Source organism: Channa argus, chromosome 12 (assembly GCF_033026475.1).
Source record: "Channa argus isolate prfri chromosome 12, Channa argus male v1.0, whole genome shotgun sequence".
NCBI lineage: Eukaryota > Metazoa > Chordata > Actinopteri > Anabantiformes > Channidae > Channa > Channa argus.
The window spans coordinates 27,572,636-27,644,724 of record NC_090208.1 but is presented as its reverse complement, the minus strand read 5'-3'; the positions used below and the strand labels follow the sequence as shown (position 1 = coordinate 27,644,724).

Genomic DNA, 72,089 nt, shown 5'->3' with positions numbered 1-72,089 from the left:
ACTTGTCTCACTCATAGTTACAGTTGAATGGACATTTACTCTGTTATATAGGTACTAGACCATGTGAAATTATTAGACAAAAACTGTGCTCTGCTCCCTGAGTCAGTAAGCCAGACAGAGAGAGATTGGTGGAGCGGGGAAGAGACTAAATGAGTAGAGGGAGTGATGGTATTGAGAACAAAGCAGTAAATCTGAGAAATAAAAATTTATTTTCAGTTGGTTTCAGTGGAATTACGTTCTAAAGCACAAAGAAACACAACCACACCTTGGTCTCTCTGCTCTGCTAGTTTGAGTACCCCATGATAAAACAGACATACAGACACTAATTTGGATTAATATAGTGTTAATATTAACAATACAGATAACAAGGAAGCCATAATTTAAATTTCTGGTACAGTACAATGAGTATTTTGGATTTGACAGAAAGTTCAAACAACCACACAATGCAGTATTCTAATACTAATCACTGCTCCACCTGGTCCGTCAACACAGAATTGTAACAGCCTTCTGAGAAGGTTTTTCAGGGGTACCATTTTTTTTCGTCATTGCGGGGGGGTTAAGGCTCAGAGGACAATCCATATGGAACATCTGCAAAGATTTGCATGTAAATCACAGTTTTACAACAGCTTTAGGCTGCTATATACAATTGAATTTCACAGTGTTAATCTATCTGAAACCTAATCAAAGACAATTTCTCATCATGGAAATCAAGAGGATTTGAAGTCAGACTAATATATATATTATATATATTATTAAACTTTTGACTGACAGTATCCTGGTATTTATACATAAATCTGGTCGATTGTTAACAGCCTAAAGAACTGTCCAAGTAGTCAAAATTGTAGAACACAAGGTAACAGAAATTTTTAGCTTGAGCAGGCCAATACGCAGCAAAATGTAATACACTGTGTGTGGAGGTTGTCGAGTTCCAAAAACTCAATAATCAAGTGAAAGTGCAATTGTTTCAAATTTTTTATTCAAGTATAAGTACTAAGCAGTTTACAAATCATAAATTTTACTTTCAGTGCAAACATTAGGAGCCAGTTATGCCAGTTATGTGTATATAAAAAGATCCCTTCGTGATCCAGTCCTGATCACTTATCATAGTGTTTGATTAATTTTCCGTTAACCAAATAAAATTATATGGCACACCTTGCAGAATGACAAATTGACGACATTTTTACATAAAGGAATTAGACGTCCATACCTTGGATTGGCAAATGAGGCACTGGTCTAAAAGGAATGGTGCAACCAGCAGTGCTGTCTTTATCTGTGGGTGGTCTTTTCACCTGAGGGGGGTCACAGTTCCTTAGTGTACAAGGCTCTGTGGATGACACTATCAGCATCTGAGGAACACAGGGTTAGTAGGATAATCAAAATTTCATTTAAATTACTAACAGCGTAACATCTCAATGCCTGACATCATCCAATAACACAACGCTAATTGTACCCACATATTATTTCATTGAACAGTGAATTATCTTCCTATGCACTTAAATGTCTTAAAAAAAAAAAAATCCTTTCTGCTCTTTCTCGCACTTGCATCTCGTGATCTGTGAACACTTTTCTGATAGGGCTTTGCTTTGATGTTTTCTCCTTGAACTTAGATTTTTGCTGCCTTGTACCTCACTCGTAAGTCGCTTTGGATAAAAGCGTCTGCTAAATGACTAAATGTAAATGTAAATGTAAACTAAACATAGTTGTTCACAACTACGGGACATGAAAAGGAGCATTGTTTACATGCAGAGTGAATGTAAGCTGTATGTAATGTAGCCACCAGTTCCCTTTTTTGGGGGTGAAATAGCAGAGAAATTAATGTGAATTACTTCTTCCACAACATTAACACCTGGTGGCTTCAATATAAAAAAAATATCTTTTATAAAAATATTATGAACTAATATAAATGCTGATGTATCATTTTGAGTTAACAGTCAACAAAAAAGTAGTTAAAATCAGCTCTACATTCACCACCAGAACATTGACCTTTATTTTTCATAACTGTAAATATTTTGCCATAATGATAAATAATTATGTAGAGTAATTATTATTATTGATTTTTTATTAACAGTGTGTTAAAGTTATGTATCCTGTATTACTGTCTGCAGGGACAGACAGAAGACATGCAGATATGTGGGAATATGCAAGATAAGCCCTTCCGACCATGACGATAGCAAAGAAAGCGATAGTGGTACATAGTTAGAAAGGGAGGGAGACATAACACTAATAATTAACTGATGAAAAACTACTTCTTTGTTAATTTTGTTCATTAAGAAGGCATTTGATGATATAAACAGGGTTGTCTGAGTATTATTGAGAGCTTTATTTGTCCTATAGCCCATAATTCAAAGCAGTTCCAAAAACCCAGCAGGGCTAAGTTGCCAAATCAACATGCGGACAATGATCCGCTGTGGCGACCCCGAACTCACGGGATAAGCCGAAAGGAGAGTAGTAGGTCTTTCCCCCCCCAACTTTTATTAGCTTCTAATGTCATGGTAGCAAACGTCACACAAACATCATGTGACCACAGAGCCTAAATACAGGAAGTGAATTTCTGCAACTAGATGAATCCTGCAGCAATAGCAGTATATAAATAAAATGGAATGGGAGGCGAGGTACACCCTGATAAATTCATACTGATGAACACCATACTGCTGTTCAGTTGGCCCTTCTTCAATATAAAGTCTGTAGAGGAAAAACAGTATGGATTCGAGCAAAAACTGTATTACTTTTCTGAATAAGACTGTTGTCTTAAATTGCACCTGCATTTGCATTCTTTTCCCCACAGTAAGAATCAATGCATAGAGTAGGACATTTGCTCACTACATTACAAATGTATGCCTATGGAGAAATGATTTACATTACCACATCGAAGGTTTAGGCCTAGAGGGAAAAGATTAAGCTCACTGTATGCAGGGTGAGATAGAGGTAAGGCTTAGGTGAAAAGTTTGTCAAGAGTATGTCAGAGGGCAATCTGTATCTCGATAAGATCTCAAGAACAGGGGCTATTCTCTTTGCTGAAAATTTGCTGATTTGGCGCAAAAACTCAAAGTTTTTGACACAACCAGCAAATAAAAAAGGCGCACCAGCGCTTTGGTATCAGCGGCATGATGTTTAGCGTAAAGTATAACAAACATGCTGGATCTTTTTAAAAACAGAAATGGTGGTACCCTTATCTAATCACAGTAATTTGTAAATCTACCAGTTTATCCTCTAGCATAGTGTTACGTCTCTTCCCTAAAACAAAACACTCAAATGAATCAAAATCCGAATGTAATCATTAATATGTTGTACACAAACCATTACAAATGTGTGAATGTGAATCATGTCGTAAATGGTGTACTCCAGTGTACGTGGTAAATTCTTCCAGAAATAAAAAAAAAAAAAGAAAAACATTTTATTGTGAGAAGCAAGGGGTCAGAACTAAACAATGCATCATGGTTATTCCAAAGGTCCCAAGTTAATCTTATGTTTTACAGTTTTTTGCATTCTTCCTGTTAGGTTTGTTTCCCATGGCATATTATGCCTTCTTCATTTAATATTAAATGCATACGGTTTAAATACAAGAAGGTTTAATGTTTTTAAAATAGGCCATAGCCCTAAATATTGGTCTGTCCCCCTCAATGTTTTTATTTACAGTAGAGGCAGTGGTGCCCCTAAAACTAAACAAAATCCCTGGTCTTCATTTTAACAAACATACAAAGGCATTGATGTTATGTATCATGTGTCTGAAAAGGGATTCAGTCTACCTGAGAGAAAGCAGTGGAAATAGGTTCTTCAAGGGTTCCAGCCAAAACAGAAGCCATGTGTGTCCACACCTCAATTGGCTTTCTGAACTTCTCCTCCCACTTTTTCTTTCTAAATTTGGAGCACGCACATGAAACCACTTTGTCCTTCACATATTCCATTAGAGAGTGGATCTATAGGGAGTTAAACATAAAGTTAAACTTCAGTTCACAGGTTCCCACTGGTTCAATGTTTCCCCAGACGCCATAAACTTCAATGTTTTTATAAGTTTTACATAAATGTAAATTCAACAGTTTATAAATTAGACAAACCTGTTATGAAAACGAGCTACCTATAAAGCAGCCATGTTTCAAACAGCTATTTATTTAAAAGTACCCTTCAAGAAAAGGAACTCTTAATACTGCACAGTTTACTTTAAATTATAATTTTACAATGTTTTCATGGTTTCATGGTCATGGTTTTATTTGAAGTAAATGACTTAAATTAAAAGAGGTAAAAATATTCAGTATTTCACAAAAAGGAAAACGGTACACAAATGAAAGCACATCTGTGCAAATTAATTTTCATTTTCCTCTCCTCTCATTTCCCATTTTCTATCCCATAAATCACTCTTAGGGCTTCAGATTATTCTAGCCATAAAGCCGGTAAAACCAGAGTCACTTTTACTATACTAAATTGCAACTTGTTCAGTGGTTCGCTAATATTTATCTTAATAGCCTACTGTACAAGTGGAGACTAAAAATCACACTAAATAAATTCAACTATGGATAATTTAGATTATTTAACATATATGCCCCACTTTACCTGGATTTATCACGTACATTTTACAGCGTTAGCTTCATAAAATCTCATAGCTGTGGGTGGGTGTATTTAGTTCATCCAACATCGACAAAATCAATTGGATTAACTAAACAGAATAGGCGAATAGGCCAGGTCTAATTTGAAGACAAACATTTAAATACACACTATTGCAGAAATTACAGTGTTCCACGCCACAATAATGGTAGTTTTCTACTAATGAGCATATTATATTTTGCCCATATGCATGTTTAGGACACGACAAAATGTAGTAATTCGAATGAAAAAGTGTGTCACATGGTGTAGACTACTATAATGAGATGACGAGAGATGGGACGTCTCTAACTGTGACATGACTGTCAGTCACGCTATCGATGGCAGATGCAGCGGTATCGCAAGTTGGATAACACTATACCACAATTTCGATAAATGTTTACGCTGCTTTCGAGCACTGTGGCAACACTAATGTATTCTTCATTTGCCTAAAGCGTTGGCAAATCTACTTGAAATCAAAGAATTATGATACGAGACAAATATAACACTCATAGCAAGAAGCATTGTTGACGCCTGCGGAGTTTTGAACAGGCACCGCATAGTCGCCTATATTTCCCACCCCCATCTGCACCACAGCCTCACGCACGCGAAATAACATAATTTAGCTTTAAGTAAACACCAGTTGAACCAAAGCAGTGTTTGGTGTTTAAGTCTCTCAGATCACTGCCGCCCAAAATAGCCAAAAACAATGACGTAACTTACCTCTGAAATGGACCGACTAGGCACGTATTTTCTCAGGAAGGCATAGTCGACGTCAATGTTACCTCCGGCGTTTCTGCTAAGTCTTTTTAACGCGTTAATGAGTTTCCTCTGCTCAGCTCGCTGCCACTTACGCTGACATACTAATTCGGCTTCCAGTTTGTGATTTGGTTTAGTTCGAGTACGGGGAGGGGGCTTCATCTAGACACACGCTGCAGATAACGTAACGTTAAAAACAAACCCGTGTTAACAATCAGGTTGGACAAAATTACTGACTTCGAAAAGTATTCTACTTACTGGAATGAAACCTTATGATATTATATTAAAATAAATGCTTGCCCAGAAACTAAAAATTGCTCTTGCTGTCCAGACATTCAAGCTTCTATTTCCTCCTCGTTGTTCTTCTTCTTCTTTGGTTGTCAAACTACGTTATGGGTGCATCGCCACCTACTGGACTGGAGGGTGGTTCAATAGATTAACAGAAAAAAATAACAATAGTAATAAACATAGAATAACTAAGTTGAGAGACTTACTTTTAGCCTTACGCACCCAAACTGGAAAATTCAAAAACCACTATTATTTGTTATTGACAATGACAATAGCATTTGAATTTCCAATAATTGACTATACAGCAGTGAAAAAGATGTAAACAAATTTAAATAAACAATTCTTTCATCATTTGCTTTACCATATGTCGATACAATGGAAAATAGCACATTCATTTTACTCCTGCACAAGTTGATTATCTTTTTGACAATTCTGCAGCCTCACTACTTACAATACTCGATAGTTTTGACCCTCTGAAAAGTTAGTAAACCAGAAGAGGCGATCTCCATAGTATAGTTCGCAAACATGCAACTTAAAAAAGGTCACACAAAAGTAAGTGGTGCTCCAGAAATTTAGAAGAATCTCATTTAGCCTGGAAAAACAGTTTAAAAATGTATAAAAAAGCTCTATGTGATGCCAGAACAACATATTATTCAACATTAATAGAGGAAAACAAGAACAACCTCCGGTTTCTTTTCAGCATTGTAGCCAGGCTGACTAAGAACCATAGTTCTCAGGTTTTTGGTCTGTGGTTTAGTTACTTTTTGTTACGTTATTGCCTTAGTTTAACTTTACCTGTCTGGTTATATCTTGTTCCCTGTATTGGTTACTCTTGTTAATTTTTCTCTGCCTTGCACTTAGTTTAATTATTATATATCATTGTCTGTCAGTTTTGGTTTAGTTCTGTTCTTTAGTCCTTGTTTATTTATCCTTTTTACCTGTGTGGTCAGGGTCTATCATATATAGAAGACCTCATACTGTAATACTGTAATAGCAGAGCTGCAATTTCCTTCTGAAAATTCTTTCGCACCAATTAATTATTTCCACCTCAGCTCCAGCTTCCTGGAGCTCATCCACAGTTAGGTTTTTATTTTTTGTTTTGTAGCACATCATTTTTCTTTGAAGCTGAAGACATTGTTTATCTTTGTCCCCTTCATCTTGCGACTGTGGCGCAGTAAGATAGAGCGGTTGTCCACCAATCTCACAGTTGTCTCACATGTCGAAGTGTCCTTGAGCAAGACACTGAGCTCCCCCCATCGGTGTATGAGTGTGTGTGATTGTGAGTGTGAATGGGTGAATAAGAAGCAGTGTAAAGCGCTTTGAGTGGCAATAGGTAGAAAACCGCTATATAAGTGCAGACCATTTACCATCTTGGATGATATTTTCCTTTCTTCTACTGGACAAAGTTAGAATCGTATCTTTTAATCTAAGGAGCCATGCTACAGCCTGTTTTAGGCGTGTCCATAATGAGTAGTACATTGCATTACATCTGTGGTTTCTTCAGCAGTGAGAACATTCACTGTGACATTTCTTTTCATCATAGGATCAGCTGTTTCTAGCTCCTGCAGGTGCTCTGGATTCTTTGGCCTTTTCTCAACTGCCTGTATAAGGAAGTCAGTTCCAGATACCCACAGTTTATTTCGCAGAGAGGTTGTCACATTCTGACCCCTTGATACAGGATTAAGCTGAAAATTTACATAATGCCACTGTGAGACCCTATTAGCTAAACCTTGCGAAACCTTGATGTCACATTGCTGATGTATTTTAGCACTGTTGTACTATCAGTCCAATACACAGTCCTCTAGTGGTACCGCCTTCCTTAGCATTCTGTCCATACATACTGTGCCAAGGTTGCTGCAGTAAGCTCCAAACAAGGGACAGTCATGGCCTTTAGGGGGGAAACTCTTGCCTTTCCCAACACAAAGGTGCTGTGAACTTGATTACTGCTGTTTTGTTGGACCAAGTATGTTACTGTCCCATAGTCATCTTGCTACCGTCTGCAAAATTATACAGTTGAGCAGAAACGGTCTGACTAAAATTTTTTATTTGAAACATTTATCAATTCCAGAGTCATTTAACTGGTCTACCTTTGTACCCAATGGGATCACCTTTGGGTAAGACATTCAGGCACAGTCTCCTAATATCCCAATCTCATCCTGCAAAGCTCCTTTTGGTATTCCCAAAAATATATCATATTTGGATCATATACTGAGATCAGCATGGATAGCATCTCTCTTGAGGTGGGAGCTTTGCTTTGGATAACATCTCTGAAATTGGATTGATCTGACTGAATGCACCATTGCACACACAGTACCCTTTCCCTTGGAAGTGCATTTTGATACAGATCTAGGTCCATTATTTCTATCGCATTCTCCTCTTCTGAAATGGCTGCTAAAACCGTTCTGAAGCCACCCATCTGACATACAGTCTTGAAACTGTGGTAAAGAGCCTTTTCAACAGACTCAACCGATTTTAAGCAGTCATCCACATAAAAGTTTTGTAGCACCGTAATTAGCGTGCAAATGTGAGTGTAGAGCTCAGCTCTAACAAGAAAGGCCCTTCCAGTATCATCAAAGTCTCAGATGACCAAGTCTTAGTTGAGTTAATAAAGCCGCTCTTTCTAGTTCAACATTAAGGCACATCTTTGAAGCTGAACATGCTACAGAGCGAACAGAACTTGTTTTGGATTTCTTGGATCTCCTTGATGACACCACAGACACACAGTCTTCAGGACTTACATTGTCACTTGCCCCCTCTTTTGGAAATGTTGGGCTAAGGAATTTCTGCCTGAGTTCCAAAGGCAGCAAAAAATTTTCCACAATTTTGTTCCTGTGGACATTGTCCTGATTGTTGATTGGTCAGGGCCTCGAAACTCATGGGTAAAATCATCCACATAACAAAGGATGAACGTGGTCTAGTCCATCAGGTTCGTATCAAGATGAGGAGCAACGAGTTTGATAGACTTGTAAACAAGGTCTGTGTTTTCCAAGAATCTGAATGAGGCAGTGTTAAAGACTTATCTGCTACAGTGTGTTAAGTGCTGTTAACCTCTGACACTAGAAGAAAGAAGGCCATAGAATAACCATAGAATATTGGTTATGACAGTGGTTCTTAAAGTGTGGGGCGTGCCCCACAAGAGGGGAATAAATACATGACACGTGTGGCGCAGAACAGAAGGAAATTTGACTTGTTTTCTCCCTATCTTCAGTAATCAATAATCATTAACAATAAAATTCATAACATAACTCATAAATCATAACAAAATGAGCACACACAAACAAAGGGGTAATAAATACATGTAAATTAAAACAACATCAGTTAGGGGACCCGGAGGAAAAAGTGGAACCATTGTGAAAGTAACGATTTAACGTCAATATGTTAATTGCATCGGAACAATATAAACAGATTTTCCCACAGAGAGGCAGCCGCGTACGTAGAGGGCATAACACAGTATCAATGAATACATTTGTGACACAAAAAAAAAATGGCCATTTGGTGCAAGCAAAAAAAAAGGAGATAGACAGTAGGCCTAATCCACCAAAAAGCCAGCCTAAAAGAAATTATGATGAGACCTATCTTGCCCTTGGATTCACCGTATGGATGGTGGGTGCAAAGACTCATGTGTGTTTTGTGTCTTGTGTCTTTTGTATCTTTGTGTTGGCAGCAGACAGCATGAGACCCAACAAATTAAGAACACATACACCCCAGCCATATCAATAAGCCACTCGACTTCTTTCAGAGAAAACTGGCAGAATATCAACAGCAGGAAAGTCACATGGTGAAATCTGCATCAGTGAACAGCAAAGCACAGATGGCCTCTTTCAAAGTTCTCCAGTGCAAAAAACTAACACAATCGCTGAGCAGCTCACATTTTGCTTTACAAGTGGAAGAGTCCACTGACAGCAATAATGACATTCATTTCATAATTCAGTTTTGTAAATTCTGACTCGCTTAGCGAGGATTTACTTTTTTGCAAGTAAGTCCAAATCAGACCCAAAGCTGATGGGGGAAAAATAAAGGGCTCCATGCACTAATCAAGAGGGTTGCTCCAAATGCGCCCTGAATTAAATTGGGTTTTGACAGAGATTGTGAACGTGGTCAATTTCATCAAAACTCACCCCTCAAAGCACGACTGCACTTCGTAATGAAATGGGAGCGTACCATTCAGCTGTACTGTTTCACAGTGAATCAAGGTGGCTTTCTAGACGCAAAGTGTTGTCACGAGTCTTTGAGCTCAGAGCGGAAATTTGCGTCTTTTTGGAGGAGGAGCGCAAGGCTGAGGCTGCAAGCAAGTTCAGTGATGAACAATTTCGGATGAAACTGGCCTATCTCAGCGATTTATTTGGAAAGCTAAACAAATTAAATATTCAGTTCCAAGCCAGAGACAACCTACCTAACCTGGGAGACAAGATGACTGCATTCACGTGAAAGCTCAAGTTGTGAAGCAGGCGCCCCGGTCAAGGAAATACTGATACCTTTTGTGAATTTGAGTGAACTTGTTGAAGCCAGTGTTTCTGAAGCAACGACAGTGATCCCATGTATTAAGTTGTATTAAGTTAAATTTTAATAAATTTTTTTTTACTAAATTTAAACTATTTCATCACCATTTTGATGGAGGACAGGTGGGGCTTGAACCCATCACCCCCACAAAAAGTGGGGAATGATAGAAAAAGTTTGATAACCACTGGGTTTGTGCATAAGTAATTTAGTAATTGTTTCCAATGCAATTAAACAATGCATAACAACGGTTTGTTACAAGAGAGGCAGTTCTGCTCAGCTATTAAAAGGCACTGACGTGGACTACAAGAGAAGACAGTAACCGGAGAAAAGGAACTTACTACAATATAGTCGGGACCGCAACAATGTAGAAGTTAAAGGTTCAGTGTGTAGCTGTGGAGACACAGGGTTTCTTATCGTGTTCTGTGGCTTTAGGAATCACTTTCAGAAACTTGTTCGATGAAATTAATTTGTGAATCTATTTGTAAAATGAATATTCCTAACTATTCTGTAGAGTATATCGGCAAAGTTGACAAATGTGGAATTCAATAAATGTTCAGTGTTCATCATACAACAATCGCTGAAGAGGATAATTGTTGGACCACTGGATAGCTATCTGCAGATAAAAATATGTTTAACAAAAGTGATTCAATATTCGATCATTTCAGACAACTTTAGTCAGGCAATGATTCAGTCCTACTAGGCAAGTCTAAAGAACAGAATCCTGGTCATGCAATTTTAAAACATTTTGCAATTAGGAATTCAATTTGCAAAGTGGCAATTCAATCTTCAATTCAGTTTGTATTTAAACTTATTTGTAGCCATTAGGTTTCTGATGATCACCTGTCATCTGAATCTGAAACCATTGTTTAGAATAAAGAGACGTTTGCCCTAAAAACATTCTACATGCAGGTTGTTTACAGCGAAGAGTCCTGCCTGACTATTCAACTGTTCCTTGTGGCTACTGATCAGGTAGAAATATTTGAGTCCAGGTTCCAATATCCATTTAGTTTGGTTGTGAGCAGCCCTTGAAACTGTGGAAAGACTTTGTCAAGAGTATCATTGAAAATACTTCATGCATAATTTCAGAGGATATAGATAATATTGTGTACATATATTCATGTTGGCAGCTTTTTTTATGACCAGTTGTTAAGAATAAGAGAAATTTGTTTTGTGAACAGACTGCTAACTGTTTATGTGATGATGTGCTACTACCCACACACCAGAAAATTGTACTAACTATAGATGATTTAATGAATGATACCAGCAACAATGTAGAAGTGAAAAATGTTGTCACGAAATATGTTCCTCATAGTTCAGAATCTTTTTATTCAGGCTAACTCAAGTAGGACGATCAGTTTAAACAAAAACTATACAGTGTTATTTAAAAATCGGCGTGACAAATACCAAATCACAACACTGCTGACGGATAAACAGTACCGTGTGCTCAAGAGGAACAAAGCAAGTATTAGATTAGTGGCAAACATGAAAGTCAGACTTTCACTGAAAAAAAACAATTAATCAGTGCGGCAGATTCATACCAGCTCTTTATGGAGCTGCCATTCCATTCATCGCCAGTTTCATTACATGTAGTTGAGTGTCTTAAATTGAAGTAATGGAGCATGCCCAGAAAATGTATTTTTATCACACAGAAACAACTGGAATGCTTCTAAACCGCATCGCCAGAATCAAAATACGGGTCTATGAGCTAGAAAATAAGCTAGATAAGGCCATGGCCAATATTTTGACCCTGCAAAACACGGATTTGTATGAAAAGGCCAAAAAGTATGCTGACGTTTTAAAGCGTATTTGTACCCGTGAAAAAAGTTACCTTAACACTATCTGGTGGCGAAACAATAGTGGTACTAATGTCACACAGGTAAAAAAAATGCCAAAGCCGGCCGCTGATGTAATGATGGAGGACATTCTAAAACAAAAGCCCATTAAACAACAGAAATTTACAGCATATTTTAGACACCATGGCTAAAAACACTGTCTCATGGACTGGTCAGGGGGAGCTTGTTGTGTCTTGAAGGTTTCGCACATATACGATCTGGTAAAAAGCATTACACTGCCTTGTGTCAGGATCACCAACTTCATTTCCCCCTTTAAGACTCATTTTGCAGCCACTTCCTGTTCCACTCTCTTTATATGCCTCCTCAATTCGCTCACCAAGCTGCCAGATTTTCTGCTTTAATCTAAATCATCTTTGCTATCTATGGCTTTGGCCCATGCTACGTTTTTGACCTGACTGCCTGCTACTTTGGTTACGTGAGGTACTGCTCCCTATTGACTCTGTCTCTGCCAACCTAATGAAGACCAGGATTATGAGTACTTTTTTCTGCCCATAAGGGATCAAGTTTTTCATATTATATCACTAATTGGGATTTTGGAGTTCTTGGCACTATCAGAGATTGGAGCTTCACCATGGCTACGTTCAGCACAGTCACTACCAGGCCTGCCTCTATGTGACAGATCCAGACCACTACATCTTTCCATGCAGTCCCTTCTCCTACTATTTCCCTACCCTACCTTCAAGTTACTCAACCCCACTGCATCTCAAGATTTGTCTATTCTACCAGGACTATACTCCACTCTTCCCCATAAAGAACCTTGTGTCTCCTCTAGACTCCGCTCATCCACCCACTGACTTTAGTAAGTTTTTTTGTTTTCATGTTTGGACACCATATTCCTTAAGTCACTGTCAAGATACTCTTCTTCATTACCTCTCTCATAGACGAGTTCAGCACACATCTCCATCCTGTTTTTGCCAACTATTATATTTTATAATAAAGCTTATTTAAATGGAGTAGTGGTGTCAAGCACCTTATTGGGTCCAACCCTAAAACTAATATATTACACATTAAACAAAGGCATAGTCAAAATTATGACAAAGACCCGGTCGTGTTTTTAAAATTTACAAACCAAGGTTCAAATCAGGTTTGAGCTATATTAAGTCCTCATAAGACACCCCTCTCTGACGATACTGACATTGTACTGAGTGTTTGTAGACGTCATCAGAAAGAATTTGTTTTTTGCATGCATATATTTTATCTTGCAGTTGCAAGATGCAAGTTGATGCAGTTCAGTAATAATTTCTCCTAAAGAACTGATCCACATGTATCGGGGCTATTAACAACTATACGGCTCCCGCGGGTGTAATAAGACCTTCTTTGTCACTATCTATTGATGAGTCGTCCATGTTATTGTAGGTATGCAAAACAGAGCTGTACTCAACTGCGTGTGTAGAGTTTCTCTTCCATAGTTTGTAAGTAATTCAAGAATACTTCTATATGGAAAAGTGTTGGAGGATCGTGTTATAAGCCTATCCCCCAGTATTATATCAATCTGTGAAAAAAGGAGGCTCCCAAATAATTCAAATCCCACATTTGCCCCATTTGCAATATTTTATCATGCTCTGTAACCAATGTATCCAGGGATCTCTCGCACTGTCAAGCAACTGACTGTCTGACACGTCACCACTTTGATCACCCTCTGTAATTATGGCATCCAGTACCATCTCATATGGCCTCACACTTTAAAGCATCTGGCTGTCTGACACACCCCTGCTACTACCCGTGGGATTAGCATTCAACACGTTGGTCAGCAAATCTTGATAAACCCTGCTTTGATTGAACAGCCCATCTGTCAGCATAGTGATATCAGATTCATTGCCTGGTGGCGTAGTTGGCATGTTTACTTCAGCCTCTCTGTGCCACTCTGCTATGGTACCAGGCATTTTATCATCATCATCATTTATACTGCCCCTGAATGAACAAATTTAGTGTGTTTACTAGCTGACGGTTGTGCCTGAATAGTCTTTTAAATTGTGCCAAGGATCTGGCTAGCGTGAAAACGGATTTAAGTACGGTATGGATGTTGGCGTTTAGGTTTTTAATGTTGACATTATCCCCATTTATTTAATCATCAGTACCTCTATAATATTCACAACAAATGTCAGAGCCATCTATATCAACAGTTTTTAACAGCCACATCTGCCACAGACGGTTTAGTCCACACACATACACACAAACCAGTTTCCCTTATGGTCTGAACACTATGCACAGGCCACAGACACCACACAGCATTATCAATAGGATTGTATTTATTGTATGTATTTAAGACATGCACTCGCTGCTTTCAGGGGCTGAATTATGCACTAAAAGAGACCGGTAGCTGGTAAATATTTTGTCTGGGACACTCTGAGCAGCACGTCTTTCTATAACTTCTTCAGCTAGAGGAAGAAAACAAAACCATATGTGTATAAGAAAATAACCATCTATTCTCTAAATGAGTTGAGAGTAACAGAAGACTGGTTCGTACACACCTGAACCTGTCTCGCATGCCAGATTTGAGCCGACTACACATCCATAATGACCTGTTAAAGAAGAACTTTAGCAAAATGCAAATAACACATTTACTTAATAGTTTTAAATATATACATGTTTAAATATGTTTCAGTATTAAAAGGCAATAGGGAATAAAGACACTCACCTGCAATAAATGTCATTTTTTCCAAAGGCTTTGCTAAATGAAGGAGTTAAAATAGCAGCAGCTGCAGCAGAAATGGCTAGGATAATGTTTTTTCACAGAAGGGAAAAACAGGCTATTTTGACCAGAAAGTGTAAGCTGAATATATACCTTAAAAAAGAGTCATAAACCTAATCACAGGTGTGACAGGGAGAGAGGGATTCCCAAGGGGCAGGAGCAAGGGAAGAGCATTTCCCTCACACTGATTTCAATGTTGTTACCAAATGGCTACATGCACATACACGCACACTACGTGCACGCGCAAAGCAATCAGTTATATACTATTCACATAACCTTACTCCTAAACTGAGAACACAATTGTAATATCATAACTTTCCAAGATTAGTTCATTACTACTATATCTATGCTGTTAAAATATTTTCATATAATGGTGTTTACTACCAAAAGCCTCTCATGCAATTGCTTAGTTTCTCTACACAAAACAGAACACCAGAATCCATTTGAGATGGTGTAATAAAATTAACCAACATTGCCACTTGTGCCCTCCTAATTTGTCTGAACTCTTCCCTGAAATTTACACATCCTTCCTTTTTTAACTTCCACCACTTCATCCTCTGCTCTGCCATAGTCTTTTTCATCTTCCTGACCACCCAGAGTCATTTTACAACACACTATCTTGTGTTGTCTGGCTACAATCTCCCCAACCAATACTCTGCAGTCACTGACTTCTTTCAGATTACAACATCGACACAAGATGTAGTCCACCTGAGTTCTTCTACCTCCGCTCTTATACCTTATCTTCCTGCCTCTTCTGGAAGAACATATTCACTAAAGCCATTTATATCCTTTTTGCAAAGTCTACCACATCTGTCCTTCTGCGTTCCTGTCCTGAAGACCAAACCTGCCCATCACATTCTCATTACCTCTGTTTCATTCACCAAAATGTCCATTAAAATCTGCACCAATCACCACTCTCTCACCTCTGGGAATGCTTGGCATCACTTCATCTAACTTACTCTAGAAGTTACTTCTTCTCTTCTAACTAACATCCTACCTGTGGGGCATAACCACTAACACCATTAAACACCACACCTTCAATTTCCAGCTTCAGATTAATCACCCCATCTGATACTCTTTTCGCCTCCAGAACATTCTTTACAAACTGCTATTTCAGGATAACTCCTACTCCATTTCTCTTCCAATCTACACCATAGTAAAACAACTTGAACCCTTCTAAGCTTTTAGGCTTGCAACCTTTTGACCTGGACTCCTGCATACACAGTATACCCACCTTCCTTTTCTGCATCATGTCAAGCAACTCTCTCGCCTTTGCTGTCTCTTTTCTAACTGACAAAAATTGTGTGTCCACAAAGTATTATGTAATAAAAATACTTGACTTTTTATTAGTAGCACAAATAGTCATTGAAGTGAATTTTTTCATTAAGCAAATGCATGTTTATTATGATGAATACAACAAGATACATTAGAAAAACTATCAAATTTTTGCAGCAAACATGATTAATGATTTAAAGTTACATTGATTCTGTCATATTTAAGATTTTTTTTAGTATTTTTTGAATTGATGCTTGTACATTTTCAAAGGAGTAGTTTTTAGATGCAAATATACATAAATGTGCAAACTGTCCTCTTCACTTCTGTCTCTTTATAGCATGTCTTTCTGTAACTTTGTTTTAAATCTTTTAAAAACATAAAATTAATTTTAAAAAAAATGTCTGTTTTTACTCCTATTACATCAACTCATTCACTCCCTTTATTGACTTATAGGCATGAATAAAAAAACTTTATTTTTAATGCCATAATTCTGGACTGTTTTGGCAACACAGAGACCAAGGTGTGCTTATTCTTTTACAACATAACCAGAAAGGCCAACAACACTGACAGACCAAATACAAATACAAATCTATTTGAAAAAAATTAAAGAGAGAATAAGATTATCACTAGTCCTTTTCTGCACAACAATATTGAATCTCTGTATAAAACTATAATTCAGATGAGGCAGTAAAAATCAATGTAAGTTTTGTAACCAATGAACTGTGACTTAACCAAATTGATATAAAAATTAGTAAAGTGATGCTACTGTCACTGGTCACTGGACTCAGTTGTATGTATAATTTTTCTTATCCTATCTGCTTCCATTTACAGAGAGATTGCATTCTTTATTTCATGGATAATAGAGAGTGGATAAACACATAAAAGATAAAATTACAAAAAATAAAAAGAGAGTAACTGAAAAAATGTCTTTCAGGCAGCAGATTTTACCTACAAATGTCTAGCATTATAGTGCAACATTTACACACCAAGAAATTTGTAAAAGCAGACTGAGTAAATACTGAATGAAAGACAAAACATTAAAATCAAATGAATTGGTTGAATTGTTGAGCTTAAACCGTGTTTTGAAGTAAGACACTACATGATACCCAGAGTCCAAAATATTGGAGGGTATGTTTAAGGGGTAACACTAGCAATATGTTAAGCAAAGACAAAGCAAAAATTGATTATCACTTAATCTTACCTGTATGTTTGTATACACAGTCCTCATGCATTCATAACTGTATGGGGTTTATTCATTCATGTGGATACTAGAATAGTAATTTGTTATTCTGAATCATATCTAACTTCCTTTATTTGAAGTACGGTTGGCTAAAAAGAAGAGTAACCACAAGTCTCAGAATGTAGAATGTTGACTCTGAAGAAATATTTACCTTAACAATGGGCTAGGAGCTAAAAGATACAGACTGCAACCATAGCAACAAGGTAATTTAAGTTATGTAAAAAGTTCAGTCATCCAACTTTTGTTCTTTGTATGTATACATAAGGAAAAATGTTCATCTGGGAAAGAAATGCTATTTGTATACACAAAATGACATGTATTCGTGATAGCTAGATAGATACATACTTGAATTATCCCAATGAGAAATACACATCATAGAACTGCTGGAATGGCTGCCACTTGCGGCGGTGCCAAAAGTGTAGGAAATTACTTTGGCATGAGGACATTCTGTAATTACATGGTGATAAGTGTATGTTTATGCACGCTATGGCCAAAAGTATGTGGATACTTTTTGTTAGGGGACATCTCAATGCAGTCTTATGCCAGATGCCATTCCTGATCCAACCCTCTTCAAGTCAATGGCTTATGCATCCTCAGGGGCTGAGGTTGGGCAGTTTGGATAGAGTTTGGAGATACTTTGTTCAGGGACACTTTAAAATAAGAGGAAGTTTGGCTGCAAAGTGTGGCTCAGCCCTGTGGTTGATAGACCATTTTACCAACTGACCTACTGAAATAATTTATTTAAAGTTTAATTTATGTTTGTATCTGTATTGATCTGTAAAGTATTTAGCAGTTCTGAGTCCATTCTGAATAAACGGTTTCAGATTCATTTTGGTGATTAGTTTAGAATACACTGTATTAAACAACACTGAACTCTACTGTATAAGGGACACTGTAGCTTATGTGGAAATAATCTTCTTCTTTTCCTTTCGGCTGCTCCTTTTCAGGAGTCGCCACAGCGAATCATGTGCCTCCATCTAACTCTGTCCTCTGCATCCTCTTCTTTCACACCAACTAACTTCATGTCCTCTCTCACTACATCCATAAATCTCCTCTTTGGTCTTCTTCTCTGAACATGTCCAAACCACCTCAATCTGGCCTCTCTGACTTTATCTCCAAAACATCTAACATGAGCTGTCCCTCTGATGTCTTCATTCCTGATCCTGTCCATCCTCCTCCTCCATCCTTGATGCAGACCCACCTCCACCTTGAACTCCTCTGTCACACCTACAGCACCTCACCACAGTCTTACAGCTCTCATACATGTCCTGCACCACTCTAACATAGTTCTCTGCCACTCCAGACTTCCTCTTAAAATACCACAGCTCCTCTCTCTGCACCCTGTCATACGCTTTCTCTAAATCTACAAAGACACAATGCAACTCCCTCTGACCTTCTCTGTACTTCTCCATCAGCATCCTCAAAGCAAATACTGCATCAGTTGGACTCTTTCTAGGCATGAAACCATATTGCTGCTCACAAATGTTCACCTCTGCCCTTAGCCGAGCTTCCACTACTCTTTCCCACAACTTCATTGTGTGACTCATCAGCTTTATTCCTCTGTAGTTGCCACAGCTCTGCACATCTCCCTTGTTCTTAAAAATTGGTACCAGTACACTTTTCCTCCAGTCCTCAGCATCCTCTCACTCTCCAAGATCTTGTTAAACAAACTAGTCAAAAACTCTACTGCCACCTCTCCTAGACACTTCCATACCTCCACAGTTATGTCATCAGGACCAACTGCCTTTCCACTCTTCATCCTCTTCAACGTCCTCCTCAGTTCACTCTTACTAATCTTTGCTACTTCCTGCTCCACACCAGTCACCTCTTCTACTCTTTGTTCCCTTTCATTTTCCTCGTTCATCAACTCTTCAAAGTTCTCCTTCCATCTTCCCATCACACTCCTGGCACCTGTCTATACATTTCCATCCTTATCTTTAATCACACTAACCTGCTGCACATCCTTCCCATCTCTTTGTCTGACCAACCTGTACAAATCCACCTCTCCTTCTTTAGTGTCCAACCTAACATACAAGTCCTCATATGCTCTTTGTTTGGTTTTTGCCACCTCTACCTTCACCTTACGCTGCATCTCCCTGTACTCCTGTCTACTCTCTTCAGTCCTCTCAGTGTCCCACTTCTTCTTAGCTAACCTCTTTCTCTGTATACACTCTTGAACTTCCTCGTTCCACCACCAAGTCTCCTTGTCCGCTTTCCTCTTTCCAGATGACACACCGAGTACCCTCCTACCTGTCTCCCCGATCACATTCGCTGTAGTGTTCCAGTCATCTAGGAGCACTTCCTGACCACCCAGAGTTTGTCTCAGTTCTTCCCTGAAACCTACACAACATTTGTCCTTTTTCAACTTCCACCACTTGTGTTGTCTGGCTACACTCTCCCCTACCAATACTTTACAGTAACTGGTCTCTTTCAGATTACAACGTCTACACAAGATGTAGTCCACCTGCTTCTACCTCCACTTTAAAACCCTTAAAAGTTTAAAAGCCTTAGCCTACCAAACATACAGAAACAATGTGTAAACTTTGAGTTCTTCCTAAAGGAGAAGGAACTTCACAAGACAAACAGGCCCCTTAATATTAGGGGAAATTCTACCAGAGCTGGAAGCTCTCTCTACTGATTGAAAAAGCCAAAAAGGCACACACCTTATGTCCAAGAATGTACATTGAAATACAGAATAAATAGAATGTCAAAATATTATAATACAAAATATTATAATTATATAAAGGAGTTCCTAACTCAGTTATGTAAACACAGAAATATTGTTTGGATTTTGTTCCAGAGGACAAAAAATCTTTTCTTAAAAGGACTATTCAGCCAGTGCTTGGAACTTATCTGAGTGGTGGACAGATAAAAACTACAGAGATACAGACGGCAAAGGAGAGAGGAAAATAGGCAGGCTGCAGAGCCAGGCTGCGTCAACCTCCATTCAACCTCAACTTGTTATGCTGAGATATATTTATCTATGGAATCAGATGAAAAGAATCATTTAATCAAACTTCAAGCAAACCTACAAGAAATAAAGGCCTGGTTGTCCTACTTCTAAACTCAGACAAAATAGTATTTGGACCTAAAACTCTCAAAAATATGCTGTCCAATCATATTGTTACCCTAGATGGCATAACTGTGGTACTGTGGTAAGGTACAACTGCAAGGAACCTCTGAGTTATTTTTGACCAGGATTTGTCCTTTATCTCACATGCATTTGTTACTTCTAGGTTGGACTACTATAAATCCCTACTTTTGAGAGGCTGCAGTAATTACCTAAAAAGTCTGCATTTAATTATGCTGCAGCAAGAGTGCTAACTGGAACTAGCAAGAGAGATCATATTTCACCTTCACTAGCTTCTCTCCATTGGCTTCCCATTAAATCTTGAACAGAATTTAAAACCCTGCTTCTAACATATCTAAGCTCTAAGCTTTCAAGCTCCATCATATCATCCCAATAGATCATTTCGATCTCAGAATGCGGGCCTATTTGTGATTCATAGAATTTCCAAAGGTAGAATCGGAGGCAGAGACTTTAGCTTTCAAGGTCCTTTACTGTGGAACCAGCTCCCAGTTCAGATTTGGGATCAAACACCCTCTCTGGGCTTACAACCTTCCTCTTTGATAGAGCTTATAGTTAGTTATAGTTATGCTGCTATAGGCTTAGACTGCTTGGGGACCCACCCCCTGATGCACTATGCTCCTTTCCTCCTCTTGACCCTCTCTCCTCTCACCCCACAATTGTAGCCACTGAATGACATTAACTTTGTGTGTTCTCTCCAGTAGTTGTCTTTCCACTTCTTTCTCCCTCTTTGTATCCATTTCTGCAGGTGTCCCCAGCTTTGGAGCTGTTTTACAGTGTGCAGCTACTGGTCCTACCAACCTGCCCAATGTTTTGTTCTTGCTTTTGTTGCTCTTTTTTTTTCTCTCTCCACTTTCCACTCACCCCAACCTGAGCCTGGTTCTGCTGGAGGTTTCTTCCGTTAAAGGGAGTTTTTCCTGTCCAGTGTTGGGTTTTCTCTATACATCTTTATAGTCTTTACTTCTGTAAAGTGCCTTAAGATTCCTTTATTGTGAATTGGCGCTATATAAATAAAGTTGAATTTTTAGTTCTTTCCTGGTTTGTGTTTCCTTTCTTTCCTTTCCAAATTTGAAATATACCTTTTAGGTCCAAGTCGGCGTTTTATCCTCCTTGTTGGAGTGATTTTTCATTTACCTCTTTTGATATCCTGTGTTCAGTAACAATCAGTAACAATCTCACACTCCCCTTTCTTTGGTTTGTCAGCTTCATCTACCCCATTTTTTAGTTTTCATATGTGTCTTCACTTGTATCCTGACTCTGTTTTAATTAGCCCTTGTCCATCTTAATGTGTTCATATTCTGTTATTTTAGTTTCTTGTTAGTTCTCTGGTTCATGTATCAAGTTTGTGTTCTGTATTTATTGCTTATCATCCTAGCGTCCATTTATTTGTTATTCCTCTCTTATTGTGTCGCTTAAAAATAAAAGTCACACACATATACAATGGGGCAAAAAAGTATTTAGTCAGCCACCGAGCTCGAGCTGGTATTTTGGCCCATTCTTCCATCAAGAGCAGTGATGTTTTGGGGCTGTCGCTGGGCAACACGGGCTTTCAACTCCCTCCACAGATATTCTATAGGATTGAGGTCTAGGAACTGGCTAGGCCATTCCAGGACCTTGAAATGCTTCTTACGGAGCCACTCCTTCGTTGCCCGGGCGGTGTGTTTGGGATCATTGTCATGTTGGAAGACCAGCCACGTCTCATCTTCAATGCACTCGCTGATGGAAGGAGGTTTTTGCTCAAAATCTCACGATTTTCTGAAAATTGCTCCCACAATTGATTTATTCACACAAAGCTGCTTGCCTATTGTAGATTCACTCTTCCCAGCCGTGTGCAGCTCTACAATTTTGCTCCTGGTGTCCTTCGACAGCTCTTTGGTCTTGGCCATGGTGGAGTCTGACTGTTAGGCTGTGGTCAGTTGTCTTCTATACAGATAACGAGTTCAAACAGGTGCCATTAATACAGGTAACGAGTGGAGGACAGAAGAGCTTCTTAAAAAAGAAGTTACAGGTTTGTGAGAGCCAGAAATCTGTGTGTGAATGTGATTTCCAGGATTTTTTTTCCACATTCTGTCTCTCACAGTTGAAGTGTACCTATGATGAAAATTACAGACCTCTGTCATAATTAACATAACCTCTGACTAAATAGTTTTTTGCCCCATTGTATTAATATTTTCTTTTCTTTCTTTTTTTTTTAGCCAAAGCTCCTAAACGGACCACAGTAAAAGAAATGATTACCTTTTGGGGAATACAGAGCAGAGTGGGTTGATGTATATTCAATCACTGAGAGACAGTTAAAGTAGAGGGTGTTGAGACTATCGACATATTGTTGTAGCAGGGACAAGATTTGACTCTCCTAGACTATATAAGAAGCCATTTCTGTTGTTGTTGTTGAGTGTATCTTGGTTGAGTTGGCCAATGACATAGAATTTCAGATAAGTTTAACTTAGACATGAGGTTGCATCAGAATTTGAGTGTGGATTACACAGACAATAAGAATACGGGGTAGATAAACTATAGTAACTGTTTTGATGAGGCTCTAGGTTTTAGGAAACAAGAAGATGATCAAGGGCCCGATCCTAAGGTGAGAGAGTGAGCTGGTCAAGAACAATGGACTTTGACATCGCATTATCATATGACACACAAATGACATAAATCAGTCAATTAGTTAGTCATCAGTCAACTTGTTATTTACTCCCTTATACCGATCACATGCTTATTTCACATTCATATAAGAATACTGATCTAGGGTTAGGGTTAGATGCTCAGATCCTGCTGTCACTGGGCCTGGACCACCATCTCTGTGGTTGGTTTAGGACTTCCTCTCCAATAGACCACAGCACGTAAGACTTGGAGACCTCATCTCCCCTAATACCATCCTCAACACTGGCACTCCCCAAGGCTGTCCTCTCAATCCCCTCTTATACTAACTCTTCACACATGACTGCTCTCTCATTCATAACACAATTGACATACAATATCATGGATGAGACAGCCGTGGTGGGGACGATAACCAACAATGATTAGGCAGCCTACAGAGAGGAGGAGCAGGCCCTCACATCTTTGTGCCAATGACTTGGTCCTCAACATCAGCATAACCAAGGACCTCGTCATCGACTTCAGGAAACACAAGGACACAATACATGCCAGTCTGGTGATCAATGGTTAAGAGGTGAAACAGTTGAAGAGTTAAAGTACCTTGAAACACTGCACAAAAGATCATCTGTGCCCTTCTTCCACCCCTGGAACATTTACACCCTGCCTGGCTGAAAGATCAGGTCTGACACACACAGTGGACAATGTATTTTTGACACCCTCCCTTCTGGCAGGCTCAGAAGTAGGAGGGCATGGACAGAAACTGCTTCTTCCCCTGTGAAAACTCCTCCTTTATTTTATGTAATTTATTATCCCTAAAGGAATTGATTCGTGCTGTGAAAGGATTGCTATCAAAACAAATGTGCAATGACAAAGAATTATCTATTTAAGCTATTTAAGCTATTAGGTTTAAGCTATTTAAGCTATTAAGTTTCGCTTGTGAATTTCCAAGTCACATTCACCAACCCGCTGTCCATGAGGAACTGCATATCCCTGAGAATTGATCATTTACACAATCCACACACCTAATACTGCCATATAAGATCTTTCTGTTCCACTGTGTTTCAGTGTGTTTTCCATAATGTTTCATACACAAAAATGGCATATCAGAGAGTAAAATGAAGTAGAATGGGTGACTAACTAATGAATAACTCAGACGTTTGCCCTACTACTTTTAGGACCATGTGCTTGCATCTGAATCAAATCTCGAATCTCTGACAGAAAAACTGAAACCAGTAAAAGTGAGGCTCAGCAGGACATAGCTTTATGACTGAAAGTGGTTTACTTCTACATGTTCCACCATAATATATGCCTGGAATATTTGGCATCCACATACTCATGGCGACATAGCATATTTTTCTGAAAAAATTATATTTATGAGCTCATTTTGAAGATTCTTTGACTGAAAACATTATTATTATCACTGTCTATACAGCAATATTCTACCAGCCATTAAGAGTTTTTTCAGCATCCATCACTATTTTTCCTGGGTCTAACTGACATTTCTAAAGGTAAAAATTACAATTTGTTTATTTTGTTGGCTTGTATCTGCATTACTCTTTTTTCCTCACACAGTGATGTAATGAGCCAATTACCTTTTTACTCAATACTTGAGTAAAAGTTAACCTAAAAATATTCTCCAGTACATATAAAATTTCAAATGTTTTACTCAAGTAAAAGTACTAAGCTAAAAATCTTATTTTACTTGCAGTACAAAAGAAAAAAGTACTATGTATTTTAAACAATACTGATTATGCTAATTTTTGCAAAACATGCACAGTAATTATTAAGCAATAATGGACATAATGGTTGCTATGGGTGGAGCTGATTTTAACCAGTTTATCATTGACAGGAAGCTAAACCATGATGATATATCTAAAATGATATATTTTTAGAAAAAACATAATATTTTTATGTCAAAACTGCCAGGTGGTATTATTGTTGTGTCTGATCAGTGTATATTTCCTTTCATTCTTCAACCAAGGTCCAATTTTATCCAGACTGCCTCAGGATAATGTTTTTTTTAATAACAACAAATCAAAGTAGTAATATTTTGCTGTATATGTAAAACAAAATTAAATACAAAGTCATAAAGTAACACTATTTCGTACTCATCTATCCTTAGTCCTTGCTCCCTCTTTTTCTCAATCCTCTTGCTCCACGTTCAGTCCAACATTTGAGGTCTTTTCATAAGTATCTTCTGTATATATTTCCCCAGACCCTCATGGTTGCTGTCATTTGTCCTCGTTCCGGACACATAATCTTTGTTTCTTCTCACTGCAGGTGCTAGGGCTGTGTTATACAAATTCCTCTGTTGAGAAGAAATCACAGGTATTTGGAAAAGGGAATGTGGTTTGTAAATGGTTACTTGATGAAATGTCTGGGGGTACAGTGAGAAGGGATAACTAGTGTAGTAAGGCTTCTGGTGGCGGTCTGATGGAGGTTCACTAAGCCAAGGCTGGTTCCAGCTGTGGTGCTCTGGAGGGAAAGTGGTTTTTGAAGGTTTTTTGAGGATGAAAGCAGGTTTATGGATGTAGTAATGGGGTTTGGTTCTGGGGAGAGGAGGAAAATAGATTGGGTAATTATCTGGATTAGGCCGGTAGGAGGACAGGTAAGTGTAGCCAGTCCAAACTGACTTGGGGGTTTTGAGCCAGAGTTGCTGCTTAGTTGACATAGGCTTCTGAGATTTGGGCCAAATATTTGATTTAACTAGTAGAGGCTTTGCAGTTTTGCCCCAGTGATCCTGTGATTTTGTTGGCATTTTCTCTTGAAATGAAGTTTTTAGAAGATTGACAGTTGAAGAGGTTTGCTTAGAGATGGGGTAGTTACTTCTATTGTCTGAAATTTGCATTGCTGAGATACCATGGGAAGATTTTGAAGACAGGGAAGTTATAGTTTTTTGCCTATGTAATGCAGGTGGGACAACTTTCTTCTTCTTCTTCTCTACATCGTTGATGATGTCGACCACATCATCAGCCGGAAGGTGGAGTTTGCTGGAGATCTCGATCAGTGTGTCAATGATCTGAGGATCAATAGCATCCTCTGTCATTTCTTGTTCCTCATTGGACCTCTTGTCCTCTGCAGCATTAGGCAGAAATGAGCTGTACTTCTTTTTCCCATTATTCTGTTTGATCATGTAGCGGAGCAGCATGTCTGAGGCAATGTCGGCTAACTTCTCCTCTTCCTTCTTGGCTCTCTGGGCCTCAGCTACCTGCCGCCTCATTTCTTCCTGCTCAGCTTTGGCATAAGTCTCCTCCTCCTCTGTACTCAGCACCTCCTCATCTTTCTCCTCCTCCTCCTCTGGTTCATTATCTTCCACCTCCACCTGCTCTGCTGGAGGCAGGGACTGTACTGCATATCCACCATAATTACTGTCACCCATAAAATTGCCTTCCCTAAATGTTGGCAAGTTTAGGGCTTTCTGTGTCTCCTCTTGCCATTTAAGTTTATTTTTAGACAAGGCAAAGTTGCTGCTTTCATTTATTGGTATGATGTCATTGTAGCTGCTGTAACCTCTGTTGTCTCTTTGGTTTTGCTTGTAAAAACTATCCCTCTTAGTGGCTGTATTAAAATGAGGAAACTCCTTAATCATTGCCTCAAGGCTCTTCGCCTCCTCTGGGCTGAGATGCTCTTCCTCCTCAATACTTTGTGTAGGGGTGGTTAATCCCTGCTGGGGGGCACCACCCTTCCCATTCTCCCTTCTTTCTTCTAGACTAGTGAGTTGCTTTTTGGTTTTGACTTGGACGGTCTGGCTTGTGATATGACTGGTCACTTTTTCTGTCATCATCTCCTCTTGTTTTTGAACTTTCTTTCTCTCCTCTTCCTCCTCCTTTTCCTGCTCCTTCCATTTTGTTGCAATGATCAACTTTAATTCCTGTTGCCCATTTTGATCATCATCTTCCATTATTCTCACATCCTTTAACTCATCTTTTTTTTTAGCCTCTCTAGTCTCAGCCTTCCTATTTTCTTTTAACCCATAAAGCTTATCTCCCTCCCTTCGTCTTTCTGCTTTTGAGGGATTCAGTGCCTCCACTAAAACAGCTGCTAGGGTTTTGGGATCTACATCTTTAAAGAGTTCCTCTTCTTCTTGTGTCTTTTCTTTCTGTATTGATTGTATGTTGTTGTCTTTATCCCATGTTTTTTCAACTCCTGACACTGTTTGCCCAAGAGGAACATTACTGTGTGGGTTCTCGACATGTCTAGGAGAGTTGGTAGGATTGGGACTTGAGAGATGGAAAAAAGAAGCCCCTGTCAGGAGGATTAGGAGTGTAGGGAAAGTTAAGGTATCATAGTGCCCAGTCATTGCCACTCAGAACAGGACCCACGATGAGCAGTAGGGGTGATCCAAAATGTCTGTAGGAGCAAGAAAAACAGAAAAGAAGATCTTCACTTTCTGTAATTGGCATCTTAAATGGTCTGCACTATATAGCACTTTTCTACCTTATTGGTACCCAAAGTGCATTACACTGCTTCTCATTCACCCATTCGCACTTACAATCACATTTACACAGTGATGGGGGAGCAACTAATTTGGAGTTCAGTGTCTTGCTCAGGGACACATTAACATATGAAAGGAGAAGCTGGGAATCAAACTAACAATCCTGGGAAATAGTGGACAACTGCTCTACCTCCTGAGCTGCAGTCAACCTATAATATGATAATTAGTTTGATTGCTTGAAGCTGTGATACAGCTGCCCCATGATGAAGCGCTTTACATGTTACAGTCCTACAATGTCCTACTTCTAAATTCAGACAAAACTGAAGTTATACTATCAGCACCTAAAAATCTAAGAAATGTGATGTCTAACCATATTGTTACTCTAGATGGCATTCCTTTGTCCTGCCGTACTACTGCAAAGAACCTCTGAGTTATTTTGTCCTTTATCTCAAACATAAAACAAATCTCTAGAAAAGCCTTCTTCTACATGTGAAATATTGCCAAAAATTATTATGTCTAGTCAATTATGTCTTTGTTGTGAATTGGCTCTATATAAATAAACTAGAATTTAATTGAATTGTAAATTAATGACACCAGAGTTGTTCTGGTGTCATTTATTGTCATTATTACACTATTAGTAAACACATTTTCCATAATGACACTTCGGTTAAGATAACCTGATAAATAATTTGGCTCTTAGCACAAGAATTCATACAACCACGCCCAAACTTCTGTCAACATAAGTAACATTAGTGTATTCAGGCCTAAAAGGGACACAAATAAATACATTGATTAATGCAGCTTTCACATTTATTTTTACATGTTTAACCATATGTATGTTTTTTAAATTTATTTCTAAATTTAGTGTATTTCTGGATTGATTTAATTTCATTTTTCATTAGCGACTGTTTGTTTGTTTTTAAAGTGACTAGCGACAAATCTTTTTCCAGTGTTATTAGAGACATTTGGAGCCTGATGATGCCTCATTCTCACTTTTCTCAATGAGCAGTGGGTGCTGCCGTAGGGCTCTCACACATCCCAAAGCACTCACAGGCAGCCCAATCCTTGGGTAACCCCTCCCAGCTGCAGTTAGAGCAGGAGAGGTTCACCCCTTCACCGCATCTAGACTGCAAATGAAATTAATAGTGCATGCACAAGCCACTGCTGGTACCCATACTAGTAAAAGAATATAATATAAAGAAATGCATACAGGCACCCTAAATGCCGAAATACACACAAAAATATTGTTTGTAATGTTTTATTGCAAATTGTGATTTGTGGACACCAACACTTTGTAAAGGTTCAAGAAAACAGTTTATCAGTTTGTTTGTGTTGAAATAAGCTAAATGTTAGAAAACATGAGTAGCTCTCTGCCATTTTCATTTAGTAAAAGTAGCTCTCCAGGGAAGAGAGGTTTAAGACTTTGAGGGGATTTTGAAAGTCTTTGCAATTTCAGGTTGAGGAATATTTTTCTGAAATTGTTCCACAATTTTTAATGCAGTTTGTCACAGATTGGTTGAACCTCTGCCTATCTTTACACCTGAGAGGCTCCTTTTATATAGTCATGTCACTGACTTGTTGCCAATTAAACTAATTGGTTGTCAAATGCTCCTCTTTTTGTTTTTGATTTACTTTTTTAACCGCTTGTTTCCCCTTTCCAACTTTTTTGAAATGTGTTGTGGCCATCAAATTCAAAATTTGCTAATATTTTCCATGAAATGATAAAATGTCTCAGATTCAACATCTGATATAAAGATGGGTTGTTGAGATTTCCAAATCTGGGGCAAGTAACAACTTTGGAATTGGTGGATGACTGCTTGACCTTCTGAGCCTTGATTAAATGGAACTTCATTGGTGAGGTAAACTTTTAGCTATACAGTATAAACTGGTAGATGTGATGCTCCTTTTAGCATCATGAGTTTATATATCTATCGCTGGTGTGTGCAACATGAAAACACATGTCCACACATGACTTCTCCTGTGTATGTGTCTGTGTATGGGGGGATGCACTTGATGCACCTGATCCAGTGCAGGTTATGCATGTTATCGCAAAGCCAGAAGACCACTAAAGTTAATTTTAGTACCGATCTAATAGACACAAGGTTTTTTTATGTATATTTCAGTAAAATAATTTATAATTTGCTATTCAATGTTTTTCATTTGTCACTATCTTCTAGCAACCTGCACAAACATTTCCATAGTCAAGGATTCCAGAATGCCCAATTATGACCAATTCAAAGATTCAATGTTTATAGTCATGTGCACAGACAGAAAGCATGTTTCCCTGCACAATGAAATTTTTACTTTGCCGTCCACAATAAATGTCATACAAAAAAGTAAATACAAATAGAAAAAAATTAAATAAAAAATAAGAGCAGAAAAATAAGAGCAATAAAGGCAATCAAAGTGAGGTAGTGCAGTTCTGAACAGGGCAATAATAAGTGAGGTAGTGCAGTTCTGAAATAATGAATGTGCAAAAGCAAAAATGTAAATAAATGTAAACAGTTATGACCATGGTTGCAAACTCCTATCAGCTGTTGAGGAGTCTGATGGCAGAGGGGAAGAAAGAGTTCTTCAGTCTTGAAGTCCTGGATTTCATACTTCTGTACCTCCGTCCTGAGGGTAGAAGTGTGAACAGTCCGTGCTGGGGGTGGGAAGGGTCTTTGAGGATGGCATCAGCTCTCCTGTGGACTCCGGTGGTAGATGCTCTGCAGAGAGGGCAGTGGAGTCCTGGTGATCTTCTGCGCAGTCTTCACCACTCTGCAGGCGTTTGCGGTCCATGGCAGTAGTGCTGCCGTACCACACAATGATGCAGTTCAAGTCAGGACACTCTCGATGACGCAGCTGTAGAAATTGCTGAGGACCTTTGGCGACATGCCAAACTTCCTCAGCATCCTCAGAAAATACAGCCACTGTTGGGCCTTCTTGACCAGCTGCATGATGTGAGGTGTCCATGTTAGGTAGGTTAGGTGAGGTTGTTGTCTCCACACCATGACACCAGACTGGCCACCTCCCTCCTGTAAGCTGCCTCGTCACCGCCAGCGATGCGTCCTATCACTGCGGTTTCGTCCGCGAACTTCAGGATGATGTTTTCCTTGTGGTAGGCGACACAGTCGTAGGTGAACAGGGTGTGGAGGATGGGGCTGAGTACACAACCCTGTGGAGTCCCAATGTTTGTGATGATACTGGCTGAAGTCCTATTACCAATCCTGACAGACTGAGGCCTGCCAGTCAGGAAGTAGCCATTTACAGAGGGTTGGGTGCAGACCAAGTGTGGACAGTTTGTGGGTGAGTTTGTGGGGGATGACTGAGTTGAAGGCGGAGCTGTAGTCGATGAAGAGTATCCTTACGTATGAGTCCTTATTTTCCAGATGAGAGAGGGAACAGTGAATGGCAGCAGCGTTGGCATCCGAGGTGGAACTGTTGGGCCGGTAGGCATACTGTGGGGGGGTCAATAGTGTCTGGTATGCTGCCTTGAATGTGGGCCAGCACATCTCTCTCGAAACACTTCATGATGATTGGAGTGAGTGGCACTGGCCTGTCGTCATTCAGGCAGGTGGGTGGGCTCTTCTTAGGCAGGGGGAACTGGTCGTGGTCTTAAAGCATGAAGGAACGGTGCACTGGCTGAGGGAGAGGTTGAAGATGGAGGTGAGAACATCAGCCAGTGTTGTGCTCGTTGGCACATGCTCTGAGGGCCCGCCCAGGAATGTTGTCTGGTCCTGCTGCTTTGCGGTGGTTGATCTTCCTCACACATACGGTACATCGAAGAATACATTAGATCCAACTCCTCAGAACACAACTCGGCAGTCTATTAAGATCTGAAGATAAGGCTTATTCCCTTAAAGATGGCAATGTGCAAATTCTGGACAGAGAAGACCACTGGTTTGAAGAAGGTGTTAAAGGATTAGTTTATGTTAGACTGGAGTGACCCTCTCTTAATAGAAGAAGTGTATGGCAGTAGAATAGTAGCAAAATTATTTATATGTGTATTGGAAATTGTGTGTGCATACTCAGACTTGTGTGTCTGTGCTGAGATTTGTGTGTTTGCACAGCGATTTTCCTTGCCCTCAGCTCGGGCTCCCAGGTTGGCCTTACAGGACCCACAGACCGGCAAATTTACTGTTTTTTCAGCTGTTGTGCAGCTCATGGGGTTTGAACTCATAGTGTCATGTCCAGTGACTAGATTTGTGTTTAGTCGACCTGGTTATTGAAGCTTTTATGGCCATTAACTCATTACTGAGTCTTTGCAAACATGTCGCTCAGCACAATTAGCTTTATATCCAAAATACTGTAAATAAAAAAAAATTATTTTTCAATATCAAGTTGTTTATCACAACACTGACATTTGTCTTCAGTCACTCAGACCTCACCAATTATCAACATGTTACTATGATATTTCCTTTTATTTGGCTTAAATCAAGTTAACATTATAATGAAAGGAGGGAGACTTGGTTACTGTGTGGATTGTACCACATCAGTTTCTCCAAAGAAATGATCAGAAATGCTGTTATATGATTAATTTGGCTTTCTAGCCATTGCTACATAGAGTAACAGTAATGCAGTTTTGCAATACACAACTATTCATATCCATTATAACTTTATCCACTGTATCTGATAGGCACAGATACAAATACACCAATGATAACCTTTCTGCATTTCAAAACTGGTTTACTGACTGTAGCTCCTCTATTCCACCTGGGAAACAGCCTTTTTACATGTATGCACAGACATGTATTGTTCATTGTGTCCAAGAGGGACATCTGATCATGAGACTTCATGATGAAAGGACTACTATGAAGTTACTTGACTTGTATTTTTTGATTTATTAAGCTTTGGTGTAGTCTTTGGGTTTACAAAGTACACTGCCAATATTGTGTTTGTGGATGCAGATTGTACAGCAAAATAAATGTTTAATGTAACATGAGATTTGTGTCCTGTTTTGTAGCCGGTTCCTTCATAGGAAAGCTGATGCAGAAATTTGCTCACCCTGACAGTCAATATAGAGGATGGATTGCTGAGGCTACGCACAACTTCTCCTTATAAACTGGTGATAACCAACTAGGATAAAATTGGCTACAGGTTAGAAGACACACTGCACAGTACAGCCTATAACTGTCCAGTCACACAATTTAATTGTTTTACCTGTGTGGTTTATTGTATTTAACATGAAAGGAGATTAAACCACTGGCTTTAGGCTCTTTTATTAATTTCACATCCATACTGGTTCATACACACAGCTAATGCTGCCAGGGAGTTTGTTATGGCCCACCAGTTGCATGACCTTCACTTCCAGGGTCACCTGACCTCAGTCCAGCTGTACAGGTGTATACAGGCTGAAGGTACCAAGTATCTTCTGAGCTATATGACTCAGACAGTCCATGAATGAAGGTCTTTGGGCCAAAAGTTTTATTAACAAGCCAAAATTGTATCATACCGGTAACATTATCTTTGCTTTACTAAAGCTAGAAGTACCATCACTAGTAAAATCTATAGCTACAGTCCACTGTTTATATGTTAATCCAAACCTTTAATCTAGACAGGTAAGATTAACCTCAGAGCTTTGGGTGTGGACCACTTTTACCTATTAGTCGGGCCTTATTAAAACTTTACCCATAAAAAGTTATTATAGTAGTGGAGCCTTCATTACAATGTGACTACTGGAGCTGATGATATTAGAGTTCTTCAAGGAATGTTGCCTTTGTGTTTCAAAGGTCTATTTTCCTGCACTATGCTTAAGTGCCAGACCTTGTTCACCTGTTCACGCTGGCAATATGTGCATCTGAGGTAAATTTACTGCATACTAGAGAAAAGGTGAAAAGGTCCACACTGAACTCTCGATCAGCATCTATTTTTTCGCACTGCAGAGTATCAGAAGACCAGAGCAGAGTGCTGGAGAGGCATTGGGCATCAGTGCTTTGGGTGTAGCATCACTTACCTCTTACTTTTATTTTTATTTTTTGCCTGTGTTTGTTTTGTCTACTAAGCCTCATGTAGATGGTGGAAGTGAAAATGCCCTGACAGTCAGATAATTAGACATTTAGATTTTGGTTTTTTGAGTGAATACATTTGGACATTATTTTACATACATACAAATATTATTTACAGTTACAGATTTGTGTACAGACACATAAATTCAAGTACAGACACTCAAACAGACTGAAATTCAAATCCGAGTACAGACACACAAGTCTGAGTATGCACACACACATCCCTGTACATACACAGATTGAGACACATAAGTCCAAGTACACATGCACAATTCCCTGTCCACATACAAATAATTTTGCTACTATTCTACTCCTATGGAGGTGGACAAAACCAGTAATCAAAAACTTACAATGCAATTCTTTCAGAGGGAGAAAGGAAAAAAAGGAGAGACAAATGCAGCTGATTCACAAGGGAACCTGTCGGAATTTCTTTTAAAAATCACTACAGGAAAATGAGTTATTTACACTTCTATGAGGCACTTTGTGTTACTTAAATTTTTTGTCTGACTTCAGGCAGATTTTGTTTTTTACTGAGGTGGCATTATTCTGTTAATGATCACTCCATTCATTCAGCCTTTCATTCAGCTATGTAATCCTGTCTGCAGCCTTTTTTTATGCACATGCATACTCAGAAACCTGGTTATGTGTATGAAATGCAAAGGAATCAGCATTCTACGAAAGCAATCTACTTGGATAAAGCCTACCAGCTTTCCTATTGACATGACATTTCCAAGAAAACCAACTGTAAAGTAGTTATTTACATCCATGTTAACACGTTTAGTGACCTAACAACTACATAGAAGGCTTAAAGAAGCCTTTCAGATAAGAAATGTAAAACTTACAGCACTTCTGGGATAACCATAACCTGAATAACTGAGAATCTTCACATATGGTTAACCTTGTGAAATTAAGGTTGCTGCATTTTTGCAGTTGCTTGCCAAATCTGTACAATCTCAGGGCATGAAAGGAAACACTTGACTTTTCCCTGACCTGACTACTTTAAAGGCTTAAATAAATGCCAACTTGTTCATATTAAATAGTGTGGCCAAAACAATAGAACCACATCTTAATATAAAGCATTCTAGTGTAACTCAACCACTCTCTGTGACCTCAATGATAAACACACAGTAAAACGATTACCTTTCTGACAGTGTCCAAAAAAAAACTGAAAAATTATAACCTTGTAAACCTGTACATATCTACCCCCACTGAATGTATAGCAAGAAAAAAAAGAATAAAATGTCAAAATAATTGAGGAAATAAATTAATGTTGAAAGAAAGATCAAAATAAAAAAATGAAATAATATAAAAATAAATAAATAAATAAATAAAAGTATATTTTAAGTGTAATTTCTGGATTTATTTATTTATATATTTTTATGCCTTTTTAAGTCCTCTATCTCGGTACAACATACACTAGCTGTAAAAATCATAACCCCTAGCAAACATGGTCATCGGTAATGTGCATACTCCATACACGTCAGTAGATTGTCATTATCACCTTCTATGTTTTTTTGGTTTTTTTTTTTACTGTGAATGTTACCACACCCTATTGTACACAAATACAACAGTTTGAAACTGTTCCATTCAATTTCAGATTTTAAATATGGCCATCTTTGGCACTGTGACTCATTGCAATGATGAATGGATGATGAATATGATGAGGAGAGGAGCAAAATGAGGTTTCAACACAGTTCAACACAGCATAATGGAAAGGACCCGTTTGAAACGGCTGGCAATAAAATTGACTGTTGAATGTAAAGTATATTATCTGTAAAATCTATCTTAGCTCATAGGTCTAAAGAGAATGTATTTCTTTTGCAACTATCAAATCGTCTCCAGCCTTACAAACACACTTTGACATTTTACTTATGTGAAATGCATTTTGCACAGTTTAATTTTTAATGGCCATTTTAATGTAAGAAAAATATTAACAATTAGACAGCGAGCCAGAATAGATCCTGTTTAGAGCAGAAGGTAAAGTACTTGCTGTAAACTGGTAGCAGTGGGGGGATTCCAGCTTCCCCTTCTCGTCACGTCACACTGAGACCCGTTAGAAGTCCCGTTGTCTTGCAACGAACGCGCTGCCTGCACCCTGTAGTTGATGATTTTTGCAAGTTGTTGTTGATTTTCAAAATGAAGTCACTATTGCTATTTTCTTGATAAGTTGTCTCTTCAGGAGCCCCGTTTCCACGAATCCAGCTCCGCTCGTCTGTTTTCAGGACTATGGACAGCGTCTGTGGCTGTCTTATACCTTCGCCCTCCCCATACACGTGATTTATGCGTCAAGCGTCCTCATTGACGTCAGCAGATTCGATTTCATTCATAAGATCTTTCTGCTCCCCAACACATACACAGAAATTAATTAACTGCATTGTTCTATACACCCTTGTAGGAATTCAGACAGGAATAAACCCAGAATACACCAGAGCAGGAAAGCATGGCCACAAAAATCATTACAATCAATATCATTTTCTTTGCAGAATAATCTAATATAGACATCATATAAGACTGACAACTGCCAATTAAAAAGACTCCTCCACTTTTTCCAACATTTAATAATGGTAACTTTAATTTTGATTTTTTTGGAAATTGATCAACAAAGACAGAAAAGGCAGAAAAGGATGCAAAATTGAGGGCCAAACCATCAAGAGCACATTTCCTTGGTGCTCAATCTGCACCAAGGCCCAAGGTAGTGTCGGGTGGAGCAGGACAAGACGCTATGCTACCTAGTTGTAATGATGGATTCCATGTCTTGACATGATATGATATGTCATATTATATGTGATATGATGATATGATAAGATAAAGACATTAAAGGATAAATGGTCTGTACTTTTTTATGTATTGGCACTCAAAGCACCGATGGGGAAGCTGCTATGCAGCTAGCCAATGCTTGCTGGGAGCAACTACGTTGGGGTTCAGTGTCTTGCTCAAGGACACTTCGACATGTGACTGGTGGAGCCGGGGACTGAACCATCAAATGCAAAATTGGTGGACAACCGCTCTACCTATCTGCACCATTTGTTAGAATATAAAATGTGGTTAAAAGGAAGGCCCAGAAAGTTCGGTTATGTACCTTAAGTATGAAAAGCAAGATGGAGTAGTTGGGATTCTTGATGTTAACAAAGTGATAATGAAGAATGCAGGTCTCTAGGGAGAAGAACAGTTGAAACAGTACCAATCTACAGGTAGTCTAAGCCTTAAACAACCTTAAATTTGCTAATGAAGGCTATAGTAGACAATGGGAAACAGAATTGATAGTAATCAATAGTTAAAATCCTGAATACAATCATCTGTGTGCAATGCAAGATGGCGAGCCTACCATGTCTAAGATCTGAGATATGAGAGAGGACTCTTTCACACCTGAAAGAAGTTTGCAGTGCCAAAGGATGGCAAGTTCACAAATTTGTCAATTCCCTGCTGTGCCTGTGTGAGATACCACACATCCATTATTATCAAATTTGGTTGCAGTTACATTTGGACATCCTGAACAAAACCCAACAGAACTTTACAACTCTGCCTATATATTTTTGCATCTTAGTTTAGTTAGTGACTGTATATTGCCTGTAGGTTTGTTCCAGCTCCCTGCAACCCAGATCAGAATAAGCAGTAAAAGATAACGGATGTATAGAAGGCTGGATGTAAATCTAAGTTCCATTTTTATATGCAGACAGTAAAATATACATGAAATGGAAGTACTGCAAAATATTTTTAGCTACAATTAACAAAAAGTATTATACACATAACCCTAGGCATACATGCTAACACCATACTATAACCATAAGTTATACTGTAACTTATGGTTTATTTTGTTCAGTATGTTTTCAAAGGGAATATTTAGTTTTAAATAGAATTATACAGCAAAAAAGACGTGAATTTTTTGTATTGAAAATAGTGAACATGATTTTTTTTCAAGCTGAAATGTTTATTCAGTGTGTACTTACTGTGATCAATGAATTGCTTGTTTATATGCAGAGCATTTCAATTATCATTTTTAATAAGAATGATAGTTATGACATTACTCTCTGTGTAGAAGCCATAACACTTTGTGATAGTGTTTACTTACTATTTTAGATGCTGCAGCTTCCTTATCGAGAAATTTGGCTGGTTTTATTAGACAACCAAAAGTATGACATTCAAGCGTTGAGCCTAGGATGCAGAGATCCAGTCCAACACACCTCTCTGCAGTGTCCTTACAACTGTCACCCCCCCAGCCCCCCACCACAACTCCCAAATATCTATAGAGACTGTGTCTGTTCCCTGACCAAATAAATTTAAACCAAAAACGACCATAAGAGGAGTTAATCATGATAACCTCATAAAAGTTAAGACTACACCTCTTGCAGAACGAAACCCCAAAACTATCTCTAAATTTCTGTTCGTAAATTACTTAATAAGTAATCATCAATTCAATTTATTTTGTTTTACTGAAACTTTTAAATGAGTTTAAATGAGTCAACCCCCCCAAGTCATATTAATTATCATGTTGCTAAAAGCACAGTCTGAGGTAAAGGAGTAGCAGCAATCTTTCACTAAACCTTACAAAAACACCCTAGACCTAAACATAGTTATAACTCACACTAATGCTCTTACTCTTAGCCTCTCACACACAAACTGGAAAACTCAAAAACCACTATTATTTGTTATCATGTACCGTCCTCCAGTCCCTTATTCAGAGTTTTTGATTGAATTTTCAGATTTTCTATCTGATTTAGTGCTTATTACAGATAAAGCCTAAAGTACAGATAATGAAAACACTCCATAAATTTCCATTGCTATGCTGATGATACCCAGCTATATTTATCTATAGAAACCAGATGAAAAAATCAGTTAATCAAGCTTCAAGACATAAAGGTCTGGATGTCCCACAATCTTTTACTTCTAAACTCAGATAAAACTGAAGTCATAGTATTTGGGTCCAAAAATCTAAGAAATATGATGACCACCCACATCGTTACTCTAGATGGCATGAGGCTCCAGTACTACTGTCAGGAACTTTGGAGTTATTTTTGACCAGGATTTGTCCTTTACCTCCCATATAAAACAAATATCTAGAACAGCCTTCTCCCACCTACAAAACATTGTCAAAATTAGCAGCATCCTGTCTCAAAGTGATGCCATAAAACTGGTCCATGCATTTGTTACTTCTAGGTTGGACTACTGTAATTCCCTACTTTCAGGATGCCCCAGTAACTCCCTAAAGAACCTGCAATTAATCCAAAATGCTGCAGCAAAAGTGCTGACTGGAACTAGCAAGAGAGATCATATTTCACCTTCACTAGCTTCTCTCCATTGGCTCCATCTCCATTAAATTTAGAATAGAATTTAAAACCCTGTTTCTTACATATAAAGCTCTTAACGGTCAGGCTCCATCATATATAGAAGACCTCATAGCACCATATCATCCCAGTAAACCACTTTGATCTCAGAATGCAGGCCTACTTGTGGTTCCCATAATTTCCAAAGGTAGAATGGGAGGTAGAGCCTTTAGCTATCAAGCTACTCTCCTGTGGAACCAGCTCCCAGTTCAGATTCGGGAAGCAGACACCCTCTCTACTTTTAAGTCTAGGCTTAAAACCTTCCTGTTTGATAAAGCCTATAGTTAGTTATTGTTATGCTGCTATAGGCTTGGACTGCTGGGGGACCACCCCACAATGCACTGAGCTCCTTTCCTCCTCTAGTCCCTCTCTCCTCTTCTCTCACCCCACAATTGTCACTACTGTAAGACACTAACTCTTTGTGTTTTATCCCGTAGTTGTCCTTCTCCTTCTCTGTCTCCCTCTCCCTGTCCCTTTCTGCACGTGTCCCTGGGCTTTGAAGCTGTGTGTTTTCCAGTGTGCTACTACTGGTCCTACCAATCTGCCCGATGTTTTGTTGTTGCTTTTGTTGCTCTTATTCTTTTCTCTCTTCACTTTCCACTCACCCCAACTGGTCAAGGCAGATGGCTGCCCACCCTGAGCCTGGTTCTGCTGGAGGTTTCTTCCGTTAAAGGGAGTTTTTCCTCCTCACGGTTGCCTAGGGCTTGCTCAAGGGGGAATTGTTGGGTTCTCTCTATACATCTCTATAGTCCTGACTTTATTCTGTAAAATGCCTTGAGATGACTATGTTGTGAAGTGGCGCTATATAAATAAAGTTGAATTGAAATGGAATTGAATTATACAGTACATGGATTCTGATTCTAGATAGGCACTATTATGGACATAATGTATATGTGGAAGTACTACGGATACTATGGAAGTACTATGGACTATGAAAGTGCAGTGTATAAAGCTAATGCATAGCATTCAGTACTTGAATGAGGAACCAGAACTTGGACCAATGTGTATGATGGATACAGTTCAATGTTTGCATGTAAATGATAAATGGTCTGCACTTATATAGCGCTTTTTCTAACTATTGGCTCTCTTTACACTCCTCACAATTACCCAATGTAGGGGGGTTGCTATGCAGCTGGCCAACACTCACCGGAAGCAACTAAGTTGGGGTTCATTGTCTTGGTCAAGGATACTGTGACCTGAGGAGCCGGAGAACCAGCAACTGGGGGATTGGTGGACGACCGCTCTGCCTCCTGTGCTGCAGTCACCCCAACATTTGCAGGAGAGACGAGGTGGGGAGATGAGTATGTAGGGGAGTGAGGGGTCAGAGGGTGGCAAAGTTCAGTATGGTAACAGCTGTAGTAGAGAAGCTGTTCCTGAGTCTAGTGGTTATAGTTCCGAGGCTCCTGAAGCACCTCTCTGATGCAGAAGGATAAACAGTCTATCTGAAGGTTGAGAAGAGTCCTTGAGAATATGCGAGCTCAGCACAGGCAGCGTTTTCTCTGGATGTCCTGAATGGCTAAAAGTGAAGTCTTTGTGATTCGTTCTGCAATTTTCACCACCCACCTTAGTTCCTTGGGCTCAGCAACAGTGTAGTTCCTGTTCCAGATGGTGATACTGCTAGTGAGGATGGGTACATGATAATCTGTTTCTGCATTGCGACACTGTGAATAGTGGTGTTGATATAGCCCAGCACAGAGTAGGTCTAGGTGTAAATGTCCATATGAGAGCTACAGGTAGCCTGGGAAGCAAACGGGCTGTGTGTTGGAAGCTGTCCTGTAGTATCGATTCTGTCATACATATATTTTGTCAACGATAAATTCAGTCAAATACTAACTTCTCATTATATTATTATAAGTTTTTGGTGTTCATATCATTCAAATAATGGCATAATTGAGTAATCTGCTACTATTGCAAATTCAATTATCTTTAGGTACTCTGCAGCAATGTTGACTCAAAGTTATTCTTTAAGATGTTGTTAATCACACTCAAGACTGTTGTGCAGGTTGTGACTGATAAGGACAGCAGCAGACAAGGTTTTAACAGAACAAAATACTATTTGCACTACTATAATAGTACTATTATTAGCATGTAATGTTACTCAGCAGCCAGCCCCTGGATGGCAAACAAAACTGAGGAAGGTAACAATCCAAAAGTAACACCGTCTGTAGCTGGACAGCCAATGAAGATGATCAGCAACTGTGGTTGTAAGTTTGTAATTGTGAGTGAAGCTCTGCCTCATGCTCTAGGGTTTGAGCTGTTAGATACAAACAATAAAAGTCATTTAAAAATCAGTCTTTAAATGTCAATCATTTAATGAGTGTAGTAATTGTTTATGAACAAATACCACGTAAACTAACTGAATTATCTCACTGATGATCATAGTAACTTTTACTGACAGTAATATACTTATTACATTATACTTGTTACAATTCCATTAAACAATCCTTTAAAAAAGAAGAGACACCTGTATTTTCATATTTCTAATATCAATCCAGATGAGTTTGTCAAATGTTGGCTTAATCTGTTGCAATTATGGGACAGACTATACAGTATGGCTATGAAACAGAGCCCTACAAGTATATGAGTTGTTACAAAATCTATAGACCTTTTTAAATACACTCAATGTCAATGTGAGCCACTAGGAACAGTTAGACATTCCCCTTAAACACCTGACTTGTTCAAAGAGAGGGAAGGTGCTGACAGACTTCAGTAAAAGACTATCAAACCCTAACCATAGGTGTACACATACATATTTATATTGGAAGACCAAAATTTTATATTGCAAGACTTGATAAAAAAAAAAGTAAAAACTAGGGAATAAATTGTAGGGATTCCATGCCCTTGGTGAAATGTTAGACCCCTAAAGAACATTTTAATAGTGTACCGCTATTTATGAAAGTACTTCGTCAAAGTACCAGTACCATCAGAACAATATCAAGTTCTGACTCCAACACTGAAGTTTAGTGAAGGTTCAAACGCTTGTATCAAGCACAAAGAGCAAAACCCTGTATTGATGCGTGTATGCTTTAAGAAAAATCACATGACCTATATAGCTGCTGAGTCGTAAGGAAGGGAAGTGCAAAATTGTGTTTATCAGAAAGCGTTACTTTTGACTATATTCATGCTGAAAGAAAGTGGAGACTTTGGTGCTATTTGTATTCGTTTTGTTTTGATATTATGGAACCATCAAAAAAACAATAATTTTCTCCAGTTTGGGACCATTTTGATCCTATAACACCGAATAAGGTAAATGTTTTTCTTACCTGTTGCCAATTTTGCTCAGTTTTCATCTGAGTTAATTATGTTCAAATTCCTTTCTGAAGGACTCTTAATTTAATTTTATTTCACATGAATAACTTTTATTTGGTAAAATTTGGGATCTGCTCCACAGAGCTGTCTTACATTAACAGGAGCACTTCATCAATGCACCTCTACAAACAACTCCCATACCTTGTGAAGGAGTTTTATCCAAAGCAGGAGAACCGGTCTCACAAAATTGCTTTGTTTCTTAATAAAATATATAAACCTGGCCTTTTTCCCTAACATAAATGCACAAGCACTCCCACTTTCAGTTCTTTTTTATAAATGACATTAACAAAAAGTTTACTTTGATTTCACGTTTTTCACTTATACTTTTGTACTTTTTGCATTTTTGTACATGCTGCTTTTGACATACTATTAGTCATAGTCATATTATTTGGGTTATATTCAAACTAATTGGAATATATAAACTTCTCTATTCAGTTAGCACTTTATTATCAGCTGGTTATGTAAACAGGTTATTCAAACAACCATTTATTCACATGTCAGAAGGGATGAATCTAGGTTAGTCTCCACGTGGTTTATCCACATTGCCTGCAATGTTATTTGCAATCCAGCAGATGTCGCTATTAAATGATACACCCATCACTACTCAATTCTGCTCTTTTTCATTCTATTGCATTTTATTCTTGTTCTCTGGAGAAAAACAAAGAGTATATGACAGATTTGACATTTCATAGTATGTTACATCAGTGCATTATGAATGGCAAATATGTAAAAAAGTTGTTTCAAGAAGAGATGTAAATCTCAAATGTCTATCTTTTTCCCCACAATTTAATTCAATTTAATTCAACTTTATTTATATAGTGCCAATTCACAACAAAGTCATCTCAAGGCTAAGAATAAACTCAAGCCTATAAAGATGTATAGAGAGAATCCAACGATTCCCCCTTGAGCAAGCCCAAGGCAACAGCAGAGAGGAAAAACTTCCTTTAACGGAAGAAACCACCAGCAGAACCTGGCTCAGGGTGGGCAGCCCGGGGACACCTGCAAAAAGGGACAGAGAGAGGGAGACAGAGAAGGAGATAGACAACTACGGGAGAAAACACACATAGTTAGTGTCATACAGTAGTGACAATTGTAGGGTGAGAGGAGAGAGGAACAAGAGGAGGAAAGTAGCTCAGTGCATTGGGGGGGGGGGGGGGGGGGGGTCCCCCAGCAGTCTAATCCTATAGCAGCATAACTATAACTAACTATAGGCTTTATCAAAGAGGAAGGTTTTGAACCTAGACTTAAAAGTAGAGAGGGTGTCTGCTTCCCGAATCCAAATTGGGACCTGGTTCCACAGGAGAGGAGCTTGATAACTAAAGGCTCTGGTTCCCATTCTACATTTGGAAATTCTGAGTACCACAAGTAGGCCTGCATTCTGAGATCGAAGTGGTCTACTGGGATGATATGGTGCTATGAGGTCTTCTATATATGATGGAGCCTGACCGTTCAGAGCTTTATATGGAAGAAGCAGGGTTTTAAATTCTATTCTAGATTTAATGGGAAGCCAATGGAGAGAAATATGATCTCTCTGGCTAATTCCAGTCAGTGCTCTTGCTGCAGCATTTTGGATTAATTGCTGTCTCTTTAGAAAGTAGGGAATCACAATAGTCCAACCTACAAGTAACAAATGCATTGACCAGTTTTTCGGCATCACTTTGAGACAGGATGCTCCTAATTTTGGCAATGATCCGTAGGTGGAAGAAGGCTGTTCTAGAGATTTGTTTTATATGTGAGTTAAATGACAGATCCTGATCAAAAATAACTCCAAGGTTCCTTGCAGTAGTACTGAAGGCCAGACGTATGCCATCTAATGTAACAATATAGTTGGACATCATATTTCTTAGATTTTTGGGACCAAATACTATGACTTCAGTTTTGTCTGAGTTTAGAAGTAAACCATTGTGGGACATCCAGGCCTTTATGTCTTGTAAGCATGCTTGAAACTTTATTAACTGATTATTTTCATCTGGTTCCATAGATAGATATAGCTGGGTATCATGAGCATAGCAATGGAAATTTATGTAGTGCTTTTTAATAATGTTGCCTAAAGGAGACATATATAAAGTAAAAAGTATTGGTCCTAACACAGAACCTTGTGGAACTCCATAGCTAACCTTTGTGTGCATGGAGGATTCATCATTAACATGAACAAATTGAAATGTATCAGATAGATAAGATTTAAAACAACCTAGTGCAGTTCCTGTAATTCCAATTTCATGTTCCAGTCTCTGTAATAAAATCTTATGATCAATGGTATCAAATGCAGCACTAAGATCTAACAGAACAAGTATAGAGACGAGTCCATTATCTGAGGCCATGAGAAGATCGTTGGTGACTTTTACCAGTGCTGTTTCTGTACTATGATGAACTCTAAATCCTGACTGAAAGTCTTCATACAAATTATTCCTATGAAGGTGATCACATAATTGTTTTGCAACTACTTTTTCAAATATTTTAGAAATAAAGGGGAGATTAGATATTGGTCTGTAATTGGCTAAAGCACCTGGGTCAAGACAGGGTTTTTTAAGTAGTGGTTTAATTACAGCTACCTTATAGGCCTGTGGTACATAGCCTGTTTCTACAGATAGATTGATCATATCTAACATGAACGTATCTATTAAGGGTAAAGCTTCCTTGAGCAGCTTAGTTGGAATAGGGTCCAGCAGACAGGTTGTTGGTTTAGATGAGGTAATAATTGAAGTTAGCTCAGAGAGATCTATGGGGAAAAAGCAGTCTAACAGGGATTGAGACCTTATTGTTGATTCTAGCAATGTTGTAAATGAAGATCTATCTGTAATATTTGGGGGGAGGATCTGGTGAATTCTTTCTCTAATAGCTACAATTTTATTCATAAAGAAGCTCATGAAGTCATTGCTGCTCAGAGTTAAGGGAAAACTAGGCTCAACAGAACTATGGCTCTTAGTCAGCCTGGCTACAGTGCTGAACAGAAACCGGGGGTTGTTCTTGTTTTCTTCTATTAATGATGAATAATATGTTGTTCAGGCATCTCAGAGAGCTTTTTTGTACATTTTAAACTATTTTTCCAGGCTAAGTGAGATTCTTCTAAATTTCTGGAACCACTTCCTTTCTATCTTTTGTGTTGCCTGTTTTAAGTTGCTTGTTTGCGGACTATACTCTTCTGGTTTCTCTCTCCCCTTTCCACTCACCCCAACCGGTCGAGGCAGATGGCCGTCCACCCTGAGCCTGGTTCTGCTGGAGGTTTCTTCCGTTAAAGGGAGTTTTTCCTCTCCACTGTTGCCTATGGCTTGCTCCAGGGGGAATTGTTGGGTTCTCTTTATACATCTTAATAATCTTGACTTTATTCTGTAAAGTGCCCTGAGATGACTTTGTTGTGAATTGGCGCTATATAAATAAAGTTGAATTGAATTGAATTGAATTGAATTGGTTTACTGCCTTCTTTATCAGAGGGGCAACCCTGTTAAGTATTTTTGTAGTGAGGGTGCAAAATTATTAACAAGATAATCAAGTTGTGCAGTAGTAAAATTAAGGTGGCTACTTTCCATTGTATTGAAATATGGTGAAGCAAATGATGAAAGAATAATTTCTTTAAATTTGTTTACAGCTTTTTTACTGAAGCACCTGCTATAGTGGAATTTTTCCCTAACTGCTGTATAGTCTGTTATTGTAAATTCAAATGTTATTAGAAAATGGTCAGACAGAAGGGAGTTGCGAGGAAATATTGTAAAATTATCTGCTTCAATTTCATACGTAAGGACAAGGTCTAACGAGTGACTAAAACAGTGATTGGGTACATTTTGGCAAAAACAATTGAATCTAATAATGAATTAAACGCAGTGCTCAGGCAGTTACTGTCAGCATCTACATGAATGTTAAAGTCACCCACTATAATGACTTTATCTGTACTAAGCACTAAATCAGATAGAAAATCAGAAAATTCAATCAAAAACTCTGAATAAGGGACTGGAGGACGGTACACGATAACAAATAATAGTGGTTTTTGAGTTTTCCAGTTTGGGTGTGAAAGGCTAAGAGTAAGGCTCTCAAATGAGTTATAACTATGTTTAGGTCTAGGGTTTATTGATAAGCTACAATGGAAGATTGCTGCAACTCCTCCACCTCGGCCTGTGCTTCTAGGAACATGAGTTCTTAGTCTGAGTTAATTATGTTCAAATTCCTTTCTGAAGGATTCTTCATTTAAAATTAACTTTTAATTTTATTTGCAAGTAAAATGTCTTACATAAACAGGAGCGCTTAACTAACATGCCCTAACATGCTAAAAACACTTCTTGTTCATCACACAACTGCTTCACAGCATGTCCCAAACAGCAGGTTTTGTGGATATTGGGTGGTGCAGTTATGCAATTGTAAAATGGTGACCATCAAGGGCACCAAAGGCTCACTGAGCACAAGTGGCAAAATGAGCCTCATCCGGTAGGGAGTCTCAGTGGTGCAATTCAGTAGCAACTAGCCTTGCTTTATGTGTCACCTTCCTTTGAAGGGCTTCATTTGAGAGCCTGGATCAAAGAGGCATAAAGTCTGTGGAGTCTCTAAACTGTTGACATTTTGATGGTCACCTTTGGTTTGTCCTTGCACCCAGCATCCATGCGTGTCAGAGCCACAGAAATCAAAGGGTGAATGACTGTGAAACTGCCTCAGGAGGGATGAAAGCACCATATAAAAGTGTCGGTCCATATCATCTGCTTAGAGGATCAAGCCAGTTAAACATATATTGTCTCCTTAATGACTAGTTCAAGACACTTGCCTTCTCTGTCCAGAAGAATGTGGACATCTTGTACGGAGCCCTTGTCCCTTAGACTTATATTTATGACCGATACAATTACTTCTCTCCATAACTCTTGACATAGATTGAGACACAGGCCTAACGTAGCAGCTGAGGCTGTCCCATGCTTTCTTAGTTTTATCACATTACATTAGATGTTAGCTGACAAATTAAATATGTTACACAAGCCCCTTTGTTATAACTATAGGTGTAGATGTATAAATGCTACATTTGCAGTCACCAAGTTGCTGCCATTACCGAATGCCTTACTGGGGCCAGGTACACACCCACACTGCTGACTGATGCCTAGTGTCCCTCTGCTTGCAAGTGTATTTCAATGATGCTTCATTAATTTTACTTGCAGTTGTTAAAAATAAAATAAAAAAGTTAAAAAAAGGTTCAGATCTCACAGTTGAAAATCTTTCAAGTGAAACAGCCACATTTTGCTTTAGCAGTTTTAGATATGCTTACGTAGCTGCCAACTAGTGATACGAGACATGCTATTTTTGTTGCCTGTAATGTCCGTTTCAGAACACCAGAGGGTAAACACTTATTTTGACAGCTCCCATGTGGTACTATTAGGCATAGAAATTTGCATGGAGATTCTGAAGGGTAGATACCAATTGTACGGTCCCGTTGATGATAAAATAGATTCTTGCTTGCCTTATACCTCACTTGTAAGTCGCTTTGGATAAAAGCATCTGCTAAATATTTAAATGTAAGTGTTTCAGTAAACAATTTAAGTAACCACAAGTTTGGGGTTCACAGCATTGATGTGTATTTTGAAAATTTCCAACATCTTTTTTTTTTTTTTTACCCTGGTATTCTCCGCATATCTGAACCAATGGCTGGGTCTTCCTATTAAAGATCTCTTGCTCTGTTGTACACTTTTCCCATGTGGAGATATGGCACAATAGGAGTACAAATGCAAACCCATGGAACAAAATTACAGGTATTCGCATTTTACACTGGTGGATTATAACCAAGTTATAAGTAGTGCTTTAAAATGGAAAAAATTAGAAACACAAGAAAGAAAGAAAGAAAAGAAAAAATAAAATGCAATTTATTGAAAACTGCATTTAAACTGAAACAGGGTGTTCATCAGATGATCTAAAAAGTCAAGGGGTAGACACAAAACTAATTTCACCTGGATTGAGCTGGAGGATCAGACTGGCTGTCCATGAAGACACAGGCCAATCCTCAACCCAAATTAAGGCCCTTACTGATTATTAATCCAGCCCAATTACCATAAGACACATTATGTGAGAAAAGGCCTTACAGAACAAAAAACATCTTCAAAGGACACATCTCCCCCAAAACCACAAACTTGCCTATTTGGACTTTTCAAGGGAGCACCAAACATGGGACATTGAAAGGTGGATGAAAGTTTTATACTCTGATGAGAAAATATTTAACCTGGACAGTCCTTATGGCTTCTAACATTACTGGCATGACAAGGATATCCCTCTGGATAGGTTTTCTACATGGCACAGTGGAGGAGGCTCCATCATAAACTGGGTGGCTATGTGGAGATGTTGCAGCGGCCCCCTCTTGACTCTGTGGTAATGACTGGGTCGTTCAACTGGACGACGCTGCAGTTCATAACGCCTGCCTGACGAAGGAGTTCTTCCAGGAGAATAACGTTGCTCTTTTGGAGCATCCTGCATGTTCCAGGTTATGGATGGCAAGGGAGGTTTACAAAAACAGACACCAGTTCCAGACTGTGGATGCCCTTTGTGAAGCCATCTTCAACACACAGAGCAACATTGCCACCAGCCTTCTGGAAACAGTCACATCAATCGTGCTGAAATGAATTTTTAAAGAGATCAACAAGAACCATCGGGCTACTCATTACGGATTACTTTTTGAAACTTCTGTTCTGTTTTGGGTGTTTTGGGGCTATGGTCTTAAAGTTTTGATCAGGTTATGAAGAGCCAGTTTAATTTTACATCCAGTTTTCAATACGTTGCCTACTTTCCATTTTTTTGGTCTCTAGCTCCTTGCACTACTTACAACACAGTTATGGTCCACCAGTGCGAAAACCAAATACTTGTAATTCCCCCCCCATCTTAAGATTTTGTTCAGGAGTGTAGCCGTTTCCTTATAGTCTTGAATGCCTCAGCAGTGTGAATGCATGAGATAATAGAAGACAATGGATTCATCTGGCTCCAGTGAGTTTCTGAACCTTGTTGTTAATGTAAAGGACACTATCGATAACTGGGGGGGGCTAGTATAATTAGTGTCAGTGGTTATTTTGTAATGTTCTAAGGAACTGAGTTGATGCTACTAACAGTAAGACTGGGTGGGGCTTTTATTTTGGTGAGTCAATATATGCATGGTGTGGCTTCTCTTAAGTGGTGGTTGTGGTTTAGTCAATACCTTTGTCTACAACAACTCGAAAACTACAATCTGTGATTTTTTTCTTTTAGCCACTGGTAGGATCTCACCCCAAAGCCTTCTAGGTAGCAGTCACAATCAGTATACTTGTCATCTTGGCATGATAGTCTTCTGTGCATCTCTGTGTTCCCTTCTTGAATTGCAAGGTTGGAAGCACTAGCAAAGGCAGCTGACACCTTCATCTTGAGTTTCTCCACCTCTACAGCTGCCAGTTTTTTGCTCCTGATGGCTGAATCAGTGACTGTGTTGAGTTCTAAAGCGACTGCGCAGGATTGGTCGTTTACTTTCCTGATTCCTTCTGGCCACATAATGTATTGTCCTTGGAACCCCCAAATAGTAGTGCTATCATGTATATCCAAATACAATTTCTCCATCATGTGGTTTCAAACTTTTGGCTGATTGATGTATACAACCATGTATGTAAGCACCAGGAATGATGGAGCCGTGGTCCCCAACCTTTCTCCTTGAAGCCCCACATTATGTGGATCAAGAAAATACTGAGTGCACCTATCCTGCACACAAAGACAACAAAATAATAATGACTTCTTATTAGTGTAAACATAAAACTTAAAGTATAGCTCTGTCATAGATCTCCCCCACACCAGTTAACTGAAACAGGGGTCATTTGCTGCATATCCAGATGCACATCCACATCATGTGAACACAGCTTTTGAAATGTACATTAATAAATTAAACATTTCTAACAATAACATCAACCTTTTAACTCCCCTCAACAAACTAATGGCCACACTGGGCTGCCTCAAAAGAGATAGGCTCATGCTGTCCCTTAAAATGGGCCTAGACCCCAGGATGGGAACCATAGCACTAGTGCGCCAAATATGAATTTCTAAAAATTGGCCCAACAAAAGCCACATTTCCTACTGTTTAGCATTCAAGACAGTGCCCACCTGTTTTTAGAAAATTTCAAAGCAATTAAATGTTAGAAATAAATAAGCTTGGAGCTAAAAGGGGCGACTGTGGCACAGGAAGGTAGAGCGGTTGTCCACCAATCTCACAGTTGCAGGTTCAATCCCCGGCTCCTCTGGTCACATGTCGAAGTGTCCTTGAGCAAGACACTGAACCCCAACTTAGTTGCTCCCGGTGAGTGTTGGCCAGCTGCATGGCAGCTCCCCCATCGGTGTATGAGTGTGTGTGTGATTGTGAGTGTGAATGGGTGAATAAGTAGCAGTGTAAAGTGTTTTGAGTGGCAATAGTTAAAAAAAACGCTATATAAGTGCAGAAAATTTACCATTTAAAAGCAGCAAACAGGGTAAGGAAGCCAGAAACTAAAGACACATTCCTGATTTTGGTCTTTTCATGAAGTCCACATGCAATGCCTGACAAACATTCACAACATATGACTGTTTAACCAGCTCTTTGAATCAAAGATTCAGACAAACTTCAAACCTGCCGTACCTTGACTTTACTGTTAGTATCCACTGATAACAAAACTGAACATCTCAACCCTTTAAAATTTAAACAAACAACACACCCATACACACAATTTTCTGTGTACACCATTTCCTGTACCCCACACTTAGATCACACACACTAACAAACAAGCACATGTGCACACACACACACACACACACACACACACACACAAGAAAATGAACCTGTGTGCATGTGTGTGCGCACACACTCGCATGAACCCACACACAAGCACACACAGGTCTGTCCAGGATCCTTCATTCTTAATTGACTGTCCAGTTGATTGATTTTCAGTTAAACATGTTATATTAGTCCCCAGAGCCACAAATACACAGAACCAATAATTCAGTCTAAGCATGTCCAGTTCCAGATTCTGTTCTTTCCCCTCTCATCCAGGCTCTGCCTTAGTATCTATAGTCTCTCAAAATGCAGATGTGTATTATGCCAAGCCCATCTCCTCCAAAACACTCCTGGGTGACTCATCCTCCTGCAAAGGGAAACAAATATATGTCAAAATGGAGAACCCAAATTTGAAAACAGGAAAAAAACAGACTCTGCAATTTTCCTAAATGCCTCACATGTAAGGCACAACAGAGCTTCTAAAGGGAGCTTGCTAGTAATTTTGCATTTCTTAATTTAAAATGTGCACACAAGGTAGACACAAATAATCAGCATCGCTCCTGACATCCAAGCCAAGCCAATCAACTACTTATGCTAGGTCAAAAGCCAAAGTGCTAAACAACAATAGCAATGCAAAAAAAATAATATAAATAAAAAGTATAAAAGAATAAAATACAATAAAATAGCACAATCAGCTACTCATACTGGGTCAAAAGCCAGGGAGAAAAAGTGTGTTTTTAACTTTGATTCAAAAATAGACAGGGAAGAGCCCTGTTTAACTTGCAAAGGCAGTGCTTCCACAAATTTGAGCCTGCAACAGCAAATGCCCCATCTCCCTTGAGCTTCTGAATATGCAGGAGCAGTTGGTCAGCTGACCTGAGTGACTGGGGGGAGTGCACATATAGCAGCTCAGAGAGGTAGGCCGAGGCAAGACCATTTAAGAATTTAAAAACAAATAAAAGAATTTTAAAATAAACTCTGCAGCGAGGCTAAAATCGGGGTAATGTGCTCTCTCTTCGCTGTTCCAGTTAACAAACGAGCAGCTGCATTTTGTACCAGCTGAAGACAGGACAGGGACAAGTTAGAGACACCAAAATACAGAGACTTACAGTAATTTAGCCAAGTTGTGACTTGGAGGATAAAAGACTTTTACAACGCACTAACCTGCATCTAAGCTAAAACCACTGTCCACATTTACATCCAAATTCGTGAGATTAACATATTGTGTCAAAGCGCCTAGGTCTACAAGAGAGGGCCCACTGCTGGTGCTTGGAGCAAAGACAATAATCTTGGTCTTTTTTCATTAAAATAGAGGAAATAATGCCTCCTCTTAATTCCTCAAGACACTCTGGTAAGTGAGCTTATGGATTATCCATCCTTCTGTTACAGTGGCACATGCTGTATATCTGGGTGTGTGTCCACATAACAGTGGAAAGGACAATTCTGCTTTCTAAGAATGTAGCAGATAGACGAAAGCATAACTCCACTCCAGGGAAGTGCCACTAATGCCTACCCATTGCTGCAATCAAGAAATCAAAATTAGTCTGATCCACTGTGTCAAAGGCAGCAGTTAGCTACAGGGCAAGACGTACAGAATCATCTGCATCTGTAGCTAGGAGGTGCCAATTCTGTGCTAACGACGTGTGTGTGTGTGTGTGTGTGTGTGTGTGTGTGTGTGTGTGTGTGTGTGTGTGTGTGTGTGTGTGTGTGTGTGTGTGTGTGTGTGTGTGTGTGTGTGTATATATATATATATATATATATATATATATATATATATATATATATATATATATATATATATATATATATATATATATATAAAGAATGTGAAGAATATCTTCACAAATTTGTTGTATTTCACTAATTCCATTCAAGAAGTGTTACTTGTATAATGTATCCATTCATTCCACACAGACTGATATATTTCAAGTGTTTCTTTTAATTTTGATAATTATAACTAACAACTAATGAAAACCACAAATTCAGTATTCAGTATTCTTGATCTGGTCAGAATAAAGTTTTTGTGCAGCTGTAACCACACCCTCCCAGACACAGTTCAGAGAGGAACGGTTTACCTTTACTGTAAATTTCCTGCTTAAGAAGGGCCCAAAAGTAAGGTGAAGTAGGGGGCCGTGTCACTAGTTTTTCATCTTTAAGGCCTTTACTGGCCAGCCACCCGGTGGAGTACTTTGATGCATGTGATGGAGCAATCATTTCTCCATTCTCCTTTTTATTTAGTTTAAACAAACTGAACATTATCACCATCATGAAGGATTTACTGCAGGACTGTTGGATTAGACTGACTTAGTTTGAGCTAAATAAACTTTCAACTGAGTGTAAATGAATTATCCATATCTACAACAGCAAAGTCACCACGTCGACTCAATATCTCCCTAATTAAATTGAAACTGGATGAAGTTTAAGAAATGCAGATATCTGCTTTGCCCATGGAGTTGAACGATCCTGCCCATATTCCTTTATTAAGTCCAGTTTTGTCACAAAAGACAGATACTACCCTCTCAACACAATCTTCCATGTAGATTTTTAGAGAGTCCAGGTCTATTATTCTTGATACTGGGTTGCTCGTCTAAAAAAAACTTCCTTAAATTCCATTAAGTTGGTGCAAGGTTTTGGAATAAACTTTGTTGATGTACCTTTGCTTATTAAGCTGAAATCGGAGCTTGTGTCTGGTGATGTGGAGCAGCTTGTGCTGCTTTTCCAATTACAGGACTAACTGTGCCTTTGGGAATTTATTTGGCTGGAGTTAATATTTTGGTTGTTTAGCTACTTTTGCATAAACATCATCTCATGCGTAAATGGACACCCCCACTTGCATCCTCAGGTGATGATTGGAGTGCGGCAAGTCAAATTGTAATTCCACAGAATTTTTGCTTTGAAATTCTTAGCCTTGCCCATGACATCTGGGGGTTAATAAAACCATTTTGAATTTTTTTGTGGCCTGGTTAAAAACATGATGTGAAACAATACTGCAGAACCTGTCACCTTATACCTTGCATGTATTTTATGCGAAACACCAACACAAAGTGGTACATAATTGTGAAGTGAAAGAAAAAGAAAAAATGGTTTTCAGTAGTTATTACAAATAAATATCTGAAAAGTGTGGTCAGACATTTAGCATACGCTTTTATCCAAAGCGACTTACAAGTGAGGTATAAGTGAAGGAGAAAACATCAATGCGAAGACCTATAAGAAAAGCGTAAGATCCACGTGCAAGAAAGACAGAATAGAATTAAGTGTATAGGAAGATGCGGAAGAGTTCTGTTTTCAGCAGTTTTTTAAATATTGGGAATGAGTTTGCTGAGCGTGCAGAGTTTTGTAGCTTGGTCAACCATCGTGGGATCATTGCGCTGAAGAGTTTGGCTTGGTGTCTTCTGTGCGGTGCTGGGACCACCAGACGTCGTTCGTTGGCAGCGATGGAAAGGATTGTAGACCTGAATGAGGGAGTTGAGGTGACCAAGAGCTGTTGAGGTGATCACCCTGTAAGCAAGAGACAGAGCTTTGAACCTTATGCAAGCAGCTACAGGAAGCTTCTGAGGAGTGGTGGGTACATGTATCCTTTTTGGCTCGTTAAAAATGAGGCATGCTGCCGCATTTTGGATCATCTGCAAGAGTTTGATTGTTGATACCAGTAACCCCAGAATACATACAGCATTGCAGTAATCAAGACGAGATATGACCAGCGCCTGTGAGTTGGGTTGTATATTCCGTGAGGTAGGGTCTGATATTTCTGATGTTGTAGAGGGTAAATCTGAGATTGAGACCCTAGACACTGAGGAGATGTGGTCCTTGAAGCTCAGTTGGTCATTGATGATGACCTACAGATTTCTGGCCGAATTAGTCGCGACAATCACTGTAGATCCAATATTGATGCTGATGCTGATGCTGTGTTGCGTCGAAGGTCTGGCTGGCAAGACTTCTGTCTTGGTGAAATGGCAAATGGTCTGCACTTATACAGCGCTTTTCTACCTATTGGCACTTAAAGTGCTTTACACTGCTTCTTTTTCACCCATTCGCACTCAATCACACATGAGCCATCGCTCATTGGGAGCAAATAAGCCACAGTCGCCCCTAAGTGAGTGATTTGAAAGTGGAAAACATCACATGGTATGTAATCGGTGCTGTTATCCTAATGGCATAATATTCCAGAGATGACAGATTGTTGAGGGGTGCTGTCTGGGAAAACTTCCAGGTGTCATTGATGAGAAGTCCAGTTCCAAAATTTCTAGTGTGCAGCTGGGGTGGCCGTGTTCTGTAGCGAGATCCAGGTTTCTGTAAGTTCAAGTAGGTGAACAGCTGACTGTGTAGCAAAAGCTGGAACATAGTTGGCCTTGTTCACGCAGACTGGCAGTTACACAGGGCAAGAGAAAAAGAGGCCGGACACAAAGTGGTCCAGGTGAGAGTCTGCAGGTGGGAAACATGACATCTTCTAGTAGGACACCATGTCCTGCGTCTGCGGAGGAGAACTGGGACTTGCTGAAAACACATGGTATAACAAAGAAAAAAGCTTTCCGGAGTAGAAAGGGTTAATGTGAAGCAAAGTTAAGAAACAGAAGATGGAAATGTTTTGATGTCCTCGCTCGGGGGACTTATGGAGGTGGACTCGCTGGTCTTTACCCAGGCCTTCTTCACATTAGGCCAGAACGCTATGGCTGACCAACCCAACAGGTGCCATATATATGGTCTATAGCTAAAACCACCCCCTCGTTGCAACCAAACTAATTTGTGTGTCTTTGTTAAGTCAAAGGTTTGAAAGCTCGGTGATTACTAAGCTGAAACTACCACCAATAACAGACCAAATATCCACTTCACCAGAAGAGCTAAAATTTCTACCTATAGTTTTTAACACTTTTAAAACAGACTGAATCAACAGACTCAAGAGAAATGACAGAAACTCAGCTTCCTCTGAAACCAACAAACAAATTTCAAACAGCACTTACTTGTTGAGTATATCTCCTGTCCTAGTTTGGTGGTTTTCCTGTGGTGTGCATTTGTATTCAGCCCATACCACTAACTAAAATACACTGAATCCAATTACCTTCAAAAGTCTGAGTCCACCTGTGTGTAATATAATCTCAGTATGAATACACCTTTTCTGTGAAGCCCTCGCAGGTTTCTTAGAGAGCCTTAGTAAACAAACAGCAGGGTTAGGTTATAAAAAATATCCCAAAGTAAAACCGTAAACCTACTAAGACAAGGCCGTCCACCTTAACTTACAGGCCGGGCAAGGAGAGGATTAATCAGAGAAGCAGCCAAGAGGCCCATGGTAACTCCGGTAACTTGTGGGGATGCTTTTCATTAGCATGGACAGGAAAGTTGGTCAGAGTTGATGGGAAAATGGAAGGAGCCAAATATAGGGCAATCTTAGTATTGACTCACGGGGGCTGAATACATACAATTTTGAAAGCCATTTATCATTTTCCTTTCACTTCACAGTTATGTACCACTCTGTGTTAGTCTGTCACATGACATCCCAATAAGATACATTTACATTTGTGGTTGCAAGATGACAAACTTGGAAAATTTCAAGGGGTATGTATATTTTTGCAAGGCACTGTATGTCAAAAGTCAGGCAAAACAAATCAAACAATTCCACCATATCCATTAAATCCCATTACAGCCATTGACAAACCATTGGATCATGTCTTAGTGGACTGTGTTGGTCCGTTCCCATGCACCAAAACTGGTCAAGTTTTTGGTAACAAGATCCCTGTATGAAATTACTGCTCCGGCAGTTTTAAACGATTTGCCAAATTTGTCTGATCTGGTTGGCTTCTCCAAAAGTTCTGTAGACTGATCAGGGGTCTAATTTCTGGAGAGTGAAGTCCAGCTGGAAACTTACAATAAGACCCTTAAAAACATGCTTTAGAAGTGGCCAACAGATAATGAGCCACAGATGCTACTCGACTATGTCAGTTTTTTTCGTTTGAGACTATCAGGCTTGTGAATTGGCAAAACAAAGTCTTTCTGCCACCCATAAGAAAATGAATAATTGGTTTGGCAAGAATGCTAAAAACAGGCAATTCAATCCAGGCTGCAAGGTATTGTTTGTACTTCTGCAGTCCATTGTGGGAATTTAGTTTCTTTAACTCATACCATTCTCCGTTTTCTGATGTGCCATCCCAAACTCATGTTTTACAACATGCCATTAATGTGGGCAATGTTCATCCTATTAAATATCCATACAGAGTAAATCAAAATAAATAACAATGAATACAATAAAAAGTTCAATATTTGTTGGTGCATGGTATCGCTGAGTTCTTGGAGTTGACCCTTGGCTAGAAAATCTGATCTGGTTCAGACAGTTTCCGTACAGATTTTAGAAAGCTCAACCCACACAGCTTCACAAAACTTACAGCTTTAGCTGTATGTAAGCTAACAAGTCTGTAGCAGTTAGTGATAAGCTTATTGTAGTGAATACATGGATGTGTTGGTTGGGGAACTTTGGGCAGAGCTGAAATTATCGCTCTTCTGCATGTTTATGACCGTTTAACAAGTGTTTTGGTAATTTAATCATTAATTTGAGGAGCGTTTTACGCTGGTACCCAAACAAGCACTGACTATGTCTGGTCAAGTTAAGGACCAACTTTGACGGGGAAACTTGGCTGAGCTCCGCCTTCGCTCATACTCGGAGATATGAAGCTGCTTCAGAAGTTTATTGACTTATTTGCAAATCTCAGTGGTGTCTTGAAGAATTCATATCTTGTGATTTCAGAACACAAGTATGTATATTTTCAAACTTCTTTACAACTAAACGTGGACGCTGTTAAGTAATTTTCTTTATTGTCCCAAATTTTTATTTTATTTTATTCTATTTTTTTGTGTCCAAGGTGCAGTATTTACCGTCCCCGGGACAACGGGTACCTGTTAATTTCAAACCCTCCTTCAAATCAACAAATTTATGAAATCGATTAAGTCATCATGTCACGCCACCCCTAATTCTCAATATTAGATTTTATATTAGATGACCAGCAATCGCTGGGTTTCAACAAATAGGTGGCAGTTATGTGGTTTTTTACACAAAAAAATTAATAAAAATGCTAAAAATTTGACTAGAATTTTCTAGTGTTTGACAAAAAGTAACAAATCAAATTCATTGACCAAAATGACCCAATTTTGTCAAAATACTAATTGTCTGCTAAATGACTAAATATAAATGTAAACAAGAGGATAAATAAAACACTGTAATGGGCCTGATTTACCAGTGTCTTCAAAGTTTTTCCTTTCTTATTTGTTCCTAGAATTATAGTTACAAATTAAGCTAGTCCAAACATAAAGCTTGGACTCATTCCTTTCTGCTCTCAGCTGTCCTCCCGTGCTCTTACTTTTCACTAGAATGTTACGAAATATACTGATCAACCAAAATTGTTGCTTTTATTTGACTCATTACTACGGGGAGCCTCACTCAAAATCTTTTTAAAAGTGAATATCCCTGCATTGCTTTAAGTGTTGAATGAATCTGTCACACATCAAAGATAGTTACTCAGGCAGGTGTGGGTTTCTTTATCTAATGAATGTAAAAAAGTAAGCTTTTCCTAGTTCTCTGCAGCAGCATACATGTTGCGTAACATGTTATTGTACAGCTTTTGATTTCAGAAGTCCTGTTCTTGTTATGCAGGACCTCCCAATCTGTTTATCTTTATCATGTGCAACTAACAATGAGTTGCCCCAACCACACACACTAATACATCTCAGTCACCTTTGTTAGAACTTGATATACTGCCTGTAATACAGGGGAGGTTAAGATTATCAGGCTCATTAATCCCATGCGCCCAGACATTTCTCTTCAACTATCTTTCAAATTTATTTCTGAAATGTCTCACGATGCAAATACTGCCGTAATATGATGTTGCAACATTAGAGTGGAATTTAGACTGAAATCCACAGGATTGAGGTGTTCATTAAACAGCTGATCAAAAAAACTATAAAGATAATGTGTGAAAAACTAGGTTGTACATGTAGGTTTATAACATAATCATTTAATTATTTATCACCTCGTTGCTGGTAAGTGTGACATTATTTTTAATTTGGTTTAAAAAAACAACAACTTACCAACACCAAGTGCATTGTGCAGTACTGACTGTTTCTACTGATTGTCTTTACTGCTGGAAGTGAGGTGGGGTGTAGCAGATGCAGAGCAAATGATCCTCTGGAGGTGCATCACAATTAATATGAATGATGAGAAGGACTACCAACAAATTTAAGCCTATAGACTGATTTGCTAATTCACATCTATAAAACCACAGTTTGTTTTTTTGTCCTTTCAGCTTATCCCATGTGTTCAGGGTTGGATGCCTTTCTTGACGCAACCCTCCCCAATTTCTACCGGGCTTGGGACCGGCACTGGACAGCTGCAAATAGGGATGGGCTGTTATCTATAAAACCACTGTATTCATGATACAATTTGTCTAGCACAAAATAAAAAACAGTTTCTCATTATGCTCTCAAAGTGCACCTGACGGATGCAAATTTACAAAATTTCCTTTTCATACAACCCCTAAATGTATCCCATATGCAGTAAACCCTGCAGTAACCCTACTTGGAGGATAAGTGGGTGAAAGTTTGGAGCCCAGGTTACCTCCTGCAGTAGGTCAGATTGTTCAATAGCCTTTAGAACACTCTTCTTAGACGTGTCCTGAATTTCTCCTCCCATCAGGAACTCATCTAGAATGAAGTAGGCCTTCTCAAAGTTAAATATGATGTCCAGCTCACACACCTGGAAAAACACACACAGTCAAAACTTTCTACAGTGGATACATTTTTCAGTTGTTCAGGAGTGGCCTTAACTCTGTAACAGAGAAGAGATCTATGACTTACACTGCCAAAGTATTTATCCAGGAGTTCTACAAAGCGGTGGATGACTTCCAGTGTGATCAGCTCATTGTCCTGTTCTTCGATTGCACAACAGAAATACAGGCTGGCATACCTGGATGAACACACAATCACACCAACAAAGACAGAGAAAGAAAAAAAGAAAAAACTGTTACATGACCTCTTTTTCCACAGCAGAGCTGAAAACAAAAGTGGAGCCCATTTAATACAAAGTCAAAACATTAATGTAATGACACACAGCCAATGTCAAACAACTAGTGCTGACAAAGACCAACTGGAGCTTCACATTGGCTTTCATCTGGGTCAACAAGTGGTGCTAGAACACATCACAATGACTCTGATGTCATTTAATTGTTTTTTTTTTGTTGTTGTTGTTGTATTTTGTTTAAGCGTTTTTGAGTAAAAATTATTGCTCTTTGTGTGGATCTGTGTGCCGGGGGCAATGCTGGCAGCTCCATTTTGCATTCCCTCAAGTTTGGAAAGTCAGGTTTTCTGGCAGCAGCCCCTGTATTATCCTCAGCCTCTAAACTCCCTTAAACATTTCTATACATTTTGGTGTACATGTTCCATAAATTTTTTTTCTAATTTTTTCAAATTAGTAAGTGAGGTCTAGTAATTGTCTTTTTGTTTGTTTGTTTAACTAACTAGTTTCCACTGTTTTGGGGTGACGGAAGGTGATCATCCAATTGTGCAGTTGTTGATTCGATGTGAGTGTTGGGTAGCTGCATACCAGCTCCATTCATCGGTGTGAGAGTGTGTGATTGTGAGTGTGAATGGGTTAAGAAGCAGCGTAAAGCACTTTGAGTGGCAATATGTAGAAACTATATAAGTGTAGACCATTTACCCTTTTACGGTCTTGGTTTACATTCACCCTGAGTTATACTGCTTCACTTTAGTATCATCTTCCTTTAGTTGTAGTAATCATAGACTCAAATGCAAGTTTTGGAAGGCTACCTCAGGCATTTCTTAGAAGTGAGGCGCCTTTCTTTGTTCTTGTGTGTAGCACCTAGACAAGAAGCGACAAGCATGTAGAGCTGCACGTTCTGCGCTTGCGTAATAGGAAAGGGAACCTAAGGACCTGAGCCCATGAATATAAAAACTACACAATGCAGCATTAACTTATTATCACACAATTTTGACAGACATTAAATACCTACTTCTAATTGTTTTTTGTTTACAGCACATCACAAGCCATGCAACTAATAAAAAAACGGTTCCATCATTTGACTACAGCGGCAGTTCAGTGATAGAAATGTTATCAACAGGCCCACTTCCTCACTTTTAATCCTTCCGATGATTTGGGACAGACAGTGTGCTGCACATACAAGGTCACACACGTAATACGGTCATTGCACTGGGGGCTTGAAGGATAAAGTCTTAATAATGTTGGCAGAGTTTCCAATGTTTTCATTCACTCAACCTTCGTGTAACAAAACCTGGATTACTGAGAACCTTCACAGACATTTTCTATAGGGTAGTTACTGTTTGTTTGTAGCAAGCAAAAAACAAAACAGCACCAGATAGAGGTATCTCACCAAACAACAATAATTATCACTACAGGCACTGCCCCAAAAGTTCCTAAACCACCTAGTGGCCACCTATTAATAGTAGGGTCAGTGGTTTTCACCCAGACTCACCCTGGGCACATATCTGAGTGTTCTGTACACCCAAATTCCCCAACTCCAGCACCGTTAAAAGTGCATACAGTATCTGATTCTCTTGAATGTAAGGATGGCAGAAGTTCACCAAACTGTGCCAATCTGAATCATATAATTGTGAAACGTTTTTGTTTTGTTTTGTTTTTGTCCTTTTGGGTTATCCTGTGAGTTCAGGGTCGCCACAGCGGATCATCTGTCAGCATGTTGATGAGGCCGGATGCCCTCTTTGACGCAACCCTCCCCAATTTCTACCAGGCTTGGCATTGGCACTGCATGGCTGGGGATGGGAATGGGCTGACCTTCCCACTGCCCAATGTTCCTCAATGTAAAATAGCAAAGACTTCTAACATCTACAATATAATATATCATCAAAAGACTCTGAGAATCAGGAGGAATCTCTATGAGTCAAGCGACAAGGCCGAAGGTCAAAACTGGATGCGCGTGATCTTTGCGCCCGAAGGCTGGACTTGAAAACGGGCATTATTCTTTATTGGAAATCACCCCTTGGGCTCAGGAACACCTCCAGAAATGACTAAACACAATTCGCTGTGAAATCCAAAAATGTAAGTTAAAGCTGCATCACGCAATTAAGAAGCCATAAGTGAACAAAATCCAGAAACCATGTTAGCTGGGCCAAAGCTCGTTTAAAATGGTCTGAGGCAAAATGTAAAATTGTTCTTTGGTCAGATTAATGGAGACTAGGGACGCCTTGTCCTGCAGACTAAAAAGAAAAGAGGGACCATTTAGCTTTTACAGTTCAGCATCTCTGATGGTATGGGGGTGCATAAGTGCCTATGGCGGGACCAGCTTACTCATCTGGAAAGCCACCATCAATGCTGAAAAGTACATTTTACAAAGTTTTAGAGCAACATATTCTCCCATGTACACCCATTTTCAGGGAAGGCCTTGCATATTTTAGCAAGACAATGCTAAACCACATACTGAGTCCATCACAACAGCTTGGCTTTGCAAGAGTAGAGTCCCGGTGCTGAATTGGCCTGCTTGTAGTCCAGACCTTTTACCAATAGAAAACATTTGGTGCATCATAAAACAAAATCCACCAACAAACGCCAAGGACTTCCCAGACATTTATAGACAGTTTTTGAAAGAAGAGTGGATGCTAATTTTTGGACATGTGTTGCTGACATCAAATTCAAAATGACCTTTTTGGTATTGGGGTTGTATTTTAAGGGACCTTTTCACTACGTAATTTTGTATTAAATATTATATCGATAAATAACTTTTTACACTTTAAAAATAAGGAGATGCAAACTTTTGCACCCAACTGTACATTTTATTAGCTCATAATTCCAATATGTTATTTCAGTATTATGGAATTCACATGCAAGTACTTCCAATTATAACCTTTTAAACTGTTGATCAATTAATAGATTTATACAGTAGCTCTACTGTGTGTAGTGTACTGTTCCCTCACTTTAGCCACCACTGCAGGAAATCTGAGCTCAAAACACACCCACATCTTCCCAAACACAAGCTCATAGCCCCCCCCCATCTCTGCATTCTGCTTAAAGTACTGAGCCAAGTAGGCTGTGCTGTTATGTTGTTCAATCCACATACTACACTACAGGGGCGGCTGTAGCTCAGTAAGTAAGGCAGTTGTCAAGATACAGTTATTAGAGATTTAAAAATCTCCTGCTTAGTTAAGTGGAAATCAATTCATCACTAATTTCAAACCCAATGAAAACATATATGGTGCTACACTCAAATTAAAAATATCAGAACAGTGCTGTGAAACAAAATCTCCAAAGAAAATGTAACACTTAAGCAATATTTATTATTAATTAGCTAAAAAACTGTTCAATAATGATCACATTTTTAGCTGGAATCATGATGGCAATTGTCACTCCTGGCCACTGGTTAGAACCTTGCAGGTTTCCCTCACTACCAGCCCTACTACTTTCATTCTGCATACTGGACTACCTCCCCAATGGACCACAGTACAGATGAAGCCATTAAAAGTGTTGGTCTCTGCTAAACCAGTTCGTCACTCTTATGACAGAAATAATGAAAATACTTCAAAGCTGACTTATCGTTGGTTATGTCTACCTCATTGAGCACTGGAGTCAAACTCGCAACTCTGGCATTAAAGCACCACAGTTTGCCAGTTCGCCATCACTACTGTGATATAATTCTCTCTGCAGGTCTGTATCACTTCCTTCATTCTAAGAGACATGTTGCTTGGTCTATAATCCAAATATCAAATGTCCCCTACAAAATAATTTTGCCTTTGCAGTTGGATTATATGAGCCTGCTTCAAAATGAAACACACTGCATTTCTGAAAGAAATCCACCAGCAGGGTTCTGCAAACATACCGCACAGTACGTGAGAGCTTGTGACTGTAAATCAAGTAAGTTCTGGTGCCATTCCACTTCACCCTCAGAGTTCTTTATGAAGAGCTCATACACCTTTCATCTACAAAGGTTCTCTGATGACTTTGGAAACATCAGGATATTTACAGAGGAAGGTGACAGAATACTGAGGACTGATATGGGCATTTGTAGACTGGTGACAGCAGAAAAACCTATAGAGCAATGTGAGAAAAACTAAGAAACTGGTGAACATCCAGGGTAAGGACATTAAAATAGTGTAAAAAAAATACCTGTGTTCATCTGAACAAAAAACTGGACTGGAATGTGCTATGTGGGTATTATTAAACCATGGGTGGTCTAATATCTAAGATTCAAACAATATAATTAAAATTTGGTTATGAATGGGCTTTGTTTAGCAGCAAAAAGTACATGCATCCACTTTCAGGTCTATGCATCCATCTAACCATAGGCCACACAAACACACGACTTGTTCAAGGTGCAACCTACCTCTCGCCCTCTCCCCCCATGACAACCAGGATAGGCTCCAGCACCCTATGAGCCTAAACCCTAACCTCAAACCATTTACCATTTATTTAAACAGTACAGTAAATGTAATGTTACAGTTAATGTATGGCACATGTCCATTTAGCAGGGGTGGTGCGCTGGTGTTTAATGAATGTAGAGGAAAAAATGAATTATGTGGACAGACTTGTCTTGTAGGCTTTGCATAAATATAAGAAGGTATCCTTTTTATCAATTAGTAAAGAACCTGACATCACATTCTGCAGTGTAACTGTTGCAACAATCTAATGCCAGTTAATGAACAAATGTTTTTACCTTTTATAGACAATCTTGAGATCCCTCCATTCTAGGAAGCTGCACATCTTTGGTTTGCGGGCCAGCACTATCTGCATCAGCTCTCTCACCATCTTCTTCTTGTCACGCTCAGCTGTGGCTGTGTACCACTTCTGCAGTCGTAGTTTGCCCTGTCGGCTGAACAGCAGCATGAAACGCATCTACACAAAGGCAGGAATGAAATTGGTTTGAAACATGTGCCCACACTTTTTTGGCTTTTGAGCTACTTATAAAATGACCAAGTCAAAAGTTTTATACCTACTATAAAAATACAAAACATATTTATTTATGAATATACTGAGAATTCTTTATATGCACAATATATGTTGGTGTAGCTTGCATAACTATAATATACCCAATGCCGCTCCACATTTCCCTTTTTCACTATAAATGGTCTGCACTTATGTAGCGCTTTTCTACCTATTGGCATTCAAAGCGCTTTACACTGCTTCCTATTCACCCATTCACACTCACAATCACACACACACTCCGCTGATATGCAGCTGGCCAGGAGCAACTAAGTTGCTCAAGGACACCTTGACATCTGACTGGAGGAGGTGGGGATTAAACCAGCAACTCGGATATTGGTGGACAACCAACCACTCTACCTTCCTGCGCCACAGTCACCCATTGCTATAGCGCTGACAGAATGGCAGATGAGGCAAACGCATTTCAAAAATGAAAAAAAAAAAAAAAAAAAAAATCCACTTCCCACTCCATTTGGAAGTGGCACGTTTTTGACTCCTTTGTCCAGCTCCCCACTCATTCTTATACTCTTTCTTAAGTGTAAAAGAAATAAATTGGAGGCAATCTCGCTAGCTTGCTACAGTTTTGCAATTAATTTGTACATCAATCAAGTGAAAATTTCATAGTGAGGAGGGATGACCGGCTGACATCTACTTTGTTAATTCAATGCGATCTACCCAAACTACCTTTGCGATCAACCGGTACATCGCGATCGACGCATTAGTCACCCCAGGTTTAAAGCAAGGAAAAGAATGAAAACAGGAACCAATGCATACACCACGCAGCTAACACAATAAGAGCACCATCTTGTAGTTTTCATTCTGGTCAGATGTTCAGTATTACACAGAAAACCAGGGGCAGCTGTGGGGCAGGAAAGTAGAGCAGTCGTCCACCAACCCCCCAGTTGCGGGTTTGTTCCCTTGGCTCCTTTGGTCACATGTCAAAGTGTCCTTTAGCAATACACTGAACTCCAACTTAGTGAGTTTTGTCCAGCTGCATAGCAGCTTCCTATCAGTGTGTGAGTGTGTGTGTGATTGTCAGTGCAAATGGGTGAATGAGAAGCAGTATAAAGTCCTATGAGTATGAATAGGTAGAAAAAAGTGCAGACTACTTATATCTGAAGTACGTCTGAACAACAAACCACAAAGACAGTGGCTGGATAGCTTGAGACCTTAAAAGCTACTACATTGGTCAGTAGTTGTTTTTAAAACAGTTGTGTTTGTACTATTTCTGCTATAGCACATAGTATATTGTACAGTAAAAACAATCATTTTTAATCATAATGCTTGCAAATGATTTTTCTTTATCCAATAAATATATATTTATGTAATTGATCTTTGTTGAACCCAAGATAACAATATAACTGTATGCAACAACAATATAGCAGCTGGGCTGCACTCACTAGGACAAACCAAGTTGGGAATCGGTGTCTTACTGAAGGACACTTCGACATGTTGCAGGGGCTGGGAATTGAACTAATTGAACTGTTTAGGTCTGCTGAATCTGACATCCTATTAGCTACAAATGTGTAAAACCTTCTTGTCTCATTGCTAATGTATTTTAGCACTGCTGTACTCTCAGTCTAATATATGGAGTCCTCCAGTGGTGGCTGCAACTCCTTCCTTAGCATTCTATCTACACATACTGCCAAGGTTGCTGCAGTGAGCTCCAAGCAAAGGATGGTCATTGGATTTAGGGGGAAAACTCTTGCCTTTCCAAACACAAAACCACTGTACACTTGTTTACTGGTATTCCGCTGGACTAAGTATGTTACTGTCCCATAGCCCTCCTCGCTAGCGTCTGCAAAATGATGCAATTCAGCGAACACAGCCTGACCAAAGTTTCCTGGCTTAAAAAATCTGTCAATTCCAAAGTCAACGAACTTCTCTAGACTTTGTACCCAATGGAACCACCTTTAGGCAAGATGTTTAGGCACAGTTTCATCCCATCCCAATCTATCCTGCAAATCTATTAGACCAATTTTCTTGGCATATAAATTCACAGGTACAAGTATCCCCAATGGATCATACACTGATTTCAGAATGGATAGGATCCCTCTTCTGGTGGGGGGCTTGCTTTGGATAACAGCTTTGAACTTGAATTGATCTGACTGAATGCACCATTGCACACCTAATACCCTTTCCATTCACAAGTGCATTTTGACCCAAATCTAGGTCTTTTATTTCTACCATCTTCTCTTCTTCTGGAATGGCTGCCTACACCATTCGATCGTTACAGATCCGATTATCTGACATATAGCCTTCAAACTGTGGTAAAGACACAACCTTTTCAACAGACTCAACTCATCAACATAAATATTTTGCAACATATTTACTGTGCAAGCATTAAAGACATGGGTGTCCTTAGGTGAACTTTAATTTGAAGTTGTTTAAATATAAAGACATATCCATATGGCCTAATAGCAAAGTAAAAGACTATATTACATGAATAAATTTGTGTATCATAATTAAAGATGCCTAATTTTTAATTTTACAATACTGAACACATACATTTGATTAAAAGTAAAATACATGTATTCCACTAAATATTATGTAATCTTTTGACTTTATTTATTATAGGGTATTCTATACTGCAACAAATTACGACTAAATTCACAATATAACCATTATTGGCATTTTAGTAATCTATATCTTTGTACCTTCAGACCCAGAACACTATACCTCACTAAGACCAGCCTGTTGCCTTTTGGCAACCAAAGCATCAGCTCTCTCCTCAATGTAATTTTTAACATTATTTGTTAAGCACTTAAAACAACTAGGTTGACCAAAGTTCTTTACAGGTTAAAAAATATAAATAAAAATAAGATGAACAGGAATGAAAACAACACAAAAAGCATACAATACCAATAAAATACAACATTATTTGAGCTGTTCGTTATTTATTGTTAACAACTCAGACTGCAACAAAAGGACAGTAAAAACAAGTGGGCTTTAAGAATGGATTTAAAAACAGGCAAGGATAAGGCCTGCCTAATGTGCATGGCTCATTCCACAGTTTTGGAGGTGCGACCGCAAAAGCTCAGTCTGAGCTTATGTTTAGTTATCGGTAACCTGAGGACCAGCAGGTCAGCTGATGTGAGCTACCGTGGTGGAGGGTATGGATGCAGGAGGTCAGAGAAATATAGAAGGGCAGCACAAATTGAAACATTTAAAAGTAAATAATAAAACTTTTAAATGGATCCTAAAGTGCACAGGTACATTGAAGATAAAATTGGCTCATATCTCGGCTCATATCTTTGATGGCAGTTAAAAGATGTGCAGTAGCATTTTGCAGTTGAGAGACGAAAAACACTCAAAGTGCACTGAAGTAAGGATAGCTGTTTCAGAGAGTATGTTCATTTATGTTGACCATGTGTCCTCATTTGTTTTTAAATTGTATTTTATATGACGTAGACAGACAGACAGAGACAGCGACAGACAGAGAGAGAGAAAGAAAATCTGCCTCCCTGCTCTCTCCTTGGTTTAAATGTTCATATCATTTGAAGAAATCACATTGTAATTCTAATTCAGGACCTTCAGTTATCTATTTGAAGTAGCTGTTGAACAACAGGATGTGCCAAAGTCAATTGGCTGTTAATATGTAAAAACACACAGTTTACAATCAATATTTGTACAGCGCTGTGCTGATTGTCTTGGACTGAACCCTAAGTCAAACTCCTTTTTTGTTTTAAGGGATTTCATTCACAGTGACAATGTGTCAAGTATTCAGTTATTCTAACAATAATTTCATTTTCATTTCAAGTTTTCCCAATTTCTTCTAAATTATTGCATTTCATGATAATTAGTCTGGTTCAAACTCATACATAAATAAATTAAATCATTTATGATTTAATTTATTTAATAATTAAGATGCCCATTCTCCCACAACCCTCCCAGTTTATCCGGGCTCGGGACTGGCACCAAGGTGGTCCTTGGTGGATGGGTGGGGCCACACCTGGTGGGGTGGGATTCAAATATGTGGCCTTCTGCAACCCAATCTTAATACTCCACTGACATGCTACTGCAATCAAATGAAAAAATGCAGCACTAATTTCCAGCATTTAAATGCATTCTTGACCGATAAAATAGCCACACTCGTGGGTTTGGCCAGCTAGTCACAATCAGGCATGACAAACTCAGGCTGCCTAGCAACGCAGATGGATTCAGTTGGGAGAAAAGATGTGATGCAAAGTCAAACAAAAGAAGCCCCTCTTTTATTTCTGTTATTTTGGGTAAAAAACATAAATACAACCTAAGACAAATACCCTATTTTTTAATCATGCCATTATTAATTTAATAAAAATGAAGCCAAAAAGAGAAAAATGTGTGGGCAATAGTAAACACCCCCTTACTGCTTCAATAGGATTTTATAGGAGAAGTTGCATCATCAAAAGGTCTACAGACCTCTTAAAATCTGAGGTTTTTGGCAGTTTGCTGGTCTGGAGCATTCATGAGTGCCGACGCAATGCCAAGAGAGACATGAACAATGGTCTTAGAGAAGCAATTGTTGCTGGACATCAATCTGGAAAGGGCTATAGAACCATTTCCAAACAATTTGGACCCCAGCGTTCTACAGTAAACAAGGCTTATTCAGTTACAGATTATTAAGTGTAAAGCATAAAAGACAGTCGCCAATCTTCCCATGAGTGGACTTCCCAGCACATTTACCCCAAGGTCAAACCTTACAATGCTGATGAAAACGAAAAGAGCTACATCTCATGCCTGAGCGCATTAAATGTTAAAGTCTAGGATACAGTTAAAAGACTGAACAAATACAGTTTGTGTGGAATGGTTGCCAGGAGGAAGCCTCTTCTGTGTAAAAAAACTAAAACAAACAAACCAAAAAAAAAACAAAACAGAAGAGCAAACTGAGGTTCACAAAACTGCATCTAAAGAAAGCATCAGACTTCTGGAACAAGGTCCTATGGACATGTGGGACCATTTGTGGAGATTTAACGTCCAGCGGCATATTTAAGTACAGCATTTCAGCCGAAATTTGTTACCCACTGTCAAGCATGACAGAGGAGGGTTAATCAGTTGGGCTGTTTTCAGCCACAGGCCCTGGGCACCTTGCAGTCTTTTAGTCTACTATGAACTCTTCTAAATACTTTTGTATTGTAATACTATTGTATGAGTATTCTTAAAGACGAGCGTGAGGCGATCTGTCTGACAGCTAAAGATTTGTCTAAATTGGGTCGTGTAAAAGGACAATTAACAGAGTTTCAATTCTCCAGTCTATGCAGTTCTAAACTTTATACATCACACATTAGTTATATAACCTTCTGTTGCTGGGCAGAACATTTCCACCCTCAGGTTAGTGCCCCCAGCCCTTTTCTCCTTTTATGGAAAACTTTTCAGTTTTCGGCACTTTGATAAGCACCTGTAAGCATGGAGTGACTCTGGGTCACTACAGTGTGGGATAGTCTGCTGTTAGACAATAACTGACCTTGGAGCAGTTCTGCAAACACTTCGAGAAAAAACATGGATGTGAGACAAAGTTTTAAAAATCATTTCAAAAGTAACTAGGTAAAATGCTAAGAGAGAAATGCAATAATTTAATCATACTTGATTTTCCATCACAGTTACTTCAAGTTATTGCTGCTAAAGGTGGATAATTTGCAGTACTTATTCTAGCCGTTTCTTTTTGGCATGATTTTTGTTAATGAATGAGACATTGTTTTTCTGATGTTGTATTTTCCTAATAGTAAAACCTCCTAAAATCAGGGTTGCTAACTTTTGTACATGACTGTATCTCGACATAGAGGCAGCTCTTTGTAAGCAATCCTACCCTTAATGGTCTTGCACTTATATTTGTCCCAAATGGCTTTGCCAAGCCACACTCTCAGGAAATATGGCAAACAAGCAATTGTGCATAATGAAAAGACGCAAAGCAACAAAATAAATATTAAATCATACGCAAAATATATTCAGATGCAACTCCCTTTTATTCACCAAACTTTAGTGACTGTAATTTAATTACATTTTCCTATTAAAAAAAATGTATTGTGTAGTAACTGAATTACTTGTGTTTACCTACATTTAATTTGTTACTACCCAACACTGTTTACCGTGTACCTTTGGCCATCTGTGTTATTACTGTACAATTTGAAATGTTTCAAGACAAAATAGACAAGACAAAAATAATTGTTACTGAACAAAAATATTTACTGTGTATTCTAATTCGATATGTAATAGTAATCATCAGTGCCCAGTAAAAGGTTGGCAGGCAATTACAAATTGGCAACTGTCCTTCCTGTTGGCAAAGACAGGTATAATTATTACTAGCGTCGAGGAAGCTTCGCTGTTATTCATTTAAGGTCATGTTCCATTTTAATAGCAACATAACGGAGAATATTATTAGTTTATATTACACAGGACATACGCTGATTGTAAACTCCACACTGTGTCATAAAGAACCATTCACACCACATGCTCTTATATGGCCTGTTAGCTTTCAAACAATGGTGACTGAAACCAGGTGAATGTAGAGCGGGTGGAGACTTCCTGAAACGATACACCTTACTACCATTAGCCTAGCACGTACATACTGCATTTTAAACGAATAAGACATAATAACTTACCATTTTGTCTTTTTCTTTTCGTGCGTTACAAAAAAATCTACTTCTAAATGGCCCCAAAACGTAACGTATATTTAGGCCACAGTTAATATTGGAGGTCCATATCTGTGTCAGTACTACAGAACTGAAGTGTGAACCCCATTCCTTATACTAACCAGTTCCGTCTCCGATGAGCATGCGCACACGGAAAACGTACTACTTCTTCTTCTCTTGCCTTCCTTCTTTTTCTCCTTCTTCTTTTCCTCCTTCCTCATTCTTCTTCTTCTTCTGGCATTAATGGCAGCGGGATGCACATGGTGCTTTACTGCCCTCTATTGGTTATACATGGCCGAATGTGGCGCAGGAGACAGAGCGGTTGTCCACCAATCCCACAGCTGATGATGTTGACCCGGCTGTCTGAGTTTTCTTAATAAAACTACAAATTCCTTATCATAAAAAGTTATTTATTTTCATAAAACTGGGGTATTATAGACTAAAATGTGCAAAACTCTGTGATTGTTATGTATAAATCATTTGATTAAAAAATATATTTGAGTAAAACTCAGTAGGCATAATAAAACTATACTTAAAACACAGATACTTGAAAAATGTACTTAAGTACTAATCACATTAAGGTCTAAGTCACACCTTAGACCTTGTCCTTACATATGGCATTAAAACGGAAGTTTAACAATATTTCCTCACACCTCTCTTCTGTCTGACCATTTTGTAATAACATTTGAATTTAGCAGCAGCAACAGCAGTTAGGGAAGTTAGGGAAAAATTCCACTATAGCAGGTGCTTCAGTAAAAAAGCTGTAAACAAATTTAAAGAAATTAAACCAGAAAGTAGCCACCTTAATGTTACTCCTGCACAAGTTGATTATCTTCTGCGTTCAAAAGTCGATAGTGTTGCCCCTCTGAAAAAGAAGGCAGTAAACCAGAAGAGGTGATCTCCATGGTA

At 38.9% G+C, this 72,089-nt stretch overlaps 3 protein-coding genes across 4 annotated transcripts in view; all 3 read right to left on the bottom strand.

The window, feature by feature from the left end:
• snapc2 (small nuclear RNA activating complex, polypeptide 2) overlaps positions 1-5,711 on the bottom strand; it is a 14,742-nt gene extending 9,031 nt beyond the window's left edge. Inside the window, exons 1-4 of one of the 2 annotated variants that reach the window (XM_067524149.1) lie at positions 5,593-5,711; positions 5,299-5,507; positions 3,747-3,917; positions 1,208-1,346 (exon numbers count right to left, since the gene is read on the bottom strand). In XM_067524149.1, the coding sequence (XP_067380250.1) occupies positions 1,208-1,346; positions 3,747-3,917; positions 5,299-5,496 (508 nt within the window). In that variant the 5' untranslated portion in view covers positions 5,497-5,507; positions 5,593-5,711. Of the gene's footprint in view, positions 1-1,207; positions 1,347-3,746; positions 3,918-5,298 lie in introns of both variants that reach the window. The other variant, XM_067524148.1, reaches the window with a different exon arrangement.
• Positions 5,712-15,912: 10,201 nt separating this feature from the next.
• vgf (VGF nerve growth factor inducible) lies at positions 15,913-49,588 on the bottom strand. The gene is made up of 2 exons (XM_067523583.1): positions 35,274-49,588; positions 15,913-27,215 (listed from the first exon to the last, which is right to left on the bottom strand). The coding sequence occupies exon 2, from the start codon at positions 27,163-27,165 to the stop codon at positions 25,027-25,029; it is 2,139 nt and encodes a 712-aa protein (XP_067379684.1). The 5' UTR covers positions 27,166-27,215; positions 35,274-49,588; the 3' UTR covers positions 15,913-25,026.
• Positions 49,589-50,486: 898 nt separating this feature from the next.
• ap1s1 (adaptor related protein complex 1 subunit sigma 1) lies at positions 50,487-71,296 on the bottom strand. Its single transcript, XM_067523584.1, has 5 exons — positions 71,151-71,296; positions 64,307-64,485; positions 59,466-59,574; positions 59,227-59,364; positions 50,487-50,997 (listed from the first exon to the last, which is right to left on the bottom strand). Exons 1-5 carry the CDS (start codon positions 71,151-71,153, stop codon positions 50,950-50,952), a joined length of 477 nt encoding a protein of 158 aa, XP_067379685.1. The 5' UTR covers positions 71,154-71,296; the 3' UTR covers positions 50,487-50,949.
• Between the last annotated feature and the right edge of the window lie 793 nt (positions 71,297-72,089).

Coding starts and splice junctions, on each gene's coding strand:
- vgf (XM_067523583.1), bottom strand. CDS start 27,165: ATGACTGGGCACTATGATACCTTAACTTTCCCTACACTCCTAATCCTC.
- ap1s1 (XM_067523584.1), bottom strand. Junction 59,575..64,306: donor CTCAAGATTGTCTATAAAAG/GTAAAAACATTT, acceptor GTGTTCATCCAG/GTATGCCAGCCTGTATTTCT. Junction 50,998..59,226: donor AATCTGACCTACTGCAGGAG/GTAACCTGGGCT, acceptor TTCCCTTTGCAG/GAGGATGAGTCACCCAGGAG.